The sequence below is a fragment of the Dipodomys merriami genome, unplaced genomic scaffold (genome assembly GCF_024711535.1).
Source record: "Dipodomys merriami isolate MVZ:Mamm:240054 unplaced genomic scaffold, mDipMer1.0.p SCAF_7, whole genome shotgun sequence".
Taxonomy (NCBI): domain Eukaryota; kingdom Metazoa; phylum Chordata; class Mammalia; order Rodentia; family Heteromyidae; genus Dipodomys; species Dipodomys merriami.
Genome location: NW_027206290.1, coordinates 60,326,935 through 60,399,023, shown reverse-complemented (window position 1 = coordinate 60,399,023; position 72,089 = coordinate 60,326,935).

The following is a 72,089-nucleotide window of genomic DNA, read 5'->3' as shown; positions in this document are numbered from 1 at the left end:
AAGTGGCTTACCACCAATTTCCTACACAGCATCTGAACAACTCCATTGGACATTTTAAGATTTGTCTGCAATGAAGTGTCTGACAACCTCTTTCCAGTCAGTCCCATGGGCAAAGACCATGTGACTAGAAGTAGACTAAGCCTTCTGGTGACTAACAGAAAATGAAAGAGGGTGAGACTTAAAATTTGTCCTTTTCAGATAAAATCTCTATGCTTTTAATATCTTATCCTATAAATATTTCACACCTTGGTCCGTTTGAATAGCGATTCCTCTTTTAGTGATAGAATAAGCATCAGGATAGAGATAAAAATCTAAATTTCCCTTGCAGTCATTCATGTAAATGGTGAGAAGATTAAAAAAAGATTACCTTGGGCGTTAATTAAATGATTGGAAGAAATTTCCAACATAATGAATTCATGACCTGAGAATTGGAGCATCTCCCTCTTCCCTCCCCAAGCCCCCCCTTGGTCAGGGGGCTTGAACTCAGAGCCTGAGCACTGTCCCTGAGGGTTTTTTCCCTCAAGTCTAGCACTCTACCACTTTGAGCCACAGTTCCACTTGTGGTTTTCAGGTGTGACTTTTCTGCCTACATTGTCTTTGAACCATGATCCTCAAATCTCAGCCTCTTGTGCAGCCAGAATTACAGGTGTGAGCCTGAGCCACTAGCTCTCAGTGCACCTCTTCTTATCTATAATTCTTTCCTATACTTCTATTTCCCCTCATCCAATTGTGTTTCACAGGTGCACCAATACCTAAGGTCCAATGAGACTGGCTCTTTAGAACAAATGTAATATGCCACCCCAAGTCTTAATAAAAAAACAAGCCAGTAACCATTTATTACTTCTTGAGAGTCATCCTGGTGACTCTGTGGATCGTGTCTGGAAATAGTCATCCACCTTCACTCAGTTGGTGAGTCTAGGATAAATTTAGATCTTCTCTAGGTCTGTTCCATCTCTTTAGCAGGCTATGTGGCCATGTTCTTGCAAGTTTATACTTGCAAACTTTTCTCAGTTAGGAGCAGTACCTGAAACCTAATCCATGAACAATTCAGCATTTAGCAGGTAATGCACAGGATTAGTGATTTTCCTGATATAATACTATGCTTGACTGCACCCTTACCTGTCTAAGCAAATATTTTATGGAAGACGCTATTAAGTCATCTAAAAAACACTGGCTAACAGAAGTCATAAAACCAAGATGCAGAGCAGAAAGAAAACATGTAGTTATGGAACAAGGAAAACTTAGAGATGAGGTTAATAGAAATATGCATGTAATCAAGAGAATCCATGTATTAGGAAAATCATGTTTCATTTTCTTTAATTCTGACATCACTCCCACAGAAACTTCTGTGATGATAACAGCATTCCTATGGATGGCATCCAAAGTGAAGGATACTAATCACTTGTGATTATTTACATTCAACTTGAATTTGAATAAAATAAAGTGAGAAAATGCATTCCTTAATCACAGTGGTCCCATTTCATGCTTAACAGCTTTCAATACACTAACCACTGTTCCTACTATTTCACCTTAAATCAGTGAGGTGATTTCAGGTTCTTATCTCTAAATTCATTCTGACCACAATAGGCCAGAATGCTCTATTATTCTGGTATATTCAAAGCATTTCTATGCTCTGCTAGGAATTGACGTAAATTGATTAGGCCAACCTCAACCAGTCTATTCTTTCAGGGGAACTTTCAGTCGCCTAACTTAAGTAGAGAATGTGACCGGTTTTCTCCCAAAGACCAGCTGAAAAAATTGCAATGAAACCAAATCTCAGACCTGAGTCTATCTTACTTACACACATTTATTAGCAAAAAGGACAGGAGTCCACAAGTCCTGGTCTCCATGCTTGATAAAGATGCCACGTTTTTCAGCTTTATTTAGTATAATTTGTCAAATATATAAAAACATGTCCAAATGGTAAGATGTGATGCTTTGATATATACAGAAACACTGTGAAAGCTTGCACCAATCCAGCTAGTTAACACATCTATCATCTCACACCTCACATCATACAAAATACAGGTGTGATGACAACACTTATGTTCTCCTCCATTAGTAAGCTACAATGCATTGATGATTATTAATGATGGCCATCATACTGCATATTTGTTCTTCAGAACTCATTTACCCACTAACAACAAAGTTTGGACCCTGTGGCTACCATCCCCCCTTCCCCCCTCTGCTCTTACACTTTTGGTAGCTACTCTCCTACACTGCTTTTTATGAGTTGACTATTTTTAATTCTACATGAAAATGAAAATAGATCTTTGTGCATGACATTTATTTCACTTTTCATGTCTTCCAGGTTCCCTCATATAATCACACATGGAAACGTTTGGGTCTCCTTCTTTCTAAAAGCTAAATAATATTCTACTATATACATACCATATTTTCTTTATGTTATCATGTGTGAATACACAATGAAGTTCATTCTCTACCTTGGCTATTATGAATGTGTCATTGACCACAGGAGTCAAATATCTCCTCTAGATAATAATTTTTACTTCTTCTGGACTTATACCTGGTTTTGAGGTGACTTAGCAGTATCTTCCATAAAATATTTGTTTAGACAAGTAAGGGTGCAGTTAAGCATAGTATAATAAATCAGAGCCATCACTAATTCTTTGCATTATCTGCTAAATGCTGAATTGTTCATGAATTAGGCTTCAGATATTGTTCCTAACTTATAAGAACAATGAATTCGTAAGAATAAAGAATATTTTGAATTCTATACCCTTTGCATACCAGGCAATAAGTGACTTTCAGATATTTCTAGTCAATACAAATACCTTGAGCATCATTAGAATCACCAATGAAAACATCTCTAAATTCATTGTGATCATTAGGAAAATTACCACACTCACTAAAAAAATTAATATCTGATATCAATTATGCTAAGCACAAAGTGCAGGTGGTCTTCTCAGAAAAGCATTGGTTTGGGACTTCTAGTATGTAGCTTTTGATGGAATATTGAATTACCTGGGTAGTGGTTTGCTATGCAGAGCAACTGGCTTTTCAAATGATCTATATTAAAGTGAGCACACACATATACATATTACCTATGTATACTGAATATCATAAAACAAACTGACCACATGATTTAATGAAAAAAAAACTCATCCTAGTCCTCAACTTAAATCATGTCTTTCAATAAGATAGTTTATTTTTCTTCTTCCATTGATAGTTTTCTGACTTTTTCTAGTATTAAAGTATTTGTGCTTGAAAACCCACAAATAAAACATTTGTAATTAGATTTTAAAAACTCTTGATTTTAATATATTGTCAACTTTAATAAAGACACTTTAGGCAAAGTTAAGCTATTTTTATTTCTATGACACTTTACTACTGTTTGAAATGAGTATCAGGATCTGGGATTTCGCTACAGATTAAGGCCCAAGACTTAGAAATTACTCAACAGGGCAAATTTTACTTCTGCAAAATGATGTTCAAATGACGAGAGTCCAATTATCAAGCACACAAGGTAGGAAGTTCACTCACGTTTGATCCCTAATGCATGCATTATTGTCCCTCTGTCCGACTGATCAGAACTTAGGTTCATAGTCTTATGCAATTCATTAGTTTAAAAGAGATGCAAGAGTTTACTTGATTAAGGACCCTAGAGAAGAAAACCTGGCCAAAGCAGTAACTAGTTAAAAAGCAGCTCTTTGTTCACAGCAGGATGTGGCTCACCTAAAATACCATTTTGTTTCAATCAGATTTCATAAGGCTAATTGAGAAAACATGTAAACAGGTTCCTCTGCCCCCCACAAAGCCTTAGGTTCCATAACAAATTAGAAAATGATGGCTACATAAAAGAAATGCAAATCAAAACAACATTGAGATACCACCTCACTCCAGTTAGAATGGCAAAAATCAAGAACTCTAACAACAACAGATGCTGGAGGAAATGTGGACAGAAGGGAACCTTACTGCATTGTTGGTGGGAATGTAAACTTGTTCAACCACTTTGGAAAGCAGTATGGAGATTCCTCAAAAGACTTCACATAGAGCTCCCTTATGACCCAGCAATCCCACTTCTGGGCATTTACCCAAATGTTTACAAACAAGACCACACTAAAGCTACCAGCACAACTATGTTTATTGCAGCATTATTTACCATAGCTAAGATATGGAACCAACCCAGATGCCCCTCAGTAGATGAATGGATCAAGAAAATGTGGTATATATACACAATGGAATTCTATGCCTCCATCAGAAAGAATGACATTGCCCCATTTGTTAGGAAATGGGAAAACTTGGAAAAAATTATATTAAGTGAAGTAAGCCAGGCCCAAAGAAACATAGGTCCCATGGTTTCCCTTATTTGTAATATCTAGTATATGTATGAGTCAAGCGGAAAAGGTCAGATAATGTGATGTCAGGAAAATGAACCCTTAGATGTGTATTTTAATGTTTTTTTCTTTCATGCATGTGTTTCTAACGCATTTATAAGATTATCTCTTTGTTGCTTTGTATGTCCCTCCCCCACAGTATAACCCCTGCTTTCACTATATTTGATGTCAGTATAACTTGTGGAGGAGATGGGAAAAAACCAGTTGTTTAAGGATACAGGTGGACCTGTTGCAACAATGAGAAGTACAAGTTGTCATGTCCAAAACTAGCTTTACAACGTTGGTGCGGGGGGGGGGGGGGGGAGGAAAGGGGGGGAAGGAGAAGGATTGGGATTGGGGGGAGGGGGGAGGCTGGGAAGGGATGTGAAGGGTAAACAAAGGAGGAGGCTGCAATGCTTGGTAAGAAATGTATACATTATCCTGCCCATGTAATTGTAACCCCTCTGTACAATATGTTCACAAATAAAATTAAATTAAATTAAATTAAAAAAAGAAAATGATGGCTACCCCAAAATGGCATTGCTTATTTCAAGTAACCGTTTGACAGAAAATATCATAATTCTTCACAGCTATTCTCTATAAGTTCTAATTGTTACTTTATACTAGTTAAGTTCCTTTTAGGTTTATTTACCTTAACTTTGCCATCTATTAAAAGCTGAAAAATTTTGTTTAAAATATTCTTCTTTGGTTATTTTATTCACTTCATTTTAAGTTTTAATTTATACACCTTCTTAGCTGTTATTTAATGCCTAGGATTTTATGACTACCAAATTCACATTTTGAGTATATATTTTAAAAATAAAACATGACATTTTAATTTGAATCATCTTCCCTTGAGTAGGCATATAAACTTTAGCTAACTTATTATTAATGCTATTCAGAAAGGGTACAGGATTGACATAATTTCTGAAGACCTCAATGGTTAAGTCACTTTTTTCTTCCTTCTTAGGAATCGTGATGTGATTGTGATAAAATTCCTGGGTTCTAATCCTTTCTAGTTTTTGTCTAGCCTCTGCTCCATTACAGCTGGCTTTTTTTTTTCTTTTGATGGAATTTATATTTTCTCACCTTATTGTTGATTAGTTTTTGGGTTCTCATACTTCAAAAATGCATCAAACATAAGTCTAAACGAGGGCTTTATTAATTGTTTTCTTTGCTTGTAGGTAGGGATATCTGAGCTTTACCAACAGTATCCTGGGTTCTTTTTTGAGTTCTTTAAGAACAAACAAACAAACAGCATAGCTATGTACTGGTTTTGAGTCTTGATTTTCTTCTTTTCCCCACAGGTAAAATTTGCAGTGATGTTGGGTTATTTCTTAGCTCTGTGAGAATTTCAAGTAGTTGTTTTTTTTTTTTTTCTTCCAAAGTCAATGTCCTTAAAACTGGCCTCTGTTACTTTGACCGCTTTTGGCTAGTTCATTGAATTGTGCCTTACCATCGGGTTCTAAATTCATCTGCAGCTTTTCCTTCTGGCTTTCTGGTTCTATTTTTATAGAGATGGAGCCTCACTTTTGACATAAGGATCTAGTCATTTTCATTCAGTAATTATTTGCCGAACACCTATTTCATGCTTAGTAGCCACCTTTATTAGTTACGGACACTAAACATAATAATTATACAAATAATTATATATTGACAAAATCCCAGGGTACCCTGAGAATGTGTTTCTCTCAGAAATTACTCCTTTAGGCACTTTACTTTTATCTGGTGGGGGGAGTAAAGAAAGAACTCTTGGGGCAGGTTATATACAAACTACATTTTGAACAAAGAACAAGAATGAGCTGGTAGGTTGGAGGTCTTCTAAGCAAAATGCCCAACATAATACAAGAGATTCTGTCCATCTTCCCATTGTGTGAATCTTCTGATTTGGGGAAGGTAAACTCCTCTGTCCCTTGGCCTTTATTTGTCCTTTCTTTTTAATATTGATCAAGGGGGATTTCTCCCTAGACCCTGGTTGAGGAGGACATACTTTCTGTGAGTTGGGCTGAGTTCACTAATCCATTTTGATGATTATAGAATTGTTTTCTAGAAATCAAAGCTCACTGTGAGCTAATACTAGTGTGTGCTCTCTGACCAACTCTGCTATCAGGTGTGAAGCTTTTATGTGTACTTTCCACCCAAATGTGCTTTTGAGTTGTATTTCTCTAGCATGATGCTGCCAACTTGATTACTTCTTTTACCCAACTTGCCATCTACAGCTTTCTCACTGAATAACACTCATGCATCAACAAAGGTTCAGGGGAAATTAGATGCCAGCCTCGCTCATGTGAGTGAGAGTCAAACCGGTTAGAATCTTTGACCTTCCCCTCCCTTTCCCAGCTGCTCTGTCTCATGAAGCAAGAACGAGTGCTGACTACAGACAGAAGATATTCCTTCCAAATTCTGGAACTAGGTCAGTCTTTGCTTGCGGGTGGTGTGATCGCTCTGTTTTGTTTTGGGTGCTCCATCTTCTGTGTATTTACATGTGTTATAGTGGCATGTAAAAAGTTGTAACGGATGCTATTTTAAACTAGATGCCTTTGTATGTATTTTTACTTGGCGAAATTTCTTGGAACAAGTAGAATTTTTTTTTTATATAACCAGAGATTCTCTGGGTGAGTTAAAATATCTTCTGGCAGCAGGAAAAATATATTTAAGACAGGATGTACAAAAGCTAGGTCAGTTTTTTTATTAACTCATTCTGTTATTGTCTAATAAAAATCCGGGGGGTTGGGGAAATGTAAAGATGTGGAAGGGACAACATGGATGCATGTGTGATGAATGAGGAGCCCAGCCCTGACATTCGATGTGACCTTCCTGCAATCACTTTCCCTCAGTGGCTAGGGAAAAGCTCAGACAAGCCAGTGGTTTTCAAGCTGTTCTGTAATATTTGAAGCCTTGTCTCTCTAAGCGTTTTTCCTGCACCATCTGTATCCTCTTCCCCTTGAGTTTTGAGCAATGCAGAATCTCAGGCCCAGCCAGAACGGTTTCATCTCAGCCTGACTTGTCACAAAGACTCCAGATGATTCCTGTACTTTAAGTCAGAGAAGGCTGTTCTGGAATGATTTTGTGGTATGAGATAGAATACAGGTATCTGGGAGAGAAAGTTAATAGAAGAAGGACTCCACTATACTTGATTGAGCCTCTTTCAAACACAGCAACATTTTTTGTTGGTTTTGTAGTGCTATAGATGGAACTCAGTGCCTCACAATTCCTAGGCAAGTGCTCTATCATTGGAGCTATGCGTCAAAGTTCTTTTGACTTTACTTTGTTTTCAGCTAGAATATTGTTCTAACTTTGCCTAGGCCAGCCTGAATACATCTTAGTGTCTCTCAGACTGTCTCCTGAGTAGCTGGGATTACAAGGATGAGTCACATTGCTTTAACCTGTTATTTTTTTCTTTCATTTTTGCTTATGGAGACAATGCTTGCATATCTTATGGGGCACAGTACGCCAATTCAATACATCTATTCAACATGAAGCAATCAAATCTTCCCTCAAATGCTAATTACCCAATGTATTGGGGATTTTGCACTATTCTAATTACCTTGAAATATTATCATTAATTGTCATAAACAATAGTCATCCTAATGTGCTAATGAAGACCAGAACTAGCTCTTCTTACCCATTGACATTTTAGGGCCCTGTATCTAACTCATGACTTGTTTTCACCTTCCTTCTCCAGGCTCTGGTGATTACTGTTTCATGACATTCTTTACTAGATTGACTTTCAGTTTCCTTAAGAGTGATAACGTGGTAATGTATTATTTTTATTTTACTCTTTCTTTAGGACAGGGTCTCACTATGTAACTCAGGTTGGCCTGAAACTGGTAATCCTCTTGCTACAGCTTCCTGTGTGCTGAGATTACAAGTATGCACTACTACTCCTGGCTTAGTGTTTGGCATTCTGTGCCTGGATAATTTCAATTCACATAGTGACCTCTGGTTCCAATCACATTTCTCTAAATGACAGGAAAGAAGACAGTAAATAGAAACATTCAGTAGATGATTATCAACATTCTTTCAGCTTAGGGGTTTCAGAAATCTATTATTCTCTCAAAAGCAAGAGAAAAGCCTTTTTTTTTTTTTTTTTACAGCTTTAGAGGAAAAGAATATATCATCAAGCATATAAACTTGGAGTCTGTGTGGGATTAGGTTGATTTAGGGCTCTCAGCAATCTCGGACAAGTTGTCCTAGAGGAGGATAACAATTGGTTATACCATACACAAAGCCCAAGAGACAGCTGCATCATGTCTGGATGCTTGCAGAGCTGAGCATACACAGGACAGCATCCCCAGTACTCTCTGCCTCTGAGCCCATTTTACCGGACTGGAAGATTTTAGAATGAGGCACAAAATGATCAAATGGGACATTACCTCCGCAAGAGAAAGATTTATTTTTCCTCATTTAGAGATGTACAAATGCTTATTTGATAATTAAAAGTTTCCAGTTATTCAACTACTATCCTCTTTTTCTCTGTTATAGTGGCTGCATGACTCAGTGTCTTAAACTGAGACACATTTTTTTTTCTTCTCTAACAATTCTACTCTTTAAATGGAGACTTGTTTTTTAATGTCAAGTGTGGCTGACCTAGGTTTGCATAGCTATCTAAGGTTTGCTGCCAAGCGGTCTAACGTTAGTTGCGTCTAAGGTGGCTGCTGTTGAGATAACATAAGTCTCTTCTCTGAATCTCTTCAATCTCTCCAGTAGGGTATACTGTGCTAGTAATGGAAATGCACGAAGAAGAGAGGAAGCAGAAGCCAACCATACTGTTCACTTTCGGGGTTCTTCTGGTTTGCTACCTTCTCAGTAGCTTGAAGAAGTCACATGGTCAAAGTCAGAGTTTGAGTGGGAAGGGCTAGAGCATTCTAGAGAGTACTGGATATGAATGTATGAATTACACATAATTTACTTTAAATAAATTAAATATCAAGCTACTACATAATCTCAAAATAAACTCAGTTTAAGAAACACTAAAAATTGTGAGTCACTTAAAAATAAAATCTTAGACAAGGTATACTTCCAAATGGCAAGTTTTCAGGTTGTGATGAACTACAAGAAATTCTAAACATAGGTATGATGTGGATTTTAAAAGGACTTTCCAGAAATCAGTTAGATTAAGATAATATGAGGCAAAGCATATGGAAACATTTTATTTCAATTTTGAGAAATAGCATGTTCTTTTAGACAAATTAACTTACTAAACAAAGGCTAGATATATTATTGCCCAATTGATTTAGAGCTAATTCACCTTTCCTTGGTACTAATACAGCACTTATGTGTGACCAATTATCTCCGCTAAGTCCTTCCACGGTCTGCTGAAGACCTCCTGTCGTGAGCTGCCTTTAAAGTACTCTTATATAAGCATTTAGGAAAGCCATGTTGCTGCCAATTACAGTGAGAAATGTTTATCTGCTGAATCTTAGGTAGTCAGAAATAAGCTATGGGACTGACCTGTCCCTTTGTCCCAGAGAACCTTTTCTTGCTGGAGATCTCTGGACCTGGGAGGGAAAAAAATCAAATCAAAATCTTTTAACTGTCCTAAGTGTGTCAATAATAACCTAAATTAATTTGAGGTTTCTTTTCCCCTCACTGTGCAGCCAGGTGAGAAGGTTAATGCAGTGAAGTGTGTGTGTGTGTGGGGGGTGTATGTGTTTCATCTCCTCAGGACAGTTCTATGGACTTGCAATGGTATTGTCTTTTCTCTAAAAAAGAAAAAGAAATGTGCTTTTCCATAGTGAGAAGATTGATAAAGAGGTCAATCCAAGCAGATTAGGGCACCTACCAATGCTGTGTGTGCTGCATGGGCTTATTACAAATCCAGGAAGTGAGAGGCTGCAGTTAATTTTAGTTCTGAGTAACTCTGCCTCTGAGGGCTTCCTTTGAGAGATGCAAACAACCCAACAAAAACTTGTTAATAAGACTTCATCTCATGTAAGGGGGCGGGGGGTAGGGGGAAAGGATGAAAACACATTTCATGCCCAGGAGACAATGCAGATCCAATTCAGCACAAGAGAAGATAAATATGTCTATAGTTGTCAAGGGTTAATCATACTCACCTTACATGTCCTTGCTGAATTAGAATAATTTTGCTTCCTTACAAGAAAAAATAAAAAAGAACAAGAATTAGCAACAACTTTATCCTATTTGTTCCTTACTTTTTTCTTTTCTTTTTCTTTTCCTTTTTTTTGTTTTGTGGGAAAGCAGAAATTCCCACTGGCTTTGAATACTAATAAGATGCCAGGAAGTGCTGACAGGAATAATATATAGTGAGAAGATTGCATATTTAACTTCTGGGAGAACTTTCTTTAAAAAGTCAAACCTTTCCATTGCATAAGAAATGAGTAAGAGTAAACTCTTGGCTAAGCCTAAATTCTGGCCCCTGTATCTTACTTTACACATGTCATCTTCCCTAACCTCTTTCTTTTTTTTTTTTTTTACTTTGTCTACCTAGCTCAGAGTGCTGTCTACCTTCCTATTTGAAACTAGTCCTAATTCTATAGGCACAATGTGAAAGAATGAAATATAGAATGAATAAGTGAATGGATGGATATATGAATGGATGAATAGCTGAATGAAATAAGCCAGCCAATAAAATAAAAATATGTGATAATTTAATAAAAGAAACAGTCACATTTTTATGATGTTTTCTAAGGTGCCCTAACTGAACCTTCTCACAGAATTATAGGAATCATGACATGTAATTTGATAAATTCATACATTTTCAAGTTAATTCTTCCCAGAAAACCTCCTTTTTCTTCATAGTCCCCCTAACTCCCCACTCACCAGACTGTGGATATAGAGGTAATTCTAACTCAAAACTGTCTAACAGAAATTTATTAAGGATTATACATGTAATTTCGCCTGTCACAGCAGTTATTACAGAGGTAAAAGTGTGTTGAAGATAGAATTGATCCTTGAAATGGTCTGTTGGACTTCCTATCCCTAGTACCTGAGAATGTGACCTTGCTTGAAGTTGGAGTCTTTGTAATGGTTTATTAAGTTAAAATGAGACCATTAAGGTGGTCTTTAATTCTTGATTCTTGTTCTTTAAAATAAATTGTATTCATTGTATTCATAAACTGTTTTGTTAAATGGCAACTCCTCTGTATATGGTTACTTAAAGATAATAATAATTTTTTAAAAGGAGAGGTTTGGGATATAGCTTAGTTGATAGAGCACTAGCCAATGAGCAAAGCACCAGGTATTGAGTTCAAGTCCCTGTCTCCACCTAAAAAAGGAGTAGAGACATAAAGACAGACATGCCGTGTGGAATGAGACCATTAGAAGAAATCAAGAAGAGGATCATCTCCAAACCAAGGAGAGTGATCTGGAAAGATCTTCTTCTCACGGTCCTCAGAAGGATCAAAACTTGTTGAGACCTTGATTTCAGATTCCCATCTTCAAGAGCTGTGTGACAGTAGATTTCTGTTGCTTAACCCTCTCCATGATTAATACTTGCATAGCAACAACTTTCACAAGTTGATACACAGTGAACACATTCTAAAAAGGCATCACATTTAATCCCACATATCAAAAATAGTATTATCCCACATGCATTCAACATAAGAAATGTTTTACATTCCTCCAAATGTAAAGTAGGTTTAGAGTTCATCTCAATTTGAATTTTCCACATTGCAAATGCTCAGAAACCATGAGAGGCTGATGACTTTCTTGTTGAAGAAGAAGCATTCCTGATGCTTCTCTGCTCCAGGGAGGAGACAAGTAGGATTTGGAGATATTAAATTAGGGGAATAGTATTCCAAGTATTTTTTCCTCATTAGTATTATAAAGAGATTTGTATACATACTGCCCCCTGTAGCTGAGGGTTTGAACAGCAGCAGATCAAAAAAAATGTGTTTAAAAAGTTGAGTATGGCCTGGCACTGGTGATTCATGCCTGTAACTGTTGCTACTCAGGAGGCTGAGATCTAAGGATCATGGTTCAAAACCAGCTCAGGCAGGAAAGTCCATGTGATTCTTATTCTCCAATAAACTACCAGGAAAAACTTGAAGTGGCACTGTGGCTTAAGTGGTAGAGTGCTACCCTTGAGCTGAAGAGCTGCGTGACAGCACCCACGACCAGAGTTCAAGTCCCACCACTGACCAAAAAAAAGAAAAGAAAAGAAAAAAGGAAAGTTGAATGTGCATTGAGCCTATACATGCTGCCATTATTCTCTAAATAATACAATTTAACAACTATTTGAATAGCATTTACATTGTGCTGAATGTTATAAAAGATATAAAGATGGCTTACAGTATAGAAGATGTAGATAAGATAAATGCAAACACCTGATATCATTTTACCATTTTATGTAAAGGAACTTGAGCATTCAAGGATTTTGGTGTTTTCAGGGTTCCCCTAGGATATGAGGGAAAATTATATTTTAAATTCTGGCAATAGTATCTATCTCCTTCTTGGGCAAATTGGCTGATTCAGTGTTATTGCTTTAATTATACAAATGCAGATTTTGCAAGCATTTTACCATAGAAACTGAGAAAAAAACACCTCCTTCTCACCAAAAATATAACATCCTCTGTATAAATACACACAACCATATGACACTCCATTTCTGGGGCACAGAGCTCCATTTAAAGAAGTCAGTATGGTGTGTCTTCAGTACTGTTTGCAAGCACGAATTCCTCATGTGTGCCTGATGCAGGCTTCCCAGTCTTCATCAATGAGCCTGTCCATCATCTCTGGCCTTTCTATCTGTTGAATGAGACTAGAGGCAAAGTGTTAAAAAATAGACAACTCTAGTATTTGTCATCAGCTTTCTTTCCATATCTTAGAAATAAATACAGACACACGATTAGTTCGATTTTTTAAAGAAATATTTCCTCCAAGAAAAGTAAGCATTGGATAACTTGTACACACTACTAATAAATAATAGAGTCTTGCAAGCTGATGTGAAGCAAGGAGAGAAAATGGAGTCCTCAAGTAATTATGAGAGGAATTGAAGCATGATAATTATGAGACTATAGAGGAAGAAAGAACAAACACCAGCCCTGGCCTGGATCCTGGAGGGCTATGGGTGTTGATTCCTATGTGCTTTACTTCCTGTTCCTTATTCCTCCTTCCCCTGTGTCTTTTTTTAAATGTGGTAATAATGTATACCTCAGCCTGACATAACTATTGCCTTCTTGAATTATAGCCACCATGAGCACTCCCGAGTAACCTTAATCTGTGTTTCCCTTCGTAGTTTCCCAGTATACTCGAGTGGCTTACAGAACTCTAGGACTGGACTATGATGTGGTGAATGCCAGAATTGCCCCTGACATCTTTGATATTAGCCTGAATTAGAACTGGAACACTCTGGCTAGGATGAAGTCACTGTTAATGCTCCTCTTTCTGACACAAATCATGGAGATTCCTATGCTATGCTGTGGCCCAGGACCATGTTTCTGCCCAGAAATCTCCAATAAATCACATAATGCAATCTTGGATATGTCTGCTCTTTCTTTGGTTTCATGATGTCTTGTGACTGGTTCTTACATAATTGAACTGTTTTGTTTTTCTAGAACAATTACTCAGTCCCATCATGTCTAGGGTAAGTAAACCTGTCTGGCCTACACCAAACGGACTGCAAAACTCTTAAACTGATTTCATTGTTTCTGTCTTCCCACTCAGTCTCCAGCAGACCCAACTTCAGGTTGTAACAACCTCTGCTTTCACTCCCAAGATTGCACTGCCCTGGTTTTCTTCCATGAGTGTCTAAAAGCCAGGGATCATGAACAATTCCTTTTCCTTTCTCATTCCCCATCTCCAGGAAGCCACATGATTTCTACACATGCTGTTGTCAGGTCAACCACATTAGGCTCTGCTTCTCCTCAGAGTACCCCACTTCCCAACCCAGGCTCTGCCATCTCCATTTCTCGTCTGGATCATGTAGAGTTTCCTCATGCGCCTCCTGCCTCACAGTCTATCCATTTCCAATTTGTTGTGCAAGCTAAAGACAAAGATTTCCGAAAGGGGCAGACGTGATTAAGTGCCTTTTTGTTTTTATCCTTCAATGGTTCCGTCTTTCTTTGAGATAAATGACTATACTCTGAGGTCCTGTGTGTTCTGATTTCTGCCTAATTCTCCATGGTCCTACCATTTTCCTCTGTCTTGTTTCGTAGTGAATCTTAAGGTGATGTCCTTGGTGAGCAGCATTAGCCTCACTTAGAAACTTCTCAGAAATGCAAATACCAAGGCTCAAATATCCAAGATTCAGTGAATCTGAAATTCTGGGATTTTTATTGTAGTCAAAATCCGATATTTTAACGGAGCCTCCAGGGAGTTCTGATGCCTGGTCAAGGTTAAGTCGTCCTTTCAATATGAAGAACTACCAGTGTTCATGCTTAGTCATTTCAAATTAAAATCACATCTGAACTTAATAAGGAGAGACTTTATCCTAAAGGAATAACATAAAAGTTGTGGGAAGAGGTTCTTGTAAGGGAGACAATCCTATATGAGCTTTTCAATCTTCTTAAGATTTTGGCCAAAAGCAAAAAAAAAAAAAAACCAAGATATTTTTCTTTCATAGAGGCTGAAAGAAACAGGTGTAGTGGGATGGTGAGGAGGTGGGAAGATAGGATGAAAAATATGGGTTACTCCAAGAATGAAATTGAGACTACTGCCTTGAATGAAGTAGAGACTACTGCTCTTCTCAGGAGGGGCTGCTGAATAAAACCCTGTGCTATCTTAGATAGACAGAGGGTCAAACCTGAGAGAAAGGAGAACCATAAAGTTCTGTTAATAGGCATTTGGTTCCAGTTGATCAGTAAGAGATAAACAGTTCAGGTAATTAGTTGTAAAAAAAAATAAAAAAAACATAGATGAGTCTATATTTGGCCTTGTCAAAGGTCACCCTGGAATCTAAAATCTATGAGAAGAATGGTTCTTTGCAGACCTATTGGAATACCAAAGGATGTTTTGTTTTGTTTTGTTTCTTTCTCACCTTGAATATTTCTCAGGAGCACTGAGCTCAGGTAATAAATAAATAAATAAATAAAATCCAGTGTTGTGTGTCACTTACATGCAACTTGTCTTCTGATCATTGATCTTTTACACTTGCTCTTCCTGCTGCCTAGAGAAACTTTGCTGTTTTCAGCCCTTCTGCATTACAAACCATTGGTTCAGTCCTGGTGTCTCCTTAGAGAAGTTTTCTCTTTCAAGTTATTCCCCATGTATGTCATCTCCACTTAGTCTCCAGTCCTGACCCAGTGTCTAGCAACTACAGGGAACCAGAAAATAATGAACTAATAAAGAAAAGTAGACATGTGTTCTTGGAAGGTATGTCAATATGTACTACATTTTTTAAAAAATAAAACTTCAGTAGTGAGCTCTCAAGAACTTTTGTTTTCCTTCTCTACAGTTAGAAGGCAGTCAGAAACTTCACATTTTTCTAAGTTCTCCACACTACTACCTTCTCTTGGGTTCTTGGGGCAAGATAGAGGTATTATGCTTCCTAATGTGTTAGTAGGCTGCAGATAAAGAGTTTAACAGCCTGTGGGAGGGCTAATTAGAGTCAATTATAATGTAATTGAACTGCCTTGTATAGAATTTCTTTCTGGAAGGAAGATTTTGCATTTCTTCACACTGTGTTTTGGGCAAATTGCAGCTGCATGGATTCACAGGGAATGGTTTTGACCTTAGTGATCTTGAGGTAGTGTTACACAGAGACTACATCCTCTTGTAAGATCAGAAACACTCAGCTTATCTGTGCTAGTTTAACAAAAGTAAAAGAAGAACTGATTTTCCTTTTCTTTCCCCCAACCTCCCTTTTTAAAAAGTAATGCTAAATTGTTACAAAATACAATAGGCTTTTTATATCCCCAAGTTACACATCTGTGGATATGATCAATTGTGGATACAAAAATATTCAAGAATAAATTGCATCTGTACTGAACATGAACATGATTATACACCTTAATTTAATAATGTAGCAAGAGCCCATCACCTTACTCTTACTTTTCTTAAGAACCAGGATGAAACCAATTATATTTGCATACATAATGAGATAGGTTTTGATTTATTTGTATATTTTCTAATATCCTTAGAAAAAAGGATCAACCAGCCTAGAGCCCAGTCATGAAACACAGCATACAAAGTGGTAGAAGAAAACTCTTTTGTGGCTTTAAATGTTTTAGAATGGAGAAGCTACTTTGAAGATGGCTTAGCAGGTTCTAACAAACTAAACAGAGTTTTATCTTATGATAACAATACTGCTCCTTGGCAGTGACCCAGATAAGTTTAAAACTCTATATCCCAAATAAAAATACTTAAAACGTGCATACAAATATTCATAGCAGTTTTATCCTTCTCTGCCAAAATTTAGAAGCAACAAAATGTCCTTCAATGAGTGAACAGATAAACAAGCAAATAAACATCCATTTAATGCAATTTTATTCATCAACAAAAGCAAGCAAGCAATCAAACACCAGAGGACACTTAAAAAATATATTTCTAAATTTAGAATCACTCAGAAGGGCTAGCAGGTACCTCAGTGGTAAAGCACTTGCATAGCATGCATGAGGCTCTTGGTTCGAACCTTAACACCAGAAAGATGCAAGAAAATAAAAATGGTAAACAAACAAACAAACAAAGCTACTTTTTGCAGGATTCCAAGGCAAGGCCATAGGCAATGAAAAGATAAAACCTTGTCAGGAATTTGGAGGGTAAGGGATGAGAGAGGAATATATAAAATGATGAGATTATTAGGACAATAAAATGACTTTATCTGTTCCTAGGGTAGTGGCTATACAATGTATGGGTTTGGTAAAGTTCATAGAATTGTACAACATACAATGATCCCTAAGGTGAACTATGCACTTAAGCTGCTTATAATAGTGTGTATTATTCCATCAACTGTAACAAAAGTACCCCCTCACTGCAAGATTTTAATAATAGTGAGCATGGCAGAGAACATTTTATACTTTCAGCTTAATGTTTAGATAAACCCTGAATAGTATAAGAAATCAAGTCTACAATTTTATATAGACTCCCACTCAGGAAATTAGAATTTTCTGAGGGTGAGAAGCAAACAATGGTGTCGTTTACATAACAGGAAACTAGCTCACAAGGAGAGTTTCTGTTGCATATGGGTTACACATATTGCAGGTCCAGATCTCTCCTAGTGGTCTTTGTGCAAAAATTGTGTGCATGACACGATGATTAGGGAAAAAACAACTTCAAAGTTAGTGCAGTATTTGGAGTTGCTACTTCTAAACAGGTCACATGCTTATTAGGAATCATTAATATTTTAACCATTTAGTAACATTTGTGCCTGCCATTTCATTAAGGTAAAAATGTAGCAGTTGCTGCTCCAACAGTGCTTTTCCTATCAGTAGCTTCAATATCTGGCAGTTTGTTAGAAATGCAGATTCTCAGGCCCTCCTCTCTGTCTACTAAGTTAGGTATTCTAGAATAGAGATGGGCTTAGAAATCAACATTGCCAGCTGTTCTAGGTGATGTTTAAGTGCTAATGTGTAAAAATCACTGTGTCGAATAAAGTGAGAGCTTGTGAATCCCTGCTTCTAAAATTTGGCTACACACAAAAATTGACTGGGAAGATTTTTTTTTTAATGTGGTGATGTTTTGAGAAAAAATTAGTAGTACCTGCTAGATGTCAGAGGCTCTTCCCCGTTTTCCTAGCTGCTTGAGAGACTGACAAAAGGAGATAATGTTTTAAAGCTAGACCAGACAGAAAACTTCCAAAAACTTCTCAGTCCATTGCTGGGCATAGTGGTTGGTGCCTGTCATTCTAAGCTCTATAAGAGACTGAAATTGAGAGTCATTTTTCCAGGCCTGTACGGACAGAAAAGCCTATCAGACTCCATCTCAATGGAGGGAAACTGAATGCACCAGCACACACTTGTCCTATTAGCATCTTCAGAAAGCCAAAACTAGGTGGATTACAGTCTGACTTACATTGAAGAAGGAAGCAACACTCTACTTGGAAAACAACCAGTGCAAAACAGGACTGAAGGAGTAGTTCATGGGCAGACTGCCAACATTGTAGTTCAAAGCTCATTACTAACAAAAAAAAATTAGTACTATTAAAAAAACCCACTCGTATTTGGATTTCAGTACCCAAATGGTGAACTAATTTGTTTAGGATTTGATTTCATCATGGGGAATTTAAAAACCCTACCAACTTGAGAGGGTCTCACAAAACCCAAGTGACCTCCAAACTTACCTCTTTGAAGCCCTTTTGCATGGCATCTCCCTGTCTGAAACATACCAGGCTCTCCTTCCCAAGTCTCCCTTACTGTGTACACTACATTTGAATGGTAACTACGTCATTAGAAAAATGGTAAGAACCCCATTTATCTTGTAATTCTGTCTCTGAAGACTGAATTGAGACATGAAAACATAGTGCAAAGTAACTCTTTATAAAAGTAAGTTATTATATATGTGTGCATATATGTGTGTATATATAGATAGTGCTAGATAGAATCACATTTCTCAACATTCACTCTAGGATAGAAGCCAACATTGTATTGTCTAAAAAGCTGGAGCTTTCCTTCTTACATTTCTCCTCTCCCATTTTTTTCTCTCCCACTTGCAGCAACATTGGGAAATATAGAAATGTGGTCTTTCGTACTGGAGAAGAATTTAATTGGGGGTTCATTGGAAGCTGGCTCAGTAAGAAGATGTGTTTTTGGAGATGAGTTGTGGTGAAAATGTATCTGTAAGACAAGGGGTGGAGTTGGGACACTTTTTTTTTTCTCCTGTCTGGCAGAGAGCCAGACTGGCTTGTATAGCCTTCAACAAAGGAGTTGGGCCACCATGCTAAATGTAGCTGAAGGCATGTGGCTGAGCCTGGAAAAGGTTAGAAGGCAAATCTGCTGTCAGTGGTATGGAGTTTTCCCATGTATTCGTCTTCTATTGTGTGGAACAAATTGCCATCCATTTAGAAGCCTAGCAAATACACAATATCTCACAGATCTTGTGCACTGGGAGTCCAGTTATTACCCAGATGATTCCTCCTCAGGGTCTCCCAGGCTACAATCACATAGTCAGCTTTCCTGCCTTCCTTGCAGGAGCAGAAGTCTTCTTTCAAACCTGAAGTCTTCCCCTGATGAATGCATCATGAATGTAGTGATACAGGGCTGAAGTTTTTGTTTTTCCTAGCTGGCTCTCTTGGGATCACTCTCCTCTTCTAGCTGCTACTTGGGGTAGCAGATATCACCACATGATCTTTTCAGAATAAGGAAATATCCAGGAGAGTAGGAAAGGCTCACTCTTCAGGAAAAGCCCAGTCTGCTTTTGAAGGGTTTTCAACTGATTGACTTAGACCTACTCCCATATAATCTCCATTTACACAAAACCAGGTGTTCAGGACCTTAATTTCATCTCCAAAATCATGTCTGTGATACCCTGATAGCCAGAGGGAAATTATGGCGTTCAACTCACACTTAAGTAGGAGTGCTGTTCAATACAGAAATAGCAGGAGGAAGTCACTGGGGATTATTCTGGCACCTGTACCCCACAATGGAGTGTCCCAAGGCAAAGGCCTGATGTGATGATATTCACTACTCCTGTTTCCTAATTTTTGGAAAGCCCATGATTCTTACATTGACAGGGAGAAAAAAAATATATGCATATATATTTAGCATTTAGCATATTATATATAATATATGCTATATATGATAAGTAAATATAAAATACATAAATAAAAATATATAAATATGTATATTTGGCATATCTACAAAATATATGGTACTTTGCATTTAGCATACATATAACATATAGTATATAATAATACTTATATATTAATATATAATATACACCAGTAACTCATGCATATAATTCTAGCTACTCAGTAGGCTGAGAACTGAAGATTTTGGTTCTAAGCCAGCTTGTGTAGAAAGCCTAAGAGACTGTTATCTCCAATAAACTGCTAAAAAAGCCAAATAAATGAAGCTGTGGCTGAAGTTGCAAATCAGCAAAAAGAAGCTTATGGAGAGTGTCCATGTCCTGAGTTCAAGCCCCAGGACTGCATGCACAAGCACAAACAAACACAGTTGAACATAGAGCAAACAGTGGATAGTTTTATTTTCTCTGGTGTCATACTAATCTCTACATCTAGAGACCAGGTAAGGCATGCATTTTAACTCATCATTTTCTATTATTAAAGATCCCACACTTGGAGAAGCTACATCTGATTTTGCAGTTATGCTCAGGAGGGATGCAAATTATTTCTGATCAGGGAAATGGATAACTTTAAATTTTATGGTTTATCACCCCGTTAAATATTAGCCAGTTTTGGATCTAATCCAGTAATCTTATTCTAGGCTGCCTTTATGAACTCATCTATAAATACATTTTTTTTCAAATGTTCCTTGGGCTAGTTTTAACACTTTACTGTTGATCCCAGTAATTAATGAGTTGAATAAATCCTTGACACATGTTCATTCTGTATTTGCCAGAGAGTTATTATTTTTTTTTTTTTTTTTTTTTTTGTCGGTCATGGGGCTTGAACTCTGGGCCTGAGCGCTGTCCCTCAGCTCTTCAGCTCAAGGCGAGCGCTCTACCACTTGAGCTACAGCGCCACTTCCGGTTTTCTGGTGGTTTATTGGAGATAGGAGTCTCACGGTCTCTCCTGCCCGGGCTGGCTTTGAACCGCGATCCTCAGATCTCAGCCTCCTGAGTAGCTAGGATTACATGCGTGAGCCACCAGCGCCCGGCGAGAGTTATTATTTTACCTTCTTGAAAATTATACTTTAAAGATGGAAAGAAAATTTTTATTAGCTAGGCAGGGGAATAGAGATTACTTGATTCTAAGACATTAAAGAAAGCTAAAATTTTAGTTCAGTATTTTGGGGTGCAATTTGTACTCTCCTTAATCCTTTCAAATTCTAATAAATTTCTTTCCTATGTTCTTTTGTGGGAAGGAAGAAAATAAATCCTCCAGGAGCCATATAACCTCTTTCTCTGAATTTATAAATGTCTGATCTATGGTCTGCAGGTTCAAAGCCTAATACTTAACTACTAGGTATGAGTGTGACATTGACACTTGTGCCAGAGATTCATTGTGAGGGCAAAGCATACAGGGCAAGCTCCTGCCACAAAGGCTTGCTGAAAAATATCGCAAACTGAGCTCTCACAGAGAAGTCTTGAGTCAAACAAAAATTCTTGAATTTTTCTTGAACATTTGACCTGGTTGTCTTGATATAGGTAGTATAATCCAATTAAACACAAATTGCATTGGATGAAATAATTTGTAACTATAAATATGCACATATGTATTCTTTTATTAGATGTACTTTCTTTTATCCATAACATTTAATGTGTACCTATCCATGTGTGTGCTATGGTAATTTTGACTTTATGATAGTTTGGTATTCCACAGTTTCTTTGGAATGTGATATTTGGATGAGACACACCAATTCCTCATATAATCCAAAACTTGGCATTGCATGTCACAAATACATGCTGTATGTTGAATATTTTTTTCACAGAAGTTAGGAGAAAAGCTAAGTTTAAGGCTTAGCTTGATTATATTTTATAGATTTTTGCTATTCCAGAGTACTCTTAGAGCTCTAATCTGAGGAGAAAGAGAAAGTTTCTGGGTAACTGGGGAAAAAAGTGAGTTAATATCTGATGGGACAGAGGTTGGATCATATGCTCATTCTGAAAAAATGCCCATGGCCCAAGGGAGACAATAAACTAATAGGCTTTATTCCCTCTTCTAATGCATGGGTTCCAGGTCTTCTAGAACCATATTGAACAACATGGAAAAAGGAAGTGCTTTCCACCCTCTGTTGGACCCTGGATTGATAACTATCTGTTCACTACAGTATTGTAAAATAAGGAGATATTTTAGTCATAAACCAGAGACCATCACACTTCCATTGTTGTCAGAAGGCCACCAGTGACTAGTTGTAACGTATAGAATGTTAGGCTATCATTTGTTAGTTATCTACACTAAATTGTCCCACACTCTGAAGGACTGTTGAATATGTACGTGTGTGTATATCATTCTGTACTTTTTACATTTCCTTCTTGTTGGTTACTAAACCTTTGGAATGTTTCATGTGATTCTTCTACATACTCCTATTTAGACTAGAGATATCCAGAAACTCACATGAAGATAGAACCTTGTTCTTTCAGCCTCAGAACATAGTTAATCTAGACTGAATATCTGATTTTAGGGGTTTAATTCATGAGTGAAGGAAATGGAGACTTGTGGCTGAAGGGCTGAATTCAGAAAATAAGTACTTTTTTTTTTTATCTTTGTAGTTCTTCCACTTACTGGTTAATTAGGCTAGATCAACACTTAGTAAATCAATCTTTTAAATTGTGGCAAAGTTATATATGCTATGTGTATATGACAGGGGCTAAAGTAAATAACTTTTAAAGTTATCTGTTATTATATAATCAGTCATCCCCAGACTTAGTGTCTTAAAGCAGTAATCATATAATTTCCTCATGGTTCTATAGTTTGAACTGAGTTTATCTAGGCACTTTTCCTGTTTTGAGTTCCATGTTTGGAGGATTTAAGGAGGATTCTCTTTACAAATCAAGTAGCTCAAGTCCCATTTTGGGGTTGTATCTTTCGCATCAGAGATCATACAGTGTTTTATCATGAGTAATTAAGACACTAACAGTTAAGGATTCTATGGAGAAAGAGTTCTTCTGCTAAGAGCATATATATTTTCAACTAAATGAATGAGATGATCTCTTCTGCTAATCACTTTATCAATTTGTGACTTCTGACACACTGAGGAACCTTCATTTATCAGTCAGTGGATGATACCATGCATTCTTATCTACTCCCTTGTAAGGCTTACATGATGAATTCAATAATATCTCCACAATGCTCAGAGCCTTCAGTAGTGACATGGAAGACATTATTTAATTTCACATACTTTCTGCCTAACATCCCACAGAGGAAAACACCTCTATTTTGAACATTAATATTCACAACGATGAGCATTTATCAATTTAAAGGTAGGTATAAATTTTAACAAAATCAGCGCTGTGAGCTTATACTCATCTGAAGTGTATATGATTCTGGTTGAACTGTTCCCTGTGAGCAGTACACATTCTGTTTTGTTTTAGAAATTGTACCTTTTGGCACAACTACTTAAGGATAACTTTGAAACAGTGTTTTGGAAATAAACACTGTAACAACACTTACCATGAGGTAGGCTCTGAATCTCATCCTCCTAATCCATATAAACACTGGAAATATGATACTGGTATTATTCGAATTTAATGAATGCAGAGAAGTTAGGCTCAGTAACTGAGCCAAACTCTTAGTATATGTTAGTGATGGGTTTCAAAGCTAGTACTGTCTAGCCTCAAAGTCATTCCTCTAACTCTTTGCCTATACCTCCCTCATTCCTCTTGTGATCAAGAACCTAAAGTAAAACATAGGGTTTCAATCACAGAAAAGGATTTTGTGTGTTACCTAGGGTGGAGCCTTTCAGTTATTGCTGTAAAGAATGGGTCTTCCACATTAACCCAAGGAGCTTTTTTAAAAAAGATTGATGCTTGGATTCTACCCACTGGTTACATTCCTGATTGAAACTGGTCTTGTTCAATTCAGCTTGCCCAACTATTTTTGGCTACTTTTCTACAAATTCTAGACATAATGTCAATTGTTACTTTTTTTCTGATTTCAAGGAAATGGTGAGATAGGCAGTGAGGGGATTCAGCATTTCACAGTTACATATGGAAGACTTGGAGGGGTGAAAAGCACTCTATTCACTGTACTATACCCCAGGAAGGCTCTTCCTGTTGGGGTTCACATTTCAATGTGGCCTTGGAGGATAGACAGAGGTAGGAGATCAGAAATATATAACACATTAATATAACATTAATATATTATACATATATTAATGTATTATATATTTTATATATATTATTCCAAGTGAGGAAAGTCTGATTCAAATTCAATGTTCAGTTCTTGTAAAAATCTATCTATCTATCTATCTATCTATCTATCTATCTATCTATTTTTGTGCTGCTTTGGGGGCTTGAACTCAGGACCTAGGTACTGTCCCTAAGCTTTTGTGCTTAAGGCTAGCTCTCTACCACTTGAGCCAAAGTTCCACCTCCCGCTGTTTTTGATAGTTAACCCAGAGATAAGAGTCTCATGGCATTTTCTGACTGGGCTGGCTTAGAACAGTGATCCTCAAATCTCAGCCTCCTGAGTAGGTAGGATTAGAGGTATAAATAGGCAACAACAGCCATACAGACAGGGGATGAACTTGTTATGCAGAAGAACCTCCATGGAGGTCAGTTTAGAATTCATTGCTAACGTCATGGAGGACCTGGGGAAGGAGAAAGAAGTTTCAAGTTTGTCTAAGTGGAAATGGAAACAGCAATGTCAAAACTGAGACTGGACACTGGCATCTTAATCCTATCGTGGTCGGATCAGACTTGTCTTCTCTGTACAGCATTTACCGGGTTTCATTTGCCTCCCTCCATCCCTGTCAGGACACCTGACAGCCCATTAGAAGTCGTCAAGAGCATGTTTGGAGCAGCCAGAGAACGACAGTGGCCAAGCTAACAAGTCATGAGTAATCTCCATACAGCCTTTTACAAGGGAATTAATCTTTTATTAAGAGAAGAAATTATGCCCTAGTGCTTCAGGGGCTTTTTGCTCATGATTATGCGTGACAAGGGAAACGTTCACTCCTCTCAAGGGTCTAAGCCTGTCAGTCTAGAGTAATCTTCTTCTAACATCTCCTGTGGAAGTTGAGGCTCTCTAGGGTTTAGTACCATTTTTCAATTTTGGTCCTGTGTGAATGCAGACATTGAGTACGAATATACTGTTGGCTGCTCACTAAATCCTCTCATCCTCTGCCACCTGCTGTGGGAAATGCTAAGCTGTGTGGCTGCTGTTGTGAAACAGACTAAGCAAGCTTAAAAGGATTTTAGGGCGAGGTGCCAGTGGTTCACTTCAATAATCCTAGCTACTCAAGAGGCAGAGATCTGAGGATCTTGTTTCAAAGCCTGGTTGGGAAAGGAAAGTCCCGGAGAATCTTATCTCTAATCAAGCACCAAAAAGCTGAAAATATAGCCAGGCCTCCAGTGATAGAGTGCTAGTCTTGAGTGCTCAGGCCTTGAGTTCAAGCCTCAGTACAGATAGAAAAACAAAGAAGAAATTTGGGGATTGAAACAGACAATCATGCTCCTTTCACAAGTCGGAGTTATGTGTGCAGCTCAGGGAATCTAAGATGGCAAAGAGCCTTGGGTGAAGGTGTAAGGAAAGAGTTCTAATAAGAAATGTAGGCAGTACCATGTGAGCATGCAAGGACTACCTAGGCCCTGGACTCTGGGGAGGAAACAGAGGCTTCCACAGGAGAATATCGAAGAGAATTCAGAAGTGAGCTCCAAAGGTGCTGTCATGGGACATCGCACACGCAGGTGTGAAAGGTTAGGTTCAGACATTAAATGAGGCTGAGCACAGCAAGGAGATGCCCTGACAAAGGCAGAGTGGTAAGAGATTTACCAACAGATCTCATGGCTATCAAATTGGAGAACTCATAAACAGAAAAAAAGCTTCTAACACTCTAGGAATTCAAACTACAATAACTAGGTGGAAGAGCAAGTTAGATAGAATGCTATTTTAGAAATTAAACTGGGCAGTTTTCTGAACCGCATCATGGTTGAGAGTACACAGGGTTAGAAGATAAATAGGCAGAGGACTGTTTAGAAACACAATCATTTCTGAAATGATGGTGGGTACTATTCTTAAAACATCCATACAAAGAAGGTAAGTATAGCTTTTTTCCTGGTGGCAAGAACAGAGGAAGATGGTTGTACATTATACAACATCTGTTATGGGAAATACAGAAAAAAAATAACATTATTGCTTGGCCAGCTCCTCTTCTGTCCCTAAGACAGCAAATGTATACAATGAAAATTATTTATGGATAAGCATATCAATAAATTATCTAAGTTGCATCTGTAGAAGTTGGGGAAGGAAAGACACAAAAGCCATAGCAGATGCCATATGGTTGTTGTAGGTTACCCTTCTCTCAAGAGAATATCCCTCACTCAAGAGAGCTGCTTCATCTGAAGGCTGTGTATGCCTTCTGGAGGCTGCTGTCATTGATGACTGACATGGAGAGGCCAGTGTCCACTCTCTTTTTTCCAAAGGGATTCTGCAGTGCACTTCCTACTACAGAATCAGGGGAAAGCCAGAAAGAGTCACAAATACACTTAAAGCCAAATATTCTTAATCCAAGGGGAACGCAGCACAAGTGTGAGGGATTTCGGCCAGCTTTAACTCACACCTCTGATGTCAGTTTGGTATGTCACACTCATTGACTCTTACAATGTATAACTATTACGTTTGGAATATGATTACCATGGATTGAACTTAAACATTTGCCAACTTATTCCAAACTGGGGGAATACATGTGTTGCTGATTATCTCAGGTGAATGCCTTAGAGAAGGAGCACATCTCAGACTGGTGGCTTGGACATTTTTTTGTGTGTCTTGATCCTGGTATTGACCATGAAGACTGGCAGAAACTTAGAGGCTCTGATGGTTACTGTCATCTGTATGTCCGGTATGCTTCTGATCTGTTTGAAGTTACTAATATTCTCTTCATCTAAGTTACTCTAATTCCAATTAAAGATAGCAGTTGTCTTTGTTAACTTGTGATTATTTTTTAAAACATTTTATTTTTTAAGTTTTAATTATTATCTTTAAGTAGTTGTACAAAGGAATTGCCATTAAACAAAGCAGTTAATGAACATAATATATACCTTTATTCTTGGATATTATGGCTTAACTTATCTAAACTGCTACCCATTCAACTATGTGGCAATTTTGTAATCTGAGTACAAAGACTGTCTGTCAACACAGTTTATTCTATTATCAACCAGTATGATTGTTTTCAAATATGACTTGTTGTTCCTTCAAAAGTATTATGCAGTGCTAAATAATAAACATTGCATAACAATGACTTTTATTGTGGAAGAGCAAAGGCACACTGTGTAAGAGCAGTCTGCACAAAGGAAGGAGTTTCTCAATTTGTTGTGAGTTATGAAAATTCATGAGGTGAAAAATTTCCACCAGGTGTTTATTTAAGAGAAATACATAGTGCCTAATTTCAAGCAAATGAAAAAGAATGGGGTCATTTCATGATCCTTTGCAAATGGGCAAATGACTTTAATATAAGGACTGAATTTGCTCCTAGTTTAAATGCAAGAGGTAGCAAAACAGACAAGTTCTTGCTCTACAAGATGTTGCTGGAGATTGTGTGTGAACAGAGTCTGTGGATAGGGATTAGAGAGGATCAAATTTAGTCCTCTTTAAGAGGAAAGGGACACCTCACCGAGAAGAGAATGCCTGGGAAATACTGGCAGATCATTAACTAGAACCCAGACCTCCTAAGTCTTGTTTCAGAGCCCTTGAATTCAGAATATGCTCAGATCCCCCACAGGCTGGTGCCGAGTCAGCTGGGGCTGCCTACTGGTTAGAATTTGCAACATGAGACTAATTTGCAACATGAAACACAGGTTGAGGAACACACCCAAGAAGTTGCAAATGTCCTTGCTGGGTGGATGTTGTATGTATCTAGCAGGGTTCTGGGTGTATAGTTGATACCTATGGAACATGTTCAGTGGGTGCCTACATGCCCATCATGCTACACTCTTTTGCTATAATGATGCTGACAAATCAATGTTTTGCTGAGTTTTGATATTAGTGTATGATGTACACTCCCCTGTGTAGTTGAATTCAAATTCCCATCTACTTGACATGACATTAGCTTTCTCTACCTCTTAGTTGAAACAAGCATGCCCTATATTCAACTATTTCCTGTTGTGTGAAACTGTTTTTGATCAGCCTGACTCTGAAGCTCATGGTATATAACCTTCAATCAGTGTTGTCAGATATGCTGTAGAGTGAATATCCTCACATATGAGGATGGATAGTAATTGGTAATTCAGAGTGCATTTCTTAAAGTCACCACTGCTGCTACACAGGGCCCCTTATGACAAAAAGTTGAGCATCTATTGGAAGTGAATCTTTTCTTTCTTCCTTGTGCCACTTTCCATGCACATTCACATGGGATCACTTCCCAGATATACTACCTGAACCCAACTCTTTGTTTTAGGCTATGTGTTTAGGAGCACTCCATGTAAGACATCATGTATTGAAATACTTCGAAAGCCTCAGAGTTCCCTGTATTAAAATTGTATATATTATAGGAGACAAAATCATGCAGATTCAATAGATATAAGAATGTAAAATTAAGAAAAGCAAAATGCTCTGCATTAATTTTTTTCTCTTTTCTGAGACTCAAATTATATTGAAGTCTGAACTGGAATGTGGAGGCCTGAGAGTTGCCATCCATTCTCCATGTGCTCCGACTGTGGAACTGCTGGAAGCCACACACATCTTTTCCTGGACAATGTACCCGTACCCAGATGCCTCCTGGTTGTTATAGGTTACCCTTCTCTCAAGAGAATATCCTTCAGCAAAGAGAGCTACTTTAACTGAAGGATGTATATGCCTTCTGAAGGCTGTCATTGATGACTGACATGCAGACACCAATGTCCACTCTCTTTTTTCCAAGGGGATTCTGCTGTGTACTTCATACTACAGAATGAGGGGAAAGCTAGTCTCCAGTTGACCCCCATGCCCACTCATCTTACAGTGCCCACCCACTTTCCCTGCTCATTCTCTTTCCCTTATGACCTTTGACCTCAAAGCTGCCTCTGTCACTTGATATGAATCTCCATCCAAGGCTCTGCTTCCAGTGAATCAGACATGCAACAATTACTGATATCCCTTGATCTTATCCACTGGGTAGAACCTATGATGGCATTTGCAATACAATGCAATGACACATATATTAAATGAATTCCAGAATTTTTACTTGTCTGTAATGATATATAACCTGCTACTCATTGTCTTTCTTACATCTCTCTGTATGAAGACTATTCGGCATCTGTTTGTTGAGGCATGTAAAGAACATGTAGACCCTTTGTAGTACATAGAATCAGGGGGCTGTGAAATTTCTCTAGGAAGAATAAGGCAATACTTTTTTAGTTACTGGAGTTTGAATGTAGGGCCTTAGGCTTATTAGGGAAATATACTGCCACTTGAGCCATGCCCCAACCCTTTACACTAGATTAATTTTAAATAGAGTCCTCCTCTTTTTTGCCTATGTCCAGCCTAGACCATGATCCTTCTACCTCAAATCTCCCATGTATCTGGTTTTACAGACATGAAGCACTATGCATAATTTGTTAGTTCAGAAGAGATTTCAGTTATGTTTTACCTGGGTTAACCTCTAATCACAATCCTCCTGATCTCCACTTCTTGATTAGCTGGTATTACAGGCATGACCCACTGTGCTGACCATTAACTGAGTTTCTTGAGGCAAAAGAAGCATACTGTTTCTCCTTTGCTTCATATCATTCTGCATATGTAGAATGGCATTTAATATACTTCAGTTAATTATTTACAAGCGGCCACTTTGACATTAGAATATTTTAGCTGCCCTGTTGCCTTTGCAATTGAAGAGTTCAGAGAAAGGAAAGAAAAAAAGACCAAAAACAACCTTCTGCCTTCCCCAAGGCCTTGTTTAATGGAGTGTATATGAGCAAATTTCAGTAAACCATGGCTAGATTATCTATGCCAGTGCTTCTCAGCTTTTAATGTGTTTATGAGTCAGCCAGTGATTTGCTTAAATGTATACTCTGGTTGAGGAAATCTAAGGTCATGCTTGAGATCCTAATATCTGAAAATCTTTCCCTAGATGATGAGGCTAACTCTCCCTGAATCACATTTTACATACCTTACATGACAAGGCTTTATCTTTTTAAAGTACTTTCTGCTGTACCGATAAAGATAAATCTGAAGGTGATTTTAAAATTCTAACACTGAGTCCTTTCATGACTTGGCAACTTAAGCCAAATTATCCTTCTAGCTGGTAATGATGAGCTTTGATCTTAAGGACATATAATTATACTGTATGTGACACTAAACAGGACATTGTCTTATTTTATTTATTTTTTCTAGAAGGGATTAGGTGGAAATTATACAATTTTACATAAGTTTCCAAAGTAGCTATCAATTTAAGTGATGCCAAAATGAAGATGAACACAAACCACATAAGGTTTATAAGCAGTCTGACTGATGAGGAAAACATTCTGCCCATCATTTTGGCTTACTTGCTCCTTGGTAAATATACCTCCCAGTAAGGAATTTCATTCTTAATTCTTACAGTGCCTCATCAAGTTAGAGGCCTTGTGCTGAACACATTTAAATTAAGGATTATTTTATTGTGCATTTATAATTTCTTAAGTCTGGACCTGTAGCAGTTTCTTTCTCCTAGTAAACAGAATTTTCACAATGGTCCTAAAGTGAAAACTATCAAAACACATAATATGTTATTTCCTTATATAGAAATGTTGTACAGGAAAAGAAAGTAACTTTTTTAAGTCGTTCTTATTCCTCTTTAGGTCAACATTTTCTATATATTTGGCAGGGCAAGTGGCAAAAATTTCACCTCCATAATGCAATGTTAAAAAATGTCCAAAATCCAGTCAATGCTTTCTGAATACTGGAAATTAACCAGAGAGAATGCTTTCTAAATCAGCCATAGTTGATTTACCAAGACTCACATACATTGGAAAAGAAGGATATAAAAAAGATTGCATAATGCGAAGAATAACAAAAAAAGAGTTGTGTTGGTTATACTAATTGTGACAGTTAATTTCATTTGTCATCTTGACTGTGTTAGGGGATACCCACATAGCTACCAACATATTCACTATTCTATTTCTGTTTGTGAAGGTATTTATCATAGATTAGTAGTTGACTCTGTCCAAAGAAGATTCACCCTTATGAATTGGAAAGGGGTTACTGAAGTCCTGCTTAGAAAAAGTCTTCTCTTTTTAGAAAGCTGGAATACTCACTGTTCCTTAGCCAAACAAAGGAGGGGTTAACAATGCTTAACAAGAAAGGTACTCATGTAACTGTAACCCCTCTGTACAGCATAAATAAAATTAAAAATACACCAAATTCTTAGACCTTCAGTCTTAACATAATTATAACAACATTTCTGTATATCCAGTTTGTAGTTAGCATCTCATGAGATTTTGTAGCTTCCACCATCTCTTCTTGGACAACTGTCATTACAAACATCATATATGTATATAAATATTCACATATATAACAGTATATATATATATATAGTGCACAAATATTATTGGTTCTGTTTCTCTGAAGAATCCTGATTGATTGATTTTTAACATATACACCTTCAAAATCCATGAGGCAAAGAATTAGAGAATTGAAAGGAAAATTAGAAAATTCAACACTAATGTCTAGAGACTTTAACACAATAATCCCTTGCAATAATGATTGAAAATGACACTGAAAACCAGAAAGGAGGCACTATTTTTGAATAACAGTATAAACCAACTGGATATAATACATCTGTGAAATCTTCACTCCATCATAACAGAGCAGACATGTTTCTGAAATACACTTGAACCATTTTCCATGATGAACATTTACTAAGCTAGCAAACAATTCTCAGTAAAAGGCATTATATGGCATATGTTCACTGATTACAATAGCACAATATTTGAAATATATAACAGAAACTTGGGAAATTAACAATTATGCATAAGATCAATAACCAATGTATCAAATAAACCTCAAAGAAAATGAAAAAAAGAAACATTGAAGGGAATGAAAACTAACACATGGCATATAAACAGCTATAAAATTAATTAAAATAATTGCTTAAAGGAACATTTATAGCTATAAATACCTTTATTAAAAGAAGAACAAAGAGTTGGGTGCTGCTGGCGCATAGATGTAATTGTAGTTACTTGGGAGGCTGGGATTGGGAGGATGTGGTTCAAGGCTAACCTGGATGGAAGAGTTCAGGAGACCTCTTCTCAATCCTTAGCTAGGAACAGTGGCACAGGCCTTTATTTTAGCTACACAGAGGACTGGGATATTCCAGGCCAGTCACAGCAGAAAAGTTCATGAATCTCAGTCTTTCATAAAGGAAGATGCTGGTTGTGGTAGGATGTATCTATCATTCCATGAACAATAGCAAGTCTAAATTAGCCAAATCTTCTTATGGTTCAGATACATACTTAGAAAAGAAGTGAGATTCTATCTAAAATATTACCAGCATAAAAAAGACTAAAGGCATTCTCAGTGTAATGCAAGTGTAAAACACATGAACATACACATATATAAAAACAGACAGACACATGCACAAACAAAAATAAAAATAAAAACAACAAAACAAAACAAAAATCTAAAGATCTCCAGTCAGTATCCTAAACTCCAACCTTAAGAAAACAGACAAAGAAATTGAAATCCAATCTAAACAGAAAGAAAGAAGTAATAAACATCAGAGGGCACATTAATAAGTCAGAGAATAGAAAAATAGAGAAAATCAAAGGAAAAAACTGTTGGTTCTTTGAATCTATAATATTGACATAGTTGCAGAAACTAATGGGAAGAGATAAAAAGACTCAAATTACTAAAATCATGATTGAAAGAGCTGACATTAGTCCTGACCTTACTAAAATAATTTCTAAAGGTTTATAAAGAAACACATTAAATAACTATGTGCCAACAAATTAACATTCTAGAGGAAATGGACAGCTTCCTAAGAAAACATTAAGTAAAAAATTGATACAAGAAAAAACAAGAACTATGATTTGACTATTAAGTAAGAAGACTCATTTATTAATAAAAAGTATCTTCTCACAAAAGAGCCTAAGAAGAAATGGCCTCACTAATAATAATTTACCCGAGTTTAAAAAGCAATTAACAAAAAAAGCCATCATACATTTCTCCAAAATATAAAAAAGTAGGAAGCACTTTCCAACTCATGAAATATACCCAGTATTATCAAATGCTACAAAGATATTAGCAAAAAACCCTATACCATAATATATATTCTAAACTAAATACTAGGCCCAGTAATAGGCCTAGTCAAATATATTATACTTAAATATGAATACAATACATTATTTGGGACACACTCTGACTAGCAACTCTTTGTTGTTTTCTGAAAGTCTAGTTTAATTGTATGTCCTATATTATATCTGACAATGTTAATTCTACTAGGTCATGCTCCGTATCTAGTACCCTAGCATACCCCAAAAGTATTAATCAAATGTATAACAAATGGATGGATGGATAAATGAATGAGCAAATGATCAATTAGAATCTTATTTTCCATTTGAGGTACTTTGCTTAGGCCAATGTCAGCAGCTACCATTTATGTATTAACCCCAATTTCATCATGCGTCTTTAGAGTCAGAGTTCATCTTTGGAGTCTGAGTGGCCCACTTGACTTGGGCTATACAAACACAAAAATGTTCTGATTTTAAGACTTCCATCTTCTCTGGAGATCACATATCTACAAGGTCAGGAGTGAAATATAGCATTGTAGAAAATTATTTATAAATCAGTTTTGAACTTATAGCCCAAGTAGTGGTAAGAACTAGATTAGGCATGTATACCACAATTCCTGTGTTAGTTTCTTATTGCCATTATAACAATGTACCAAAATTTAGTACTTTAAAACAGCATAGATTTAGTATAGCACAGTTTTAGAGGCCACAAGGCTGAAGATGTAGTTTAGGGAATTAAATGGAGGTGCTGGCAGGGCTGTATCCTTTGGAGATATTCCAGAAGCTGTGTGTGTGCCTTGCTGTGACCTGAGCTAACCATGCATCTCATTATCTCACATCTATCCTCTCATCTTCTTTACCCCAGTGACATTCCTGAATCATTTTAAGAGAACCTTGCGACTACATTGGACCCAATCTGATAATCCTGTTCCTCTGCTGATCCTTAACGCAATCAAAACCGCAAAGTCCCATCTATCAACAAAAAATTAATATAACCCATACTTAGAAATTGTTTTTGCTGACAAGAACTACCTCCTTTCTTGGGCCAATGAATTTGCTAAAAGCAGAAGGCAAGAATGTCATCCCTACCTCCATTATTTTATCCATCTTTGCTCTGTGCTATTCACCTTGCAGCCAGCTTCTAATCCAGGAAGGACAGATCTGACCAGTAACCCTTTGTCTCATATACATTTTTATCTGATCTGGGGAAAATAAAGGGAATCACAGAAATGGTGGGACAATGGGTGAACCAATGCAACAGAGATAATCACTAGACATTATGTTGGAAATGAACTTTACAATTTAGCAGAGATGGCGGTCAAGAGGGGACAAAGTGCCCCATTTGTTAGGAAATGGAAAGACATGGAGAAAATTATATTAAGTGAAGTAAGCCAGTCCAAAGAAACATAGGTCTCATGTTTTCCCTTATTTGCAATATCTAGTATATGTCTGAGTCAAGCAGAAAAGGTCAGATAAGGTGATGTTAGGGAAATGAACCCTAAGATATGTATTCAAATGTTTTTTTTCTTTCATGCCATTGTTTCTAACGCATTTCTAACGCATTATTGTATGTCCCTCCCCCACAGTATAACCCCTGCTTTCACTGTATTTGATGTTGTTATAATTTGTGGAGGGGAAGGGGAAAAACAAGTCGTTTAAATAAGGATACAGGTGGACCTGTTGCAACAATGAGATGTACAAGTTGTTATGTGGAAAATGAACTTTACAATTTGCTGGGGGAGGGGAGGATTGGGTGGGGGAGGCAGGGGAAGGATGGGAAGGGATGGGAAGGGGAAACAAAGGAGGAGACTACAATGCTTGATAAGAAATGTACTCATTATCTTGCCCATGTAATTGTAACCCTTCTGTACAGTATTTTCACAATAAAAAATAAATAAAAATTTTAAAAAATATAAAAGAGGGGGCAAAGTATGAGAAAATGAGAGAGGGTAACACTGTTCAAAAAGAAATGTACTCATTACCTGACTTATGTAACTGTCACCCCTCTGTACATCACCTTTACAAAAAATTTAAATTAAAAAAAGAGAGGGATGGAGAAAATTGCCCCTAAGGAAAGTAGAGCCTCCGCAGGAAGGACGACACCCTCCAGGAAGCATTGACTTGGTTATCCTCACCAGTTGCTCCCCTCAATTGACAAGAGAGATGTTAACAACTTCTCTGGGACCGCTCTCAAAAGCAAGACTGAAACAATAATCAGGCTATACTTGTGACTGGAACTGTTTATGCATACCTCTTACTCCAAAGCTCATGTCTGTATACAGAAGATGGACTTCAATGCTTCCCTTGCCTCTTTCCAAGGCTTCCTGGTGTGTAGTAAATTTCCTTTCTCTGCCTGTCACCACTACTTTTCTTGTTAGTTTTGTGTTGGATGAGTTGCCAAACCTCGCATGTACAGGAGCTGGGCCTGCGACTTAAAATTCTGCTTTCATTCACATTTTCTCTGGTTCTGGGGTCTAAGATGTAGATATCTTTGAGGGGAAGATTTCTGTCTATGAATGTTAATCTGTTTTTATAGTATTAGTTCTGTGTTAAAGCACAAAGAGTCTTTTTATGCAATTAACTCGTGTTAAAGCACAAAGAGTTAATCTGTTATTACATCTCATCCTGTTTTATACATGTTTACTAGCTAAATGTAAACTTTTAAAATAATCCAACATTTTTACCATTTCTGATACCTCTTTGTTTGGAACCTCTTTTGGCTCTGAGAGGCGCTATTTTAAGTAATGTAATTTCTTATCTTAAAATGGAAAAATTGTATGTTTTTCACACCTAATGAGTGCTTCTCAATCTTGGCTGCACATTAGAGTCAGCTGGGGTTTTATAAGTCCCAATGCCAAAGCTGCATGCCAAATTAATTAAATCAGGGTCTCTGGGGACAGGATCCAGGCTTCAGTAATCTCAAAGGCTCCCCAGGTAATTCCAATAGGTATTGAAAATTGAGAACTCTGAACCTAATTTACCCTTCTACTCTTTTGATAAGTTGTTTATTTCTTCTCCCACTCCTTCCCTACTTCCTGTTCTAACCTATTTTCCTTCTCTTTATAATTTGTCCTTTCTGTTATTGAATTATATTATTTTCATCACCTCATATTTGATGAGAGAGACAGATACTTTCAAAGCAATCAGTATACTGTAGCTCAGTGTGGACAGCAGTATTCTAGACATAAACAAAAATAAGGCAAAAGAGTAAACACAAAAAAGCTCTGCTTTTTCACTATGAAGCCTCTGGGGCCTCCAAGTTCTTCACCTCTCGGAAGGCCTTTTCAAACTAAGGGCTGAAAATAAAAATACTCTATTGTCTTAATTGACAGAATTCTAAATTTAGAAAAAAAGGTGCACGGTCTTATGGAAAGAATTCTGGATGCAAAATCTTATGATTGTTTTTTTAGTTTAAAACAAAAGTTCTCGGGGCTGGGAAGGTGGCTCAGTGGTAGAGTGCTTGCTTTGCTTGCATGAGGCCCTGGGTTCGATTCCTCAGCACCACATAAGCAGGAAAAACTGGAAGTGGCACTGTGGCTCAAGTGGTAGAGCACTAGCCTTGAGTTGAAGAGCTGATGGACAGCACCCAAGCCCAGAGTTCAGGCCCCACAACTGACCAAACAAAACAAGTTCTCTTGGCTTTCCTTCTCCCAGAAGCAGAATCCAAGACAAGAATTTGAGTGCAAATGATTCACATAGCAGATAACCACAGGAAACACCAGGAGAATACAAGGTAGGGATGCAGAGTACCTTTTCAAGATTCGTGACGTGGGAATATAGAGATTTGGGTAAATCTGGATGTCAATCATGGATCATAGACCTCAGGGTCATTTGCCTAAGAGAAGAAAAAGAGGGCTGAATACTCATATATTATTTAGTTAGTTAGTTAGTCATGGGGCCTGAACTCTGGGCCTGGGTGTTGTCCCTTAGCTCTTCAACTTAACCCTAATGCTCTCCCACTTGAGCCACAGCACCACTTCTGGCTTTTTCTGCTTATGTGGTGCTGAGGAATCAAACCCAGGGCTTCATGCATGCAAGGCAAGCACTGTTCCACTGAGAGAACTTCCCATTCCTCATGTTTTATTTTTATCAGTCCTTGGTGTATCACTGCCCCTGGGGAACTGCTAATTCTCCAGCCCTTATAGCTTTATGCTGTGGATAAGGACAGAGAATTATGGGAAGCAAAGCCAAAAGGCCTAGAGACCTCACATTGGTTATTAGGTCAATGTGCACCACAGAGCTGAGGCCAAAGGCGACAAAAGCAGATGCTAATGCGTCTCTTTTGTTCATTTGTTTGTTTTGTTTTTCTAAAGTTCCAATACATTATTTCTCCTGACAAATTGATGGAATAAATGAACCCACATTTTTTTTAAAGCACACGGAGGACCCTCCCACTTAGGAAACTGGCTGTAGGAAGAGCAATGAAATAAACATTTTTGTTGTTGCTGTTGCTTTGGAGATGGGCCCTGGTGGTTCCTGCCTGTAACCCTGCCTACTCAAGAGGCTGAGATTCAGGGGACTAAGTTTTGAAGCCAGCCTGGGTAGAAAAGTCCACAGGATTACATCTTCAAAGCAACCAGCCAAAAAAAAAAAAGCCAGACTGGAGGTGTGGCTCATTTTTCTCAAATATCAGTAGGGTAACGTGATGAATTTTCAATATTGAAAGCAAATGTAAATAAAGATTAACTTCAGATACAAGAAATTACAGTGTAGATGTTAAGAAAAGAAGTGTTGAGATGCTGTTCATCTTGTCTAGGCCCAAAGGGAGAGAAAGGTGGAAAAAGGATGGATAAAATGGCCATTTGTCTTTTCCACACTTGGGCTAGAGCCTATAGACCTGTATCAGAAACACAGACTTATTTTTCTCCCCACTGAGGAAAGAATGTGTCCATGTGTTTTCAGGCCCATTATGTCTTTGTGTATTCTCCTCACACCGCGGACCCTCCATGTCTCAGTGTAAAGCAATAAACAAGATGGTCTGACCACTTTTTCATCTAAATAGTCCGGAATCTGCCTCAGACTGAGGGACTTGGGAAAAACTGTTTGAGTAGGATAAGATTATCTCCAACTTTTAAAAATCTTACCTAGGATAGCTTCTTATCATTAAAGAATGATGCATGCTTTAGCTTCAGATTCATCATTATTATCTCTCTTGATACTATTTAGGGGTGTCAGTCTTTTGCATGCCATTTTACCCAGTCTTCTACCAGTAGAAGAGTAGTCTAGGGGGCAGATTCTGGCCTGGAAAGAGGAGAAGTGTCTAGAGGGGTTACAGTATTGTGACAGAATGGAATATGTGTTCCGATTTGAATGAATCCACAATGCTCAACTACCTTCAAATGAAGTCACTGTAAATGTTACTGGTGTGTAGTGGTCTATGGTGTGATGCTGTCCTAATAGCTTCTATTATTTGGATTGAGTGCTTAAAGTTAGGAACACTGTTCTGACAGGAAGAAAAGAGAATAAGCAGACAAAAGATGCCACAATAAAGACATTGTTTGCAAACAGCCAAGATATGGAATCAACCCAGATGCCCCTCAGTGTACAAATGGATCCAGAAAATGTATATATCCACAGTGGAATTCCACTCCTCCATCAGAAAGAATGATATTGTACCATTTGTAAGGAAATAGAAAGAGTTGGAAAAAATATTATGTGAAGTAAGCCAGATCCAAAGAAACATAGATTGCATGGTTTCCCTCACTTGTTGTAACTAGAATTTACCTATAAATACACAAGCAAACACACTGAATGGTAATAATAATAATAATAATAATAATAATAATAATAATAATAATAAATACACTGGGACATGATAAATTATACGGGTATCTAGTCATTTACACAGCTTGAGATGAAAGAGACTTCTGTTATGAAAAGAGAGTGGTTTTTATTCTAAGTGCAGAGATGTGGAGTTGGAAATCTGAGTAACAATTGATTTCTTCAGGCTGTCATTGAATGGATCCTTTGGTCTGTAAAGAGGCAGGGATATCTGCTGATGTGAACTCTTGGATTGATGTTTAACTCTGCTTACTCAAGCAAAGACATGTGCCTATATTGCCCAATGATTGGGGGGCCACTGTGGGAGGGTATTCATTCATCATAAACCTGGGCTGTTTGTTACATTTGCTAAGTCTCAGATGTGAGGGTGGAGGCTGGTCTCTTTCCAGCTTGTGTTTGGCTACCTGCCCACACTAACAAAACCACCATCACCTCCATATGAACTGCCAGATGAACCAAACCTCCGGAGCGGGGGTGGGGAGACACCAGATAAGACCAGTGAGTGGAAATATTCCATGGAACACAGCTCAAGTATGTAAGTAACGTGACCATTGTCATAAGTCATGTGGTGATTTGTCCTGCATAAATAGATAACTAATATCATACATGAAGCAAGAACTAATGCATATCTAATGAAAGATGTTGATAGATAAGGATATTTCAAAGGTCATTTAGCCCTGGTTAAAACATAAGTTGTTTTTAGAAACTCTTTACTGTTGATTATATGCCACATATGTCTTAAAAATTTCCTCCTGCCTCTGTACTGTACAGACCCTGAGCAGGGTAAGTCTTCTCTGTTCCTGTCAGCCTGTCCACATCACGTGGCTGTTCAATATTCACTTCCTTAGCCATGCTTTTCTTGGCCTCAAGTACTAATAAGATGCTAATCCAAAGGATTTATTCGTTACTATGCCAATCAATTCAAAACTTCATCATTCAGCTTCTTGAGGGAAATATGCTTGTATCTCTTATGGCATTTTTTACATGGTTCAAGACATGTGACAATCCAACTTAAAGTATCCTTGTGTTTGATCTCCCTACTGTTTGCTGTTAGTTGAGCTGATACATGGCAGGAGCGGCAGAGCCAGGGGATGTTGAAAAGTCCTAAAAACGTAGAACTTAAAACTGTTCTTGGGTATGAAACTGTGTAGGCTTCTTTTTAGAACCATTGATTTTATAATTTGCAAATATGCCAGATGAATGGTGAAGGAACCCCCAGGGTGTAATCTATCCAGAGAATCATTGTTGAGTAGTGCTTTCTAATACCTACTGTGTGTATCTGTTATAAAGAGTTAAAAAAGAAAGTAGCAGGGGTGCTTCTCTACTGTAACAAATTAGCAAATGCAGAAAGAGTTCAGCACACATGTGGCCAAATTCCATTGAATTAACTTCATCTCCACTTTTTTATTCTTGCTGCTTTTCTTTCTTGTTACAACATACTTGGGGGCAGATTAAACCCTTGGCCCTCATGATAGGCAACAATATCAACTCCACACAGGAGGTTTTATCTTTTCAAGTTAGTGATCCTGTCTTTTGAACTTCAAGAAGATCAGATTTCAGGGATATTACATTTCTGTTGGTGATCATTTTAAATATCACTCCCTGGTACAGATTCACTGGCAGCTAATATCGGGGCTCAACAGGGACTGTAAGAAGATCTAAGCAATACAAGCATAAAAATGCATGAGCAGTGTTAGTCTAGAAACATTTTCAAAGTTGAGCAAGGAGAGAATTTATAAACAAAGTCAGGGTTTTCTCAGACTGTTGTAATCCCAAATTGGAACTAGATGCCTTTTGGAATAAATACTAAAGTATCTCCTTTCACACTTTCTCAATTTCAAGTTCAAGGGTTCCAAGGTGATGGGCTACTTAAGTTTCTGGGCTTTATTATCGAGATGGCGCAAATCAAAAAGTCCTCAGCCATTAAGTAAGTATGACTACGAATAACGTTAATATTTGTGAGCATGGTTTTTATTTGTATATTTAGCTCATAGATCTTGATTCCTGAGGATGATACTGTTCCTGATAAATAACTGAGGTAAAGAAAATATTACCTTTTTCTTTAAACATTCATTTTTCCAGCTTGACTTGGTCTTATATCTGCTAAGAATAGTCTGTTATTCTCATGTCTTGGTCAGGACTCCAGAAGCAAATCCTGAAATGAAGATCCACTTGGAAGTGATTTACTGTGGAAGCATTTCCACAAAAGTCTGGTAAACGGAGTATATATTCCTAAAGAAGGAAAAGAAGCTAAACAAGGAAGCAAAGCTAACTGTCCAACTCCCAGTTTCAACCTAACTGCAAGAGGAGTGTTACTTTGTGTCACTTCAGGATAAAAATTAAGGTTTTCAAAGTTCAGTCAGTACTAGCCACTGACTAGGTAAAATCAATGTCAGCAGATGGGATATCTATCTCCAAAATGGCTTTAGTAGCTTCAGAATATTCCTCCAACAATAAGCACCAGGGTTTCTCTCTTTGTTAGAAGCTGAGAAGAAAGTGAGAATAGGAAGAAAATGTGATGGTGCAGCTTACTGGGAAAATGTTTGCCCAGCATGCAGGAGACCTTGAGTTCAAATCCCAGCAGAACACAAACCACGCGCGCACACACACACACACACACACACACACACACACACACACACACACACACACACACACACACACACACACACACACACACACACACACACACACACACACACACACACACACCCCTCTCACTCCCACCCCATCTTCACAACAGTAGGAAGAAAGAAAAATATTGAATGCTTCCAGGAAAGGATAGGATATTGTCCACAGGATATATCCTTTTAACCCAAAAATATAACACTGTGTGGTCAATGTGCAATAGGGTATTTCTGAATCAATTAAGGAAGAATGCATTTGACTTGTTAATCATCTGTACTTAAAATTTCAGAACTACTCCCAAGAAAAAGAAAGAAGTCTTGCTCACTTGAAAATCACAACCACCCAGAATATACTAGGTATATTGTTCAACAGATAACATTAACAGTATCAAGACTCTGATAATGTCCAACCCTCCTGAATCCCTTCCAACTCAAGATTATTTGTCTCTTGTCAAATATAGAAGGAGATCTGTGACTAGGTGCAGTGTGTTGTCTGACAGCATCATGGGATGTCTGTGTAAGCATGAAAACCATGGAACCATCTATGGGAAGGAAGTAAAAGGGGACATTTATTTATCTCTTTATGTATTTTCCTCTTCTTCTTGTATCTTAGGTCAAGTATGATCCCATGAGGATTGACTCCACAGCCTTCCAAGTCTGTATCACACAACTGCCTCAACAGCTTCTCCCAACAAAACAGACCCCTAAATTCCCATGGCATCACATTCTGTAGTACTCCAGATGTTAGGGAACAGACCAGAACTCAGTCATATGCTGGCTCTGAAATTCCTGTGGGAAGCAGCTGGTGGATGAGATACAAAAGGTCCAAGCAGAGTTGCTCATTTTTACATAAACTAAATCACATACCTGAGAATCCAAGAGAAGCTGGTACCAAGGGAATCAAAGGGAACACATCAAACGCATCAGATACCATATGTTATCATTAACAACTATGATTTACATATTGTTTATTATGGTTTTAAAAGTAGATGTATTTTGTCAAGCCATTTTCTATCTGCTGGACACTGTGTTAAACCCATTAGATAAAATTGTCATTCTGGATTGTGGGAGACTGCCTCCTTTCCCACACCCTTTGCACTGTAATTTGTACCGCAATATCTATGAAGATATGGAGTCTATTTCTTCACTCCTAATCTCTGATGACACTAGGAGGAGGGACCTTTGTGAGTGATTGGTCAAGAAGGGTGTCTGTCCTTGTAGATTAGATTAGTTCACTCACAAAGCCTAGAAACTCTCTTTCCCCTTCCTGTACTGTAGGACACAGAAAAAAGTTGGCTGTCTGAAACCTTGAAGAAGTCTCTTAGGATCCAAATCTAGGATGTCCAGCTTCCAGAATTATGAGCATTCAATTTCTGTTCTTTATAATTCATCAAGTCTGCGGTATTTTAGTAAAATCGTTAGAATGAACTAAGAAGCCAAATCTGAACAACTAATCAATTCACTAAAGAGGAAAGAGGCTTAAGTAAGCCAGTGTTGGCTAAGCCAAGACCAGATCTACAGGTATAAAACAACCCACAGATTCATAAACAAAAGATATATTTATTATTGTGAATCACTCAAGACTCCGTTCATGACTTTATGCAGCACTGGCATAGGCATAGATTATTGATCCAGTAGCTTAAATACAATTCAGCAAAATAGGAGAGGCTAAACGATTTGGTCAAAACCATGCATTAAACATTTGATTAGAATACAGAGTTTTCATGGTTTTAATTGCTGTGCTTTACTACCTACTTTCCTCTGGATCCTTGACTTTTATTCTTTGCTGACTAATGGCTCTGAGTGGATAATTACATCAGGTTATCTTGCTTATTTAGGTTCTGTATCTCCTCTGAATTTTGTGCTTGGAGTGTGGGAATTTTGTAATTAAGTATATATTAAATATACAAAATATTCAGTAGGAACAGGATATTGTAGCGAAGACCAGAGGATAAAAAACAAAAGGAAGTTAATTAAGCACAAATTTGACTCTAAGTGAGAGGAAAGATGAATCTTGGGGTAGAGTGGTATGGTCAGTGACCCACAGTGAGACAGATTGAGTGTGTAGCATGCATGGATCTTTGAGATTCAGGATTTTGTATCTCTTTTTGTGGGAAAATTGATATACTATTCTCTTTGTCTGTTCTTTGAAAGACATAATCATAATGAATTACCATGTGGCTGATGGCATCAATCTATGAATCATTAAACGCCATACCCAAGACAGTCAGCTACCGGGTGAAGATCTGGTATCTCCACTATATTTATCCAGCTGGATTTAGAAAACAAAGCAAACTCCATGCAAGGGTGAGGTCAGTCATTAAGCATGGGCCTCCTGAGTCACCAGGGTTTATGTATCTGCCCTGTTGGTATAATGGGAATATGGGGGCCTCATTTCTATTAGTGTTAATGGAGCCAATCATATGAATCTGCCACATATCAATGCATATCCTCCTGTGTTTTGATATCTTAATGCACAAAATTACATCTCTAGGGAAAAGTGTGCATCCTCTTAAGTGCTCCCAATTGCCATTAATGCTAATGGAACAGAGATACACACATATTCACAATTGCTCAGGAAAGTAGGCAAAATATGGGAGATGATTAGATTTGGAGAGTGTCATAAGAGACCTGCAGAAGCTGCAGAGATGATTGAAAATGATCTCTTTCCAGGCTTACTTAAGCAGTTTCCTTATACATAGCCTTCTTTCTCAGAACCACTGGCTGATAATTGGCCACATTCTGCTATCCAGGAGGAAGAAGCTGATATGGTTATAGGATTTGGAATGGACTTGGGGTGTGTTTACAGAGGAATGGAGAAACGGTGATGGAAGATACCCAGCTATTCCTATGAGAACAATAATGTGGGCTGCCTGGGGTGGTGGCCTACTCTGTTGTAGGGAGATCTGACATAGATTCTGAAGACTCTCTTGTATTGTGGAAATACAGCATGAGCAAGAAGGGTGCACTCTGCTTGCTTACCTACACTTTGTTTTGAAAAATGCTCTTTTAGAATTCTAGACTAACCCTACCCATTCTCTCTATGTTGAAATGGGGACTGGTATTGGTCCTTGTATGATGAGTTTGTTTCAGAGATGAAATTATACAACTTAGAGTCAAGGTTATGAGATTAGAATAATTATTATGAAAATTAGCCAACCCTTATTATTCCTCCCAACAAGTTTGGCTGTTTTTTATTTTCTTCTGTTGAAAAAGAATCCTGTCCTTTTCCTGACCTGTGGTTTAAAGAAGGGACATGTCTGGTTCATCTACACCATGACCATCATAAACCCAGCACAGTGGAATTGGGATGGTTCTGAGAGGAACTCTAACTTACTTCTACACAGGAACTAAACATTCTAAGTCTCTTATCAGATGTATTCTTTGGTTTTAGCCCTTTATTCATTTGCTTTTAAAGCAAAATAAAAGAATTGAGAGATCATATATTTGAACACCATACAGTTAACACCACTGGGAAAGTAAATCTTCAGAAAGTACTTGGACATAATTCAGAAAGACAATGATGCTCCATGAGGATAGAAGAAAAAAATGAAGAAATGAAAAGAAACTGAAAGACAGTCTCCAGAATGAACAGTTCTTAAATTTTTCTTATAGACTTTGAATGAACAAATGAATCTCTTGAGTTGAGTATGTATTATATGAATCATTCTTCCTGTACCAATATTTCTTAAGGTTTTGTGGATGATAACAATAAAACTCCTGAACTCCTGAGAGCCTACTGGAAAATAAGACACACACACATACACACATACACACACACACACACACACACTCACATGTGTTGTAGGAAATTCTGATTGTTCAAAAGACTCTTAGTGTTTACCCATGGACTCCTGTTTAGAGATAGAGCCAGATATATAGAATTCAAGTCAAACTTTTAGGATGATCATGAAAAATAATGTGATGTCTAATAATCCTGTAGGAATATGAGTTTTTGGTAGCAAGGAACATTTGAATGGAGATTATTGAGACTCTTGGAAATACTAAAATATTCTGTTGTAAGTTGCAACACTACTTGTCCCAAAGGTTAAATAAAGAGCATGGACTGATAGATATAGGGAATGATCTTGTAAAACATCCACACCCTCTAACCTAACCTACTACTACTACTACTACTACTACTACTACTTACTACTACCACAATGAAGACGATGATGAGAATGACTACTCTGTCTGTCTGTCTGTCTGTCTGTCTGTCTCTCTCTCTCTCTCTCTCTCACACACACACACACACACATACATACTTTGCTGTCATGGGAGTTGTGATAATATATTAGACATTTGATCAGGAATAATTAGTAGCTCTTCCATTTCTTTTCCTTTGTCTTATCACTATCACTCTTTTTTTTACATTTTTAATTGTAAAAATACTGGACAGAGGGGTTACAGTTACATGAGGAAGGTAATGAGTACATTTCCTATCAAGCATTGTTGCCTCCTCCATTGTTTTTCCCCTACCATCCCTTCCCACCCACCTCCATAACTACACTCCCTTCCCACCTCCCACCCCTGCCTAAACTGTAAAGTTTGTTTTTCAACATAGTGTCTTGTACATTTCATTGTTACAATGGGTCAACCTGTATCCCTATTTAAGCATTTTGTTTTATCCCTTCCACTCCCCAAATTAGAGAAGTGTATATACAAGATGCAGGGCACTGACATCAAATACAGTGAAAACAGGGGTTATACTGTGGGGGAGGATCATACAAGAAACAAAAAATCACATGGTACATTATAAATAAGTTAGAAACAATAGCTCTTTAATAGCTAGCATTCCATTGTTGAGGCATCTGTTATTCCTTCCTGTATACCAATTTCTCCATTTCTGTATTTCTTTTTTTCTAAAAAGAAAGCACTAAGTTCCCTCCTCCAGAATATCATTCCTGATTCCCATCTTTTTTTTACCAAAAAAAATGACACCTCTTAATATTATACCTATAGGGGTAGAATGACCATATTTAAAGCTTTTGAAAGACATGAATGCATTTGCTAAATCTTTCTTCTCTCAGGCTTTCAGAAATAGGAAAGATCTCTGCCATGTGAGGCGAAAGTGGTTGCTTTTCATGTTATGTTAACTGTCACACATTGGGAGAAAGGTCTTCAACATGAGTAAATGCTAATTCTTCAATCAACTATATGCAGCTTTGAGTGTGCAAGACACCGATTACTGTGACCTCAATTACTGCAGGAGAAATTTGTCTTATTTAAACTCTACTTTTCCTAGAAGGTAAAAAACTATTTTCTGGATTGAAAAAATTGAGTCAATCAAACCAAATAACATCGTAATTGCCTTATTTTACTTACTTTAATTTTTCAAATTGTTTGAAACTGGATGATCAACACAGATCTGAATTATAGTTATATTTTACTTAAAAATAGATGGGTTTTGTACTAAAAATCAAAGTGTATTTGGTAGTGCATACATAAGCTCACTTTAGTTTTACTTTTTTTAGTAATTAGAATCAATCAATCATACAAGGGGGTTTCATTTTAATGTGTCCATATGTTTGCAGTGCAGCTGGATCAGAGTCATCTTCTTTTCCCACTCCTACCTCTCCCAAATCAGTCTCATCGAGTTTTCTTGTTCCATTTTCCCACATGTCCCTAGATCACTTTATTCATCCACCTCTAGTAGTTCACTAGTACTCACACTCTACTCCAGACATAATTCAATTCCCTTCTTTTTCTGGTCCTGGGATTTGAACTCAGAGCCTGGTCTCTATCCCTGAGCCTCTTTGTGCTCAAGGTTAGTGTTCTACCACTTGAGCCACAGCCTTACTTATAGCATTTTCTATTTATGTGGTACTGAGGAATTGAATCCAGGGCATCATGCAGGCTAGGCAAGTACTCTACTACTAATCCACATTCCCAGCCCATATTTCAACTTTCTGATATTATTTTTGTTGCCTTGTTAAACTGCATTTTAATTGTCCAAAGCAATTTCTCCATGATATCTCACACCTGCAAACACTATGTTCAAATCTGGTTTATCTTATATTATATATAAATATAATATATACATATAAATATTATACATACATGATTTGGCATGTGTTTATGTATACATTTAACTTAGGTCCAACATCCATATATTAAAGAAAACATGCAGAGGTCCACTCTAAAGTTTCTTACAATTTATTCCATCATTTCAGGCTGACCAATTGCTTGGAGTGATTAAAAAAGGCACATCCCAGCCAGATAAACATCCTGCCCATAAATTCATTATGCTTAACTGTACTTTGAAATGATTGTGTCTGACAATCTACTTTGTAAATGACTGTTACAAAGCTCTGACTATTTTTTTGATCCTGAGGGGTAGAATGAAGTGTCCTTGACAATCTTCAATTTGTAAAAGGATTGGTCACCATTGAATTCTTTCCCTGTAAATGTTTTCCAATTCAATATGGATTCCTTGCGGAGAACACTTAATCAAGGACTTCCTGCAGTTACACTTAGTTCCTTCACCTGGATCATCCTCATTTACCCTTTTCTCACCACCACTCCAAACTTCTGGCTGCTAAATATAAACATTATTCCAGGAGCCATAGGCAAGAAATTTCCTGATGCCGTTTTGGAAGATAGGTTGGCTCAGAAGCAGAACCTTCAATTCTGAGGTACTGCGTATAAGGAAAGTATTCATGTTAGGGAGATAGCTGTTTTGAAAATTATATTCAGGGGAAACAAAGGAGGAGGCTACCATGCTTGATAAGAAATGTACTCATTATCTTGCCCATGTAATTGTTACCCCTCTGTACAGTATTTTCACAATAAAAAATAAAAGAACAGGAGTGTGACAGAAATCACACTCACCACTGGGAGAAAAAAAAAGAAAATTATATTCACTGTAGTTTCTTCATTAGTCACTCTCACTTTGCTTGACTTCGTGTGTAGGAAAATGACCAATGATGCATTGTAAATTGCAGGGTCTGATTAACTTATAGAAAGGAGTTGTGACTATTTAGAAGCGGATTCAAACCATGGAATTGTTCACACCTTTAATCCTGTGTGTGATACTGAGATGGGAGAATTATGATTTGAGGCTATTCTGGGCAAATAAGTTCACCATTCTCCAACTCAAAGAAGATGTTGGACATGGTGAGCACACCTGTCATCCCAGCTACAATGGGAAGCAAAGAACAGGAGGATCAAAGTCCAGGCACATGTTCAGACAGGAAGTAAGGTCCTATTTTCAGAATAACCAGGGCAAAACAAAGAGCTAGAGATAACAGCTCAGTAGTGAAGGATCTGCCTAGCAATGGTGAGTCTTTGAGTTCAAGCACCAGAACTGACAAAAAAAGAGATATTTACAGCACAGTGTGCTATCTGCCTGATAAAATCAGAACTCCATCATATACTACCTGCTAATGAAGGCTGTCTGTGTAGGATAGCCAAGCTTACTGAAGAAGATGATAAAGATGTATAATTACGTTACTAGTTTCAGGGAGAGTGAACTGTAGAATAAAAGAAAGTCTCAAAACAGAATGTGGCCACTCAGAAGTATGTCATTACACTGAACCATGCTGTAGCTGTGCGTGAAATGAGGTTTCACCTAGAAAACATGCTATTCCTTAGTAAGGAGAAGCTGATGCTTTCTATAGTGCCAAGAATCTTCAGATAACTCAGATTCAATCTTGTTGGCTATTAGCAAACATCTATGAAGCATCCTTGAACTAATTGATTTAGGATCGCTCACTTCCAATAACACCAAGCTTCTGATGTTTCTTCTAGATAATCATTTCTAGGAAATGGTTGGCAGCTGATTGTGGTCTGAGTCACTAAGAGGACATTACACAACCATCCTCAATATGCAAACTAAGGCCATTCCAGAAAACCAGACTTTAGAGGAGCTTCTGAATTCATCAAATTTGAGATCATTTTCCCTAAATCATAGACGCTGGTATGCACCAAAGTGTCTGTTTATTGCTGCAGTTATGCCTTTGAACATGTTTTTCTTCTAGCTTTCTGCTTTACACTAGAAACAAGAAACTGTATTTGAACAATGTCTAAAGTGCAAACTATTATGTTCTCAATAAGATTCTGAGGGATTCATCTGTGTAAAACCCACAGTAGAGCTTGTGGGAAATCAGTATATGCATTTCCAACAGTTTTTCCTTTAGGCTTTACTTTGCTTAGTCATTTTTACCCTAGCCTAAATCAAGATCACTATATATTTTAGAAACCTTAGAAACAGTTATTAGTCAGGGTAGGTAGGTAAAACTATGAAAGCAGATAACCTTGGGATTTCAGTTCTGGAATATAGCAAAGGTATACTTGCTAATGCAATATCCACTGAGTGCCCAAACAATGCCCCAGAGGTGATTCTCTTTTCTACAGCAGTTTGCTGTTTAGGGTGATGTAGTACCATAATTATGAGCTGCAATACTAGAAACAAGCAGCCTCCTAGTTCATCATCACAGGTGAAGAGATACTGGAGAAACACATACAGTCTTCAAGAGCAGGTTGAAGGTAACACACATCCCTAACCATTGGCTAGAACTAATTGGCGCTAAAAGGGGAGGGGCATTTAATCAGATTTGAAGGTAGTGGCATTTATAATCCCAAAGTAACATTTTATGTCAAGCTAGAAAACTAGCTCTCAGTGTTTAATTCTTCCTCCTCCTAGTACAATCCTGTGATTCGACAATGCCACAAAGGAAGAAAGCAAAGTTGCTGCATTTCTTTTATTTGGGGATAACCATAAGGGCACAATGGCTGGTGTTTCCAGGTCATGATTTATTGGTTCAGCCTGAACTACTGCAGTGCTGCATTCTTCAAGGAGGACACTCAGCAGCACAGCAGGCCTTTTAAAGAATCCCAAATGACTCCAAGGCTGAATAGGAGAGAAGGGAAAAGTATCATCCCAGTTCACTCTGGTTGAAATGGAAATCTGCTCAAACCAAAAATAGACCTCTCATGGGGGTTGTCTTTAAAAAGAACGGCAGGGCTCAGTAGTTCTGGGTGACATATGTTGAATCATTTAAATTTTGTTTTCCTCCACAGTGAAGTCAGAAAGTAAATGGCTTTAAAGCAGTAAAATAAAATAACAAAGAAAATAGAACTTTAACTCACAATGACAGTTCAGGAATTTCTTCCAGACCAGGGTAGCCAAAGTATTCATCAACTAAGGCTATTTTCCATTCCTCCCCCCTGTTATTTGTGCTATATAATTTACTAAGACTCTATTAAATGACAATTGTGTAATATCCCACCCAATTACCGTCCCTCATCTCTCCCAACTCATTTGGATGTCCTGTCTGGAGATTGAGATCTAATGTTTGCTATCTGTTATTTCTATCTATAGGACATTCAAGGTCCTTTATCAAAGCTCTCAGCTCCCCAAGGCTTTCTCTGCATGTGTTTCATGCTGTGCAATTATCACTTGGTAAAATACAGTCCTTTCCTTTAGAAACTCCTCTAAGTGGTTGAGGACTTAAGCACACACTGGTTTGTTCAATAAATGTTGCACATGTGTTAGTCCAGCCTTCCCAGAGAGGTCAATTGGTCATTGACACATTATTTTCTTTTCTGGGCTTGGTAATACTTATTTGATGTCACAGTTGGGATGCTATTTGTTGGTTGCATAAAACCCTATCCATGTATTTAAATGGGAGTAGCATGACTTTTCCTTTGAAAATTCATTTATTTGGTCATAGGTAGATATGTTCTCTTGGCCATCCCTCATGTTGTGATCTTGGCCATCAACTTCCAAATGGTTGGTGGGGCTGAGACTTCATGGAATCCAACGATAAACCGCACATGGTGCTGCTCCAATTCATGTGTGTTTTGGGATGCCATTGCATTACTGTCTCAAGAATTTGATATGTAGAAGGCAACACCATCCCCACTTCACTCCTTTCTCAGATTATTTTTTCATATTCCTTTGAAAAGAGTAGATGCTGATTTGGAAGAAGACAAGCAAGAGTGTCCTTCCTGGAAAGACACTGGACAATTGAGCATAGGGTCTCCTGTGTGTGATGAGGTGTAATTTCTGTCCTGTGGCATTTGACACTTCTATGACAGCCCCATCTATCTGCAAACATTCTTCACATCATAGAAGTAATGATGTTCTCATGATGTCAAGATTTCAATATGGCCTAAATGTGACAATTGTTATGTAATAATTGAAAACATAAGTTCTACTGTATAACAGTGGAACATACCTATAATCCTAGCTACTCAGGAGGCTGAGATCTGAGGGTTCAGTTTTGAATCCAGCATGGGCAAGAGCCTCCATGAAATTCTTGTCTCCAATTAACTACCAAAAAGAAATAAAAAGCCAAAAGTGGAGCTATGGCTCAAGTGGTAGGGTCCTAGCTTTGACTAGTGACAGCTCAAGAACAGTGCCCAGGCCATGAGTTAAAGCCTAAAAATTGGCACAAGAAAAGAAAAAGAAAAAAAAAATCATAAGCTTTAGAGTTCAACTTTCTGGATTTCATTCCTGGCTCTGACACTTCACTACATGACTTGGTTATTTAATCTCCTTGTATCTCATTTCCTTTTCCAGAAAATAAGACTAGCTATAGAACATACGTCATAATTATAAGGATTTAATGTTTTTATATGTAGAGTACTTAGAACAGGGCCAGGGATTACATTCTCAGCAAGTGTTAGTTGTTATAGTTATTTGACCAAAATTGAGGGCCTGGATGGTTATTGTCCTAGGGTAATGTATAATCTAAAATTGGTTGATTTTTTAAAAAACAGCATTTTGATGAAGGTATTTAAAATTTCTAATTGTTGTAGATGGTGAGCATCTTGAAGATCCAAACTATATGACACATGAGACAGCAAGAAAAGGAATTTGTAAGTTCGCCACATTAAGTAAATGTGTATATGTATGTGTACATGCATGTGTGTGTGTTTATGATCCAAATTTTTGTACATATATGATAATGTCATCCATGGACAGGTAATTTTACTTTATTTTCACTCTGAATGTCTTTTTTATATTTTTCTTGCTTAATTGATCTGGCTAGGACTTTTGGTACTATGTTGAAGAAAAGCATAAAAGTGAACAAGAGCTTGCCTTATTCCTGGCCTCTGAAAGAAAACCTTTTAGCTTTTCACTGTGAAATACAGTGCTACCTGTGGGCTTTTTATATATGCCATTTACGTGCTGAAATACTTTCCTTCTATCTTATTCTGTTGAGTGTTCTTATGAAACAGTGTTGAAATATGTAAAGTGATTTCCCTGTATCAATTGGTGGGGTTGCATTTTAGACTTTTTTAGGATAATATGATACATTATATTAATTGATTTTCATATGTTAAAATATCCTTGTATCCTAGAGATAAATATCACTTAGCCATTGCGTATTGCCTTGCAAATGTATAGTTGGATTGCTTCCCTCATATCTTCTTAAGGACTTGCATCTTTATTCTAAAGAGATATGTCTTGATGTTTTCTTTCCTTTGTTTAAAGTTAATTTTATTGTCAAGGTGATGTACTGTACTGAGGGGTTACAGTTACATATGTAAGGTAGCGAGTACATTTCTTGTCCAACATTGATACTCCCTCCCTCATTTTTCTCCCACTTTCCCTCCCTCCCAATCTCCCCCACCAAGTTGTAAAGTTCATTTGCAACCCAACATACTGTCTTGTGTTGCTATTACATTAGTTCATCCTCTGTCTTTTGTCTCACCATTTTGTTGTTCCCCTTCCCTTCCTCAATTCAGACAAACATATATACAATATGCAGGGTACCAAAATTAAATATAGTGACAACAAGGGATAAACCAAAGGGAAAAGAAAAAAGAAATAACTTCCCACAGTACATTAAAAACAACAACAAAGAAAACCTTCTTGTTTGTATATTTTGGAGTTCATTTCACTCAGCATCATCTTAGTGTGTCTGGTTTTGGAATAAGGAGTAAGGTTGGCCTTACAAAGTGAGCTTGGAAACATTCCCCTCTTTCCAGCTTCAATTTGGAAATACGTAAAAAGGATTGATATTAATAGCTTTTTAAGTGTTACTTTTGTGTCATCTAGTCTTGGGTTTTTCTATTTTTTAAATACATTTTGATTGAAAAAATCCTGTACAGAGGGGTTACAGTTAGATGAGCAAGGTAATGAGTACATTTCCTATCAAGCATTGTTACCTCTTCCTTTGTTTTCCCCTACCCTCCCTTCCCACTCACCTCCACAACTACATTACCCCCCTCCCCCTCCCCACACCCTGACTAAATTGTAAAGTTCGTTTTTCAACATAGTGTCTTGTACATCTCATTGTTACAATGGGTCAACTTGTATCCCTATTTAAGCAATTCATTTTTTTTCCTTTCCCCTCCCCAAGCTAGAGAACTGTATATACATGATGAAGGCCACCAACATCAAATACAACGAAAACAGGGGTTATACCGTGGGGAAGGAACATACAAAGAAACAGAAAAAAATCACATGGTACATTATAAATACGTTAGAAACAATAGCAAGAAAGAAAAAAACCACTTGTGTTCATTTCACTTAAAATCATCTTATCTGGTCATATGTACATAGCTTTTGACCTTTATTGCTTGTCCTAGACATATACTAGTTATTGCAAATAAGGGAAACCATAGGACCTATATTTCTTTGGGTCTGGCTTACTTTACTTAATATAATTTTTTCAAGTCTTTCCATTTCCTAACAAATAGGGTGATGTCATTCTTTCTGATGGAGGCATAGAATTCCATTATATATATATATATATATCTATATATATATATATATATATAAACATTTTCTTAATCCATTCATCTACTGAGGGGTATCTGGGTTGGTTCCTTATCTTAGCTATGGTAATAATACTGCAATAAACATAGTTGTGCTGGTAGCTTTAGTATGGATTGGGGGTTTTTTTGTTGGATGTAAATAACTTTTTATGTGGATGTAGCTGTAAGGCTAGTGAATGATGAAAATGCAGATTTATCTATCATTAACATTTGGATCTGTTGTTTATTTACCTTTTATTTCAATATACACATATGCAAATATATACATATATATCTATATAAATATAATTTTTGTAAACATCTAGAAAGTAAATAGCATAAATCATGAATTTTTACTTCTTGATTCTTAAGTACATATTCCTTAAGATCAAAGATATTCTTTAATATAACTTCAGTCAATTATCAGTTTCAGAATATTTAGAGTTATATTTTCCTTAAAGTACATTATTTACCTAGGATCAACCATTTCATTTTATTGTCATATCTTTTTAGTTTGTTTTAATGTTCACTGGTTATTTATTTACTTAAATCATATTTTGAGGGCTGGGAAGGTGGCTCAGTGGTAGAGCGCTTGCCTTGCAAGCCTGAGGCCCTGGGTTCAATTCCTCAGTACCACATAAGCAAAAAGAAAAAAGCCGGAAGTGGCGCTGTGGCTCAAGTGGTAGAGCACTAGCCTTGAGCTGAAGAGCTGAGGGACAGCGCCCAGGCCCAGAGTTCAGGCCCCATGACCGGACCCAAAAAAATAAAAAAAATAAAAAAATCATATTTTGATTGTCTTCAAGTAGCTGTACAAAGGTGTTGCTATTCAGCCACCTGGTATATGAATACAATGCATCTTGATCTGTCTCATTCCTTTTATCATTCTCTCCTTTCCCTCCCAACCTCTCCTGTCAATTGTCTTAAATTTCATAGGATATGCACTGAAGATTATGACTGCCCTCTCCTTCCCCTTTCTATCCTCATTTGTCTACCCCTCTCCTTGAATTCCCATCCCCAACTTTTCAAGTGCCTTTCCTGGTATTCACTTTGTTGGACCATGAGTTCATTTTCCTAAGGAATTACGCTGTTTGAATTCTTTCCACCAAATATCATACAGCAGTTAATATATTTGCATGCACTTGCATACAACCTTATACATGTTTACTTGTACTTTTATATACTAGTGTTTTATTTAATCTAAGGGTATTTCTTATCCCTCATTTTCAGTTATCACATTGAGGATTTTGAATAAAATAATCTCTTTTTACTCACTGTTTCTTATTTCTGAGAGTTCTCCATGACCAGATTGAGGTGATACATCTTCATCTGGAGCACTGCATGGGGAAAGTAGGTCCCTTGTCAGGGTATCACATTCAAAAGTATACAGCTTCCATTACTCTTCATTCATAATGCTGGTGTGGGTCACTCAGTCAAAGTGTTCTTTAATTCTTTCCCATCAAGAGGTTGTTTAATTTATCCACAGTATAGTGTGCTTCTTTTGTACCTAATAAAAATTCTATCAACTTCATGCAACTATCTCTTTTTCTTGTCGAAATTTCTGCATGAATTTGGAATCCTTAGTTGATTCTTGCCTAATCATATCTTTGCTATAATGATCTGATGAGTCTGAGTTGTATCTTTCAATTAGTAACCAGTACTCTGTTTATGCAAGAGTTCTCTTTCTGTCCTGATTATTAATAAATTTTTTCTAGCTATTATTCTGTGGATTCATGGATTATCGTCCTTAATTTTTTCTTTTTGGTTGGTCGTGGGACTTGAACTCTGGACCTGGGCACTGTCTCTGCACTCTTCAATTCAAGGTGAGCACTCTACCGCTTGAGCTACAGCGCCATTTCTGGTTTTCTAGTGGTTTATTGGAGATAAGAGTCTCATGGACTTTTCCTGCATGGGCTGGCTTTGAACCGCAATTCTCAGATCTCAGCCTCCTGAGTAGCTAGGATTACAGGCGTGAGCCACTGGTGCCGGGCTTTGTCCTTAAATATTTTGATGCTCAAATGGCACTTTGACTGGTCAGAGCTCTTTCAAATTTGTTCTATGTCATTGTATTGGCATAACCTTGTGGAAGGCCTCTCTCTGTCTTTATCTCTCTCTCTCTTCCATATAGATAGATAGATAGATAGATAGATAGATAGATAGATAGATAGATAGATAGATAGATAGATATAGAGATGTAGAGATAGAGAAGTAGAGATTGATAGAAATGTAGAGATAGATTAAGATAGAGATGTAGAGATAATCATCTATTTTTCCTAGTGTAACAGGCAACCATGGACAGACTAGTCTATGAGCATGTGACAAACTCACAACTTCATGAATTTATCAACTCTAGAACTCTGTTTTCATTAATTCTTTGTTATAAACCACTGAGCTACACCTATGACTATTATGGAAATTTGTTTATCAGCTACACAGAGCTTATCTAAAGTTGTTCCCTTCAGAAAGAGCCTTGATCCATTCAGAATAGCAGTAAGAAATATTGGCCATATTTTTGTTCAGAACTCAATCTGCTTTGGGCTCAGGTGTTTCCTGCAATTTGAGATCAATGAATGGTGTAGCTAATATGTTACCAGGCAACAAAGACTGTGACTCAGAGATTCAGACAAGAATATTTCCTTACTATGATACTCTGCGGGGAAAAGTGAAGGAACCTGAGGTTAGAAATAGAAAACAGATCAGAATGCTCACACACTCTTGATAACTCTAAGATTGAGATCCAAGATGCCCTTATTGGAGATATAAATTGTATCATACTCTATTGCAGCTCATCATTAGGGAAGAAAGCAAGTGACCACTAAAGAAATGACAAGTAGCCCTGCCCTGGTGGCTCATGCCTATAATCCTAGCTACTCAGGAGGCTGAGATCTGAGGATCATGGTTCAAAGCTAGCCTGGGCAGGAAACTCCGTGAGACTCTTATCTCCAATTAACCACTAGAAAACCAGAAGTGGCGCTGTGGCTCAAGTGGTAGAGCACTAGCCTTGAGCTGAACAGCTGAGGGACAGCACCCAAAATTCAAGTTCCACGACCAACCAAAAAAAATGACAAATCATCAAAATATGTTTATTGAAATATCCTAAGACATGGTTATTTAGATTGGTCATCCAAATCCTTACATAGTGTGCACTGTTGGTATCTTATTCATGGTCCTGAAATCAGGACAATACACCTAGACCCAATGTTCTGAATATTGACAACTAAAGAATTGCATTTTCCATTTTTAGCATGTTTTAAGCTCTTAGGAACTTCTGTGGCCATCAGGCTAGAGACATATCACACTTGACCCCAGGGGAGCTTGAATTTGGGGAAATAGAGCCCTTACAATCAGACCATGCCTCAAATTGAGTCACAAATTGTGTACCCTGTACTCCCCTTAGGATGAGGAAAGGATGGCGATGAATCTAAAGCTAGTCTCCAAAGGATCACCTACTCTTGTTGGCCCCATGTCCTTCTTACCTCCTTTGGGACCCCCTTGCCCCAGTTACATCCTCAATAAATCACATCTGATGGGTCAACAATTCTTGTATCAGGCCCTGCTTCCACGACATCTGGTCAAAGACTGCATACATCAAAACAATATGGTAAACGTGTTGAACTTATAAACAATCTCCTATGTCAGGTATTTTCAGAATAGGCAGAATCACACATCTTTCGTGTGAATCATTTCAGAAAAAGGAAAAAATACACTTTAAGGCCATTATTTAATACAGGAAATGATTCATGTCACAAATCATTCTTGCCTGGTTATGCTAGTCAGAACTCTCAAAGCCATCTTTGACCCTGTTTTACTGATCTTCCTCCAACTAGATGGCTTCAACTATAGAATCTTTCTTTCACTTCCAAAGTTCTCCTAATAGTCCCATTTGAGGGCATCATAGCCTTTCCCTCCTCCAGCCTTTCCCTCCTCCATTCACCTCAGCAGCCCTCCTGAGGAAATCCTCTGGCTCAGGTACAACTTGTGCCAGTCTCAGGTGATGCTCTCAGGCCAACTGGCCTCCCTGTTAGGAATGGTTCTCTATATATTCAAGTAGAATGCTGAAAATGCTCCATATATTACTACCTGTCTGGCTTTTAAATCGCTTTCTCTCTACTAAAATTGTTGTCTCTGCTACCATCTCAGTGTGTTGAAATCCTAGGAGATGCTTCTATCAATGTTTCAAATGCTAGGAAACTTTCTAAAAGTCCTTGAAATACAACCAATTTGTCTTTCTTCCATACTCTCAGGGCATTTGTTTGTTTATCTAGCATGTCACTTCCCATATGCTCCTTGTCATTTTATTGCTAGTGAATGCATCTAACGTCTGCCCTGCACCATTAAGTGTTTGAAGAATCCAGCTCTTCAGTTCACCCTGCCTTTGAACTATGAAGCTCAACCATCTTGCCTCCATCCTGCTAAAGAACTTGGCTGCAGAAAATGTCTGCCCTATGTAATTCCCCACATCGTTCTGTATTTGCACACTGAATTCTACTTGAGTTCTTGGCTTTGTGCTCAGCCTTGTTTTTCTTGCTCCTTGTGTCTTCTAATTTGGTGACCTCTATCACTTATCTTTTCCACTTTTGTATTTAGATCCTAGTTTGGCTCTGGAGTCAACTTATTTGATTAAACCCTGCAGTTTTGAGTGAGATGTACTTTTTCAAAGTACATACCTATTGAAGATTCAACAAATATGTTTTGTGTGTTCTGGAGCCTTTGGGAATACTTAGCCTTGCTTGATTTTTTTTTAACAAGTATTCAGTCTATAAATACAATTTCATTTGAAGCATCCTTTTAGAAAAGCAGAAAGGTGAGGAGTTATTTTCCCTTAACTCCTTGTAATTCTCCTATTAAAAGAAGGCAGTAAACCTTTGGTTGTCTCTTGATTTTTCTGGTCAGCTTGCTGACCACAAGGGAAAAGCTTTAGGCCATCTTCCTTCCTCTTTTCCTAGCCTCTAGTTGTCATGAATCTTCATCATGTGGGTATGAGGATTTCTGTACTATTAAATATTGATAGCATCGAGGTCTCTATGACTGCAAAGGACAGAATGTGCAATCCATCTGATGTGAACAAACCAAGGGACTCATCTTCTTTTAAAATTGAAAATTCTAGATCAAATCCGACCTAAAGTATTGCAAGACTCCAACACTGTGAAGGATTTTTAGGCATGTGTCCTCCCATTCTTATTTGCATTTTTTCTACAGATCAGATATAATCTCAACAAAGCTATTTGGTCATCACCAAATCAAGGTTTACATTTTATTGCTTTAATCATCTTTAGAGGAAAGAGAGTGCTTCATCTTCACAACTATAGGCTTGAATTACTAGACTCCTTGGGGTTACGACCTCTTCCCTAAAGCAAACACCTTGGTGAGGGAAGTGGAACATAGTGACTAGTGGATTGAGCTATGGGTTGATTTTTCTTCCCCTTTTACTTTCTCATGAACTCAGCAGCAAGTAGGAATTTAAAAGTGTCTCTTAGGTAGAGTCACTGGACCTGGCCTTGGCTTAGGGCAAATCAGTAAAACTCCTGGTCATTGAAAAAAGTTAAAGTAATTAATAGTTTAAAACTTTTTTCATGAATAAATTATATATTTCCCAATGGGTTAGAAGAATACTATAATTTCTATACTTAGTTATTTGTTTTCATTTTTTTCTCTTGTGCTTTTCTCCCTCCCTTGATCCTCTAATCAGGCCATATGAATTTACTTTCTTCAAGGAATATTATATGTTTGAAAGAGATTTCTTGAATTAGAGAGCCTTTATTCTTTCGCATGATATCTGTTCTGTAGAGAGAGACGAATAGGGAGACACTGGACACCAGGGGACAGTGCTGAAAGATATGAAGTACACTCAGCCTTTTTGGGGATATAGAGAGAGTTCCTCACTTACCCACCATTGCACTTTGTGTTTTCACTGACAAGTAGTAGTCAACCAAATTCTGAAAATATCAAATGGAAAACTTTAGAAGTAAACAATTCACAAATTTTTCATTGTTCAATATTTTAAGTTAAGTGATGAAATCACATCCTGTCCACACCTCATCCTATCCTTGGTGTCAATCATCCTTTACCTAATTTATCCACACCGAATATGTGATCTAACTTTTAATCTCTTAGTAGCCTTTCTGGTGATCAGATTACTCTCATAACATTTCAATGAGGATGCTCAAGTTACAATTTAGTTTACTTAATAATGGCCCAAATATTAAGTGGCTGAGCTGGCAATTCAGATCTGCCAAATAGTAGCTGTAAAATGAATGAGTCATAATATAGTAAAATATTTTGAAAAAAAGAGAACATATTCATATCATTTTTTACTATTAGTATACTTCAGTAAACAAGTTTAAACAGTTTTTGTTATTGGCTCTTAATTACTTGCTGTGCCTAACTTATAAATTAAGCTTGATGGTAGATGTGTTTGCATAGGAAAATAGTACATGTGGGGTTCGATACTGTTTCAGATTTTAGACACAGTTGAAGCACAGATTATAACCCCAGTGGATAAGAGAGTTTCACTGTAAGCAGCAACCAGTCTTCGTGCATGGTGAGAGGTAACAGTTCCTTGGGTGGATCTGGAATAACAGAAGGCTCAGGAAGCTGCAACAAGATGACACAGAATAGATCTCTGGCAAGTCTGCAAAGGTTAGCAAGAATGTCAGTAATTACAAATATTTAATTCATCCCCATTCTAGCAAGATGGAACTCAAGATCAAATTCAGATTGATTGATGGAAAAATAAACTTGCTCTTATACATTTCATTTTAAAATTCTTGTCTGCTACCTAACAGATAGCCAGGAGCCCAGCTTTTCTTCTTTAATTAACTGAAGAAGAGATTATCAATAACCCTTTTTTTCCATCATAGTCCATTTCAGCCACTCTATCTCTAACAAGCTAATGGAAGCATATTACCAAAATTATGTATCTTTAAAGTAGCCTTTGAGGACCCACGAGGGAAAACTATGATATTAGCAATGAATTTTAGTATAGCTTGGCCATGTTTGAGCACTATTTTGGAAAAATCTAATTTGTTCTACAGGATTAGCTCCATAGTTACTGAATAAAAGTATCCAACAATTGAGATTATAGATGTATTCTAAATTGCGTATGTCCAATACAGTATTATTAGTTATTGTATTGAGATTTTCCTGCTGTGACTAGTAAGTGAACTTTGAATTTTATTTTACTTAAATTTAATGTAACTAATCGCAGGTGGCTAAATGCAACAATATTGTATAGTACAGATTCAGAGAATAACAGGAAGCAAATATTCAGAAAGTAAATTATATATAGTGAAAAACTTATTATTTGGCTCTAAGATCTAGGATTCACACACACAAATACACACACACACACACACACACACACACACACACACACACACACACACACACACACACACACACACACACACACACACACACACACACACACACACCTTAGATATTTTATTCAGAAGAACACCTATTCAGGGAAAGTTATTTTAATCTATTTTATCTTAATCCAAATTCTGTAAACTTAGGAATTTTGAAAAATATCACCATAATTAAGGAACCAAGGTCCAAATTCAGGTATATAAATCTTGAATCCATGATTTTTCTGTTATACTGTGGTTTTATTAAAACAAAACAAAACAAAACAAAAAGGTCACTTTCTCTGGCTCATCTCTTTATAAGTGAAAGAGTTTTAGTTGCAAAGCATTATGAAAATGTTAGTTGTGGCTGTTTTAGCAGCTGATTTTCAAGGTAGTTAGCATGAAATCATTTTGGATGAACCTCTCATCTTAAATTGGAGAAGCTCTGAACTTTGACCTCTAATTATTCTCATAATGATCACACCAGAGAGAGAGAATTAAAAGTAAAAGTCAAGCAATTACATGGACAACAGCAAAAGCTGTTACACTGCAGAGTCCATTTTAATTTTATTAAGATGACTGTTAAGGAAAGAATGTGTGATTCAGAGTGGAGGCAGGGCCCCCTGTACTGAGAAATGGACCCCAGAGCACCAGGAATGTATTTTTAATGCATTTGTCTCCAAATACATGTCTTAGATAAAACTACTCTCTTTGAGACACAATGTGTTTTGTAGCAAAAGTGATTTTAGTCAATGCTTTTAGGTTTGTGATATATTGATTGATCATACAGCCATATGGAAGGTAAAATTGTCCAAAGCCTAAAAATGTTTCCCTTCATCTCCCCAAAACCACAAGACTAGAACTTGTTCTTACAATCAGTCAAATTAGACCACAGAATTATAATTTACATATTTTTAGCACCATTTGGTAATTAACAATAGAGAAGATATAATCCTGATTGAAAGGGAACTACTTTCTCTGTCCTGTGAATAACGTTGTTTATTAATTTGTTTATTCATTTATCTCCTTTGTTAATGCAACCATTTTTTAGTTTTCTTTTTGTAACATTTTATTTTGAAAAAAGTATAGGTTCACAGTAGTGGCAAAGCAAAATTCAGGAGGTCCTATGAACGCTCCCATAGAATCATCCAGCATGAGTATTTCCAATAACTGGATATTAAAATCAGAAAAATTGATGATAAAAACAATATCCAAAGCTTATCAAATGTCCCTATCTGTACCTACATTTGTATTATACATACCTTGTATATGTAGGTGTAACATTTTATCACAAGTAAAGCTACGTATAACCAGCATGGTAATAAAAAAAATACACTGAATTTCCACTAGAACTACCTCATGCCACACCATAGCCACTCCTTTTTCTCATTTTCTAACCCTTGTCAACCCACTGACCGGTTTTCCCTCATCCTAATTGTGTTATTTCAGTAATGTTTCACAATGAGAATCATGGAGACTTTCAATAGTTTTTAATTGTAAAAATACTGTACAGAGGGGTTACAGTTACATGAACAAGGTAATGAGTACATTTCCTATCAAGCATTGTTGCCTCCTCCTTTGTTTTTCCCCTACCCTCCCTTCCCTCCCACCTCCACAACTGCACTGCCCCCTCCCCCCCTGCCTAAATTGTAAAATTCATTTTCAGCATAGTGTCTGTAATTCTCATTGTTGCAATGGGCCAGCTTGTATCCCTATTTAAGCATTTTGTTTTTTCCCTTCCCCTCCCCAAGCTAAAGAACTGTATACAAGATGCAGGGCACCAACATCAAATACAGTGAGAACAGTTATACCGTGGGGAAGGAACACACAAAGAAATAAAAAAATTCACATGGTACATTATACATACATTAGAAACATTAGAAAGAAAGAAAAAAGGTATTTGTTACTTATCTTGGGGCTCAGTTCACTTAACATCATCTTATCTGGTCATATGATCTTTTCTGCTTGTCCTAGACATATACTAGTTATTGCAAATAAGGGAAACCATGGGACCTATGTTTCTCTGGGCCTGACTGACTTCACGTAATATAATTTTTTCCAAGTCTTTACATTTCCTAACAAATGGGGCGATGTTGTTCTTTCTGATGGAGGCATAGAATTCCATTGTGTGTGTGTGTGTGTGTGTGTGTGTGTGTGTGTGTGTGTGTGTGTGTCACATTTTCTTGATATATTCATGTACTGAGGGGCATCTGGGTTGGTTCCATATCTTAGCTATGGTAAATAATGCTGCAATAAACATAGTTGTGCTGGTAGCTTTAGTATAGCCTTGTTTGGGATCATTTGGATAAATGCCTCAAAGTGAGATTGCTGGGTCATAGGGGAGTTCTATGTGGAGTCTTTTGAGGAACCTTCCATACTGCTTTCCAAAGTGGTTGAACAAGTTTACACTCCCACCAACAATGCAGTAGGGTTCCCTTCTGTCCACATCCCCTCCAGCATCTGATGTTATTATATTTCTTGATTATAACCATTATAAGTAGGGTGAGGTGGTATCTCAATGTTGTTTTGATTTGCATTTCTTTTATGACTAAAGAGGTTGAGCATTTCTCCTTGAGTCTATTGACCATTCCTATTTCCTCTTCATAGAAGTTTCTCTTTAAGTCTTTAGCCCACTTATTTATCGGGTAGTTGTTTCTTTGAGGATTTGTTGTTTGGGAATTTAATTTTTTGAGTTCCAGGTATATTTTAGATATGAAACCCTTGTCCATTGTATGGCTAGTGAAGATTTTCTCCCAATCTGTGGGCTTTCTATTGATCTTACTAGCTATGTCCTTTGCCAGGCAGAAGCTCTGGAGCTTCATTCAATCCCATTTGTCCAACCTTTCTTTGATTTGTTGTGTTTCTGGATCTCTATTAAGCAAATTTTGGCCTGTGCCAAGGAGACCTAGTGTTTCTTCTATTCCTTCCTGTAATGTTTTCGGGGTGTCTGCTTTGACGCTGAGGTCTTTGATCCATTTGGAGTTCATATTGGTGCAGAGTGATTTATAAGGATCTAGCTTTAGTTTTCTACAGATGATTAATCAATTTTGCCAGCACCATTTACTGAAGAGGCTGTCTTTCTTCCATTCTATTTTTTATCTCCCTTATCGAAGATTAGGTGGCTATAGGTCTGTGGGTTCATTTCTGGATTTTGAATTCTATTCCATTGGTCCTCTTCCTTCGTATTTACTTGGGAAATCAATGTATAGGTCTATGAGTTCATTTCTAGGTTTTCAATTCTATTTCATGGAGATTTTTATATTGCTTCTTCTCATTAAAAATAAGTGGACCCATGTTTTATTTATCCAAGGTTTATATAATAATGCTGTTTCATTTTTGATTACTGAGTTGTGTTCACAATGTAGATATACCATAGTTTAACCATTTATTTCCTTTAGGGTGCATAAATAAAGATATTTATCTGAAAACTTCTGCAAAGTTATTTTAGCTGTGTGGCTCACTGAAATTACGTGTGAAGAGACTTAAGCTTTAAGCCTCCTACTTGAAGAGTTGTGGTTTTGAGGAAAGAGAGAATTTGGAGTAGGCAACACTTGAGAGACTTTTAGAACACGGAGAGGAAGGTAGCCTGATTTAGAGTAGATTGCTCTGTAAACTGGGCCATATTGAGGAGCAGTTGACAGCACATTTCCTTTGCAGAAGAACTTTCTTTTTCTCTTCCTGAGAGAAGTTGGGAGATCAATTCTAGATCATTTCAATAGAGCTCACATAATTAGTCCCACTGAGCTTGAGGGCTGAATTCAAAATGAGGATAAGAAAAAGGGTGGGAGATGTATCACAATATTTAATGTGTGCATGTGAAAATGTAACTAGGAAAATGGAAGGGATGGGCAGGTTTAAGAGAGATGGGAGAGAAGGATGAAAGGAGTGACATTGAGCAAGATGCATTGTAAACAAAAACTGAAATGTTGAAACCCTTTTGTGCAACTACTTAAAGGTAATTTTAAAAAGAGGAGAGTTTTGGCCATTGCTGTTGACTGTCAAAGTTATAGGTTGGTATGTGAGTTGGTGGCAGGAGAGCTGTGAAGCATCAAGCCCAATGAGGGGCTATCAGTTATATAAACTTGTTTGGTGGAGGGTAGTTAACCAGCTAATTCTGTACAGGACCATACAGTAAGTGTTTTAAGACTTCGGGTTATACACCTCTGCCACAGTTAATTGATCTCTGCTCTTGTTGTCCAAAAGTAGCTGCAGGCAATATGTAAAAGAATAAGCATAGCTGTGTTACAGGAAACATTACTTCTGGGACATCAGGTAATGAGCTGCTTTGGGGCTCATGGCCTTTAGAGTGCTAACTGACCCCTGAGTCAGCATGAGCCTCGAAATGTCAGGAACATGGGGTACCAGGATGATGCTTTTGCTCAGTATCTGAAAAAGAAGGGCTGATGCTCTGAGGGTAAATCCCTTCAGTGTGAGATCGCTATTTCACTCACTCTCCCGGTTGGAAGATCTAGTGGTGTTTTTTGCTTCTTGGGGGAATGAGGAGCTAGCCTGACAAGGTTGGCCTTTCCCAAACGCAAGGCATGAGATTCTGTTCTGGTCCTCTCTGTTCTGCATCTCCTACTGCGATGGATTCACCTTTGTACTTCGCTGTAATGCTTTTCATCTGGCTTCTTCTATGAAGCAGGCTTGATGATACCTGTGGACAGCAATCCCTCAGAATAATCCCTAGCTCTGTTACAACTTCCTGAGGTTGAGTTTCACAGTGCTGGGTTTTGTGATGGGTTTTTCATGCTTTCCTTGCTTCTTGGGTGAGCATCCTGAAACACCAGCCTTTGAGTTTTCAGCTGTAGCTGTCAACACTCCCCCGGAGCTGATAATCAATATTAAGGGGTTAGTGCACATAGTAATATTCCCTGGGTGGGTAATTAAAGTGAATCCGTCCCCAACTGAATGCTATCTTTTTGTCTTAACTTTTCCATTGCTTTTTATCTCATCAGTGAAATTTCTCAGATCAGACTAAGAGGGCAGCAAATGGTTTGATTCCTATTTAAAGTAGGAGAAATGAAAAAGGCAAGGGGTTGAGCAATTTTCCGAAGGTCACCTGAACAAGTATCAGAATGAGCCAGAATGTTCATGCATAAGTAGAAAATTCTCAAGCTCAATCAGTTCTTTCACCGCTTATAGAAAATCCCCATGTTCTTCAGAAACACATTGACATGTTATAAACTTAGATAACCGAATTTTCAGGGATGGTACTTATATTCTAAGACCTTGAGATGAGCTAAGAATTATAAAATACTAATCACGAAAGAAATTACTTGGCTTGAGAAGGAATTGATAGCAAATAACAGGTAGCAAAAAAAAAAGGTAGGAAATAATGTGCTAATGCAGGAGAATAATGCATCAAGCACAGCACCTGTTAATAGAAATAGAATAAATTTATGTATAATATGTAGGGAGGAAGATTATTTTCAGAATTTAAAAAAGCCTTCAGTTCAGTTCAATTTAACCAACAGAGCTGAGCAAGAATCGAGGAAGACACAGAAGGTATCTAGTGGAGTGTACTAATCAAAGCTTAAAGAACAAAGCTTTATCAAAATATTAAAAAGTTTGCTTTCTCAAGTTATTGTAATAGAATGAGGTAAAAAAGAATATAAGATGAATGTTGAATTTAGTATAAAAATCACATGATATACATCTATATCTATCTATGCAACCATATATAACTTAAAATACTTATGATCTGAATATTTGTGGTCTCTAAAAATATACATATTAAACTCCTGACAAAATGCTCTCCCTCCCAAAAGGTAGGGTGTTCGGAGGAGCATTAAGTCAAGAATGTGATCCTCTCCTGAAGACAGAGTACTAATTAGCTCTTTTGCCTTCAATTAAGATTGGACAAAAATTACACGGTTGGTAGTCTCAAAGAGGGTCTTCATCAGAATATAACCATTCTGGCATCTTGATTCTGGACATTGACTTTCCACAACTGTAAGGAAGAAATTCAAATAAACAAATTTATTTTATTTATAAACCACCCAGCCTATGGTATTTTATTGTGGCAGTTTGACTGGACAAAGAGGACTTACAGGAAATAGAAGAATATATATGTAGCCTATATGTTCTAGAGGAAATAGAACAAAAAATAGATGATAGAAAAAAACCCTTCCAATTAAAATAGAACTCATTTTACTGGACTAAGTTACTATTGTTGTTACTTTTTAATTTTTGTATTGTTAAGCAGTACAAAAAGGTTTCAGTTCCATAAATCAGGTTATGAGGACAATGTATCTTGATCAATGTCACCCCTTCTACATTCTCCCCTAGTTACCCCATCCCATCGCTACTCTCAACTTACATAGTCCAATTTTTACATAATGTACATTGAACATAATAACTGCATTTCCTCATGCTTCCTTCTTCTTTTTATGTGTCCCCCCTCTTCTTACCCTCCCCAAACAAGTTTGTTTCTAGTTCCTGGCAGTTGGACTAAATTATTAAGGAGATTAACATCATAATTCATTAAACCTACAGTGAACTAGTACTACGCACCTATGAAAATGGCCAGAATATGAAATTGTGGTAAAAGCTATTTCTGGCACAGATAACTATAAACTGGGTTGCTCAGACTGTAGACGAGAGTTTAAAATAACATAGTCATTTGGGAAAGTGGTTGGAAAATTATTTATAGAAATAAATATATAATTACCATTTGGCCAAGATATTTCATCTTTGATCATTTAGTGTGGAAAAGTGAAAGTTATACTCCCTGTCTCTGTGTCTCTATCTCTATCTGTTTGACTCTCTCTCTCTCTCTCTCTCTCTCTCTCCCTCTCTCTCTCTCTCTCTCTCTCTCTCTCTCTCTCACACACACACACACACACACACAAACAAACACATACATACACATACACATACACACACATACATACACATACACATACACACATGAACACAAATGTTCATAGCAGTCTTATTCATAATAGCCTCAAAGTGAAAATAGATTCAGTAAATGAATTGCTGAACAATTTATGGTCCTTTAGTACCATGGATTATTAGCCAGCAATACAAGGAGAAAAACTATTGATACATGCCACAAACTGGATAAATCTCAAAGAACTGTCTTTGGTGTAAGAAGGAAAAGCATACAATACCCATTCTAGGCCAGAAGGTGGCTCCGTGATAGAGTGCTTGCCTTGCATGCATGAGGCCCTGGGTTTGACTCCTCAGTACCACATAAACAGTACCCATTCTATTTTCTTCAACACTACCTAATTTCTAAGCCTCGTTTCTTTCATGAATATTCTGGCAATAATTCCTCCATGTCTTGGCTTCCCTTTTCAACTCTTTCTGGCTAATTGATGGTGGTTTATGCCTGTAATCATATCTACTTAGGAAGATGAGATTGGTAGAATTACAATTCAACACCAGCCTGGGCAGATAAGTGAGACTCCTAGATCAAGATCTGGGTGTGATAAGTTGATATTAGGGAAATGAACCCCAAGATAAGTATTCAACTTTTTTTTCTTTCTTGCGATTGTTTCTAACATATTTATAAGATGATTTATTTGTTGCTTTGTATGTCTCTCCCCCACGGTATAACCTCTGCTTTCACTGTATTTGATGTTGGTATAATTTGTGGAGGGGAAGGGAAAAAACAAATTGTTTAAATAGGGATACAGGTGGACCCATTGCAACAATGAGATGTACAAGTCCTTATGTCGAAAAACAAACTTTACAACTTTGGTGGGGGGAAGGGGGTGGGGAGGATCTAGTAGGGGAGAGGAGGGACATGGGAAGGGATGGGAAGGGGAAACAAAGGAGGAGGCAACAATGCTTGATAAGAACTGTACTCATTACCTTGCCCATGTAATTGTAACCCCTCTGTACGGTATTTTCACAATTAAAAAAAAAAAAAGATCTGGGCGTGATGGCACAAGCCTGTCAGAACAGCTCCATAGGAGACTGAGGCTGGGAGGATCATGGTTCTGAGTCACCTAGGGCAGAAAAGTTGGGAGACTTCATTTCAATGAAAAACATCTTGGTGTGGTGGTGCATGTCTGTTCCCCCAGTTAGAACGGGAAACCTGCATCATAGTCCAGGTGACAGCCACACAGAAAGCAGGACCCTATCTCAAAAATAACCAGCTTTTAGAATGGCTAGAAGCGTGGCTTTTGGAAGCGTTCTGTTTACCTAAGCGTAAGACCATGAATCCAAACCCTGGCTCGGTCAAGAAGAAAATGTCCTTCTGAGGCAGTATCATCCCAGCACTTTCTCGTTACCATGTGAGTTCTGTTTTATGGCATAATGCTAACAGTGAATATTTTCTATATCTTTAACTGAAATATATAAACCTTTGGGGTTAAGGTTATTTTTACACTTCATTTGTGCTATCAAAAATGGTTACAGCTGAGAGAAAGATGAGCCAAGGCTAAGTTGCCTTAACCTTCAGGACTGATGAGGGAGGTGTGCTTAATTTTGGGCTTAGTTTTTTGTGAGAGATATCACGTAGCCCAAGGCAACATTACAAGACATCCTCAGATCTACAACATGAAGCAGCTGAGAAATCCACGTAGAGTATGTACACCTGTGGAGATCTGCAAGGCAACCTCATCAAGAAAACAGAAATGAAACAATCACAAAATCACAACAAAAATGTAAGTAGCATGCTGCTTAATTAGCATACTATTTATTTACTTATCTATCTATTTTGCAGGGGGTCCTAGATTTGAACTCAGGGCCTCATATTTTCTAGGCAGGTGTTCTACTTGAGCCACATCCTCAAGTCATGTTTTGCTTTAATTAGTTTATAGATCAGGACTCATCATATTGCCCTTGCAATATGGATTGGATTACAATCTTCCTATACATGCCTTCAGATAAGCTGTGATGACAGGTGTACTCTACTACTCCTGGTCTTATGTGAGCTCTTCAATGATACGGCAAATATTATCAATGGAACTATAGTAATAAAATTGAAGATGAAAAATTGAGATTATATATGCTGGTAAAATTGAGATTATAAATGCATATATATGCATTTTTACGTATATATATATATATGTATATATATCTTGTTTTCTGGTTTCACTTCCAGGTGCTTTGAACTGCAAAATCATTAAAAACAAGATTCAGCAAGTTTAACAACTATAAACAATTACAAAATAGTGGGTTGTCTTGCAATAATCGTTAATCCATCTTGAAAACCTAAGGAAAGAGTTATAAGATTCTGCTAGGCATGTTGAAGCCCTGCAGTGGTCTAAGCTATTTACAGCACATTGTTTGTAACTCTTTTGGTTTTTTTTTGAGAAATTAAAAACTCAGAAGTATGATGACAATAATTTATGAAACACCTATATATCCACTGCTGGAAACTAAGAAATACTATTATTGCCTTTTTTTCTTCACCTTTTAAAAAATATTTACCAATAAAATTGCAACTATTTAAGACCCTTTGTCTCATCCAGTGCCAAAAACAATGGCAGTCTGGAAACTTGTTTGTGCAAACATACCTATATAATAGATAGCAACACAATGTTCAGATCTCAAGGACCACAATTCAATACAGGTCTTCTTAAAACAGATTACTGGGCCTCAATTCAAGATATTCAGGTTAGCTGGGTCTGAAACCACTTGGGCCCAATAATTTGCATTTCTGACAAGTTCCCAGGAAATACTGTTGTCATTAGTGTAGGCACCATATTAGATAATCCTTCATATATATTATTTCTTCCTTTTAAAGAATACTCTATGCATGAGTTATCATTTAAAAAAAACACTGTATATAATGAACCACTTTTTAAAAATTCAAAATTAGCTTTAGATCTATCCATATGGAGAAATGTAGATATAATTCATTCATGTTAACTATTCCAGAATAATCATGCATTCAATTTTCTTTTGTTAGCTATTCACTTTTGTCTAAATTGTTTCTAGTATAAATAAGACTACATCTCTGGAATTGTAGTTCGTCAGAATGCCAAGACCTGACAGATATCAATTCAAAGCTAGCCCAAGCAGGGAAATTCATGAGACTCTATCTCCAAAACAGCAAGCAAAATAAGTAAAACTTCAAGGTGTCACCTACTGTATATAGTCCATGAAACAAGACAGTTAAATACTAGTGATAGTATACATTCTCACCTGCCTTTGGTTATGTCACATTTACTTTTAATATAATTAATGACGGTTAATTAGTAGGTTATTAATATTTTTTTCACTTTTTTTATTGTAAAGATACTATACAGAGGGTTACAGTTACATGAGTGAGGTAATGAGTACACTTCCTCTTGAAGTTACCCCCTCCATTGTTTTCCCCCTACCATCCCCTCCCTCCCTCCCTTCCCCAAGGTTCTTTTTTTTTTTTTTGATTGTGATTAAGTGATTACTTAATTTCCAGTAATTCACAGTATTGTGGAATAATGATGCTCGTTTAAAGTCACAAGTTCATTCTAGCTTTCCTG